The sequence below is a fragment of the Rhinoraja longicauda genome, chromosome 21 (assembly GCF_053455715.1).
Source record: "Rhinoraja longicauda isolate Sanriku21f chromosome 21, sRhiLon1.1, whole genome shotgun sequence".
NCBI lineage: Eukaryota > Metazoa > Chordata > Chondrichthyes > Rajiformes > Arhynchobatidae > Rhinoraja > Rhinoraja longicauda.
In genome coordinates, this window is record NC_135973.1 from 10371114 (window position 1) to 10439887 (window position 68774).

The 68774-nt window shown below is 44.9% G+C and overlaps 8 protein-coding genes and 1 pseudogene across 8 annotated transcripts; 4 read left to right on the forward strand and 5 right to left on the reverse strand.

The window, feature by feature from the left end:
- Positions 1-1189: 1189 nt before the first annotated feature.
- On the forward strand, positions 1190-2417 carry LOC144604233 (hemoglobin subunit alpha-like). Its single transcript, XM_078418451.1, has 3 exons — positions 1190-1342; positions 1605-1812; positions 2056-2417. The coding sequence occupies exons 1-3, from the start codon at positions 1248-1250 to the stop codon at positions 2179-2181; spliced, it is 429 nt and encodes a 142-aa protein (XP_078274577.1). The 5' UTR covers positions 1190-1247; the 3' UTR covers positions 2182-2417.
- A 7099-nt stretch (positions 2418-9516) lies between these two features.
- LOC144604235 (hemoglobin subunit beta-like) lies at positions 9517-10876 on the reverse strand. Its single transcript, XM_078418452.1, has 3 exons — positions 10719-10876; positions 10240-10447; positions 9517-9785 (listed from the first exon to the last, which is right to left on the reverse strand). The coding sequence occupies exons 1-3, from the start codon at positions 10808-10810 to the stop codon at positions 9657-9659; spliced, it is 429 nt and encodes a 142-aa protein (XP_078274578.1). The 5' UTR covers positions 10811-10876; the 3' UTR covers positions 9517-9656.
- An 8926-nt stretch (positions 10877-19802) lies between these two features.
- LOC144604236 (hemoglobin subunit alpha-like) lies at positions 19803-21034 on the forward strand. Its single transcript, XM_078418453.1, has 3 exons — positions 19803-19959; positions 20222-20429; positions 20673-21034. Exons 1-3 carry the CDS (start codon positions 19865-19867, stop codon positions 20796-20798), a joined length of 429 nt encoding a protein of 142 aa, XP_078274579.1. The 5' UTR covers positions 19803-19864; the 3' UTR covers positions 20799-21034.
- Positions 21035-30865: 9831 nt separating this feature from the next.
- On the reverse strand, positions 30866-31186 carry LOC144604177 (dispanin subfamily A member 2b pseudogene; annotated as a pseudogene).
- Positions 31187-35942: 4756 nt separating this feature from the next.
- LOC144604237 (hemoglobin subunit alpha-like) lies at positions 35943-37172 on the forward strand. The gene is made up of 3 exons (XM_078418454.1): positions 35943-36095; positions 36358-36565; positions 36809-37172. Exons 1-3 carry the CDS (start codon positions 36001-36003, stop codon positions 36932-36934), a joined length of 429 nt encoding a protein of 142 aa, XP_078274580.1. The 5' UTR covers positions 35943-36000; the 3' UTR covers positions 36935-37172.
- Positions 37173-44274: 7102 nt separating this feature from the next.
- Positions 44275-45632, reverse strand: LOC144603913 (hemoglobin subunit beta). Its single transcript, XM_078417723.1, has 3 exons — positions 45477-45632; positions 44998-45205; positions 44275-44543 (listed from the first exon to the last, which is right to left on the reverse strand). Exons 1-3 carry the CDS (start codon positions 45566-45568, stop codon positions 44415-44417), a joined length of 429 nt encoding a protein of 142 aa, XP_078273849.1. The 5' UTR covers positions 45569-45632; the 3' UTR covers positions 44275-44414.
- A 7179-nt stretch (positions 45633-52811) lies between these two features.
- On the reverse strand, positions 52812-54037 carry LOC144603914 (hemoglobin subunit alpha-like). Its single transcript, XM_078417724.1, has 3 exons — positions 53885-54037; positions 53415-53622; positions 52812-53171 (listed from the first exon to the last, which is right to left on the reverse strand). The coding sequence occupies exons 1-3, from the start codon at positions 53977-53979 to the stop codon at positions 53046-53048; spliced, it is 429 nt and encodes a 142-aa protein (XP_078273850.1). The 5' UTR covers positions 53980-54037; the 3' UTR covers positions 52812-53045.
- A 5005-nt stretch (positions 54038-59042) lies between these two features.
- LOC144604238 (hemoglobin subunit beta-like) lies at positions 59043-60394 on the forward strand. Its single transcript, XM_078418456.1, has 3 exons — positions 59043-59192; positions 59464-59671; positions 60126-60394. The coding sequence occupies exons 1-3, from the start codon at positions 59101-59103 to the stop codon at positions 60252-60254; spliced, it is 429 nt and encodes a 142-aa protein (XP_078274582.1). The 5' UTR covers positions 59043-59100; the 3' UTR covers positions 60255-60394.
- A 6392-nt stretch (positions 60395-66786) lies between these two features.
- Positions 66787-68014, reverse strand: LOC144604239 (hemoglobin subunit alpha-like). The gene is made up of 3 exons (XM_078418457.1): positions 67861-68014; positions 67391-67598; positions 66787-67147 (listed from the first exon to the last, which is right to left on the reverse strand). The coding sequence occupies exons 1-3, from the start codon at positions 67953-67955 to the stop codon at positions 67022-67024; spliced, it is 429 nt and encodes a 142-aa protein (XP_078274583.1). The 5' UTR covers positions 67956-68014; the 3' UTR covers positions 66787-67021.
- Positions 68015-68774: the final 760 nt, after the last annotated feature.

Here is a 68774-nt window from a genome sequence, read left to right on the forward strand (position 1 = left end):
TTTATCTACAGTAGGAGAATTCAATGTTCATACCTTTGGGTTCACACTCATACTCCCCCTCCTTTCATTCACAGGCAATATGGTAGAGATGAAAAACGAGGAAGGCCATACATCCTAATGGCATTATACTACAGGCACAGGCTCACCAATAACCAGTGGCAGAATGAGGAGCAGATATGTAGACTGGGCTGGTGGTGGAAGTGGAACTAATAGTGGCATTTAAGAGGCTCTCAAGAGGAATATGTGAGGAATAGACAATAGACTATTGGAACCTCCCTTCCATTGACTCCATTTATACCTCACGCTGGCTGGGCAAGGCCACCAACATTACCAAAGACCAGTCTCACCATGGTCACCTTCTCCCACCAGCCAAGAGGTATAGAAGCCTGAAAATGTACACTTCCAAATTCAGGGACAATCTCATCCCAGCTGTTATCAGGCAACTAAACAATCCTATCTTCAACAAGAGAGCGGTCCTGGCCTCCCAAGTACCTCAATGGAGACCTTTTATCGGACTTTTCTTGCACTAAATGTTTATCGTTTATTTGTGAATTCTGGGCGGCTTGATTGTATTCATGCATAGTCTTTTCTTTGACTGGATAGCACGCAAACAAGAGCTTTTCACTGTACCTCGGCAAGCGTGAAAATAATAAATGAAATAATATGAAACACAATACATTTAGGTATATTTACTGGAGATTTACATGACGCAAACTGTAAACCTTTGCCACAGTGTTTCAAATTGAAGGTAGACACAAAATGCTGGAGTAACTCAGCAGGTCAGGCAGCATCTCAGGAGAGAAGGAATGTGTAACGTTTCGGGTCAAGACACTTCTTCAGACACGACCCGAAATGTCACTCATTCCTCCTCTCCCGAGATGCTGCCTGACCCGCTGAGTTACTCCAGCATTTTGTGTCTACCTTCGATTTAAACCAGCATCTGCAGTTTTTTTTTCCACTTACTGTTTCAAATTGAAGTGTGTGGGGCGGAGGGGTTGTGCCTTGTGCAGTGGGATATCTTTGCTAACAGCTGTGAGTGAAGCAGGTGGTTGTCTCTCTCTCGGTGTCGCCCCTCATCACTACGTTTGAGCTCATCCAATAGACCGTGAGTGCGTCCCCACCACCAATGGGGAGGTGAGGGGAGGGGAGAGGCGGCTCGGCTCGGATGGCAATAAATACAGGGCGCGTCGAGCAGGAGCTATCTTGCAAGCACCGAGAGATCGGCAAGAGAGAAAAACTCAGCAACAATGGCCCTCTCAGACGCCGACAAACAAGAAATCCACCATGTGGCCGAACTCATAAAGGCACACGCTGAAGCTGTGGGTGCTGATGCCTTAGCCAGGTAATGTTCTTAAACGTTCAGAATATTGACTGTTCTTTCATCGATTATTTGTGATTGTCAACATTTTTCTTGCATTTCCCAAGAACAGCGATACAATTATTAATAAAGTGTGCAATAGCTCCACTCTCTGAATGGAGTTGCAGTTTTTCCAAACTAATGTAATTGCTAGTCTGGAAGTAATGGAGTGTAATCCGAGGAGAGATTTATTGTACCCTGCGTCTGCAAATTACTTCTCTGCCTTTCTTTCCCATGTTCCTTGAAGGCTGTTTGAGCTCCATCCTCAAACCAAGACATACTTCCCGAATTTCAGCGGCTACCATGCCACCGATGCCCCGGTCAAAGCTCATGGCGCCAAGGTAATAAATGCCGTGCTGAAGGCGGCTGAAAACCTGGACAACCTGCCCAAACACCTGGAGAAGCTGGCCACTAAACATGGTCGTGAACTGCTTGTGGATCCCCACAACTTTGAGGTAGGTAACCCTTTCATATCCTTACCATGTCACACACCGTGACGTTAGAGTCGGACAAACAGCAATGCATTTTCAAGTTCATTTATGTGCACTTTCCGCAGTCTGAACGTGTTTAGGCTGGGGATATTTTGGCCCGTGCATCGCACATAAAAGATCCTCAAAGTGCAAACATGCAAAAAAAAAAAAAAGATGCATTGAGAATATATTAGCACCACCTCACGATGTCCTGTTTTACTTTCACAGCTGTTTTCTGACATCATTGTGGTCACCCTGGCCACTCGTCTGCCCACGTTCAGCCCTGCAACTCACCGTGCCATCGACAAATTCCTTGAGGAACTTGTACACCAATTGAGCTCCAAGTACCGGTGAAGATGCAGTCAAACAACTATTGTGGATGTCAGCAAGATCATCATTCCAATCCACACCTGCCTATTTTCTCAAAATGACGACCAATAAAATCATTCTTCCTTTAAATGCAAATATTGCGTTTGCCTTTGCTCTCTCTCTCTCTCTCTCTCCTTTTGATCTTTTTCACAAGTTGTAATTCGTGAACTTTGGTGTAATTGGTAGAGCTGAGTGCTCAATAAACATTCGCTTCCATCATTGTTTTGGAGTTTGCTGCAGCTGATTTATTAAACGTGCGCAAATTTCGGAATACGAACCATGAAACGTGTCACGCGTGCCCGTGGCGAGATCACAGAGAATACCCTTAGGTTCCTCTCACCTATCCTGACTCGGCGGTAGAGTTGCCGCATTGCAGCAGTGGGGACCCGGGTTCGATCCTCACCACGGGCGCTGTCTATACGCAATTTTTACCTTCTCCCCATGACCTGCTTGGGTTTCATCCACAACCTTCGGTTTCCCCTCACACTCCACAGACGGACAGATTTGGAGGCTAATAGGCTTGGTAAAATTGTAAATTATCCCAAGTGTGTGTAGGATAGTGTTAGTGTGTGGGGATCGCTGGGCGGCACAGACTCGGTGGGCCGAAGAGCCTGCTTCTGTGTTCCCATGTACCTTTAAAGTAAACTCAATTAAATACCATGAGATAACTACAAACAAGAAGGGGAAATTCCTACATCAAAGCATTCTGCCATCATAAATGCCTGTTTACGTGGTGATCACCTTTCCCATTGTAAATGGGTCAAACACTGAAGCTTCCTAAACAATAGCATTTCTACATTGTGGCATCAAAATCCCTTCATGTGCCTTTTACACATAAGTTCATAAGTTATAGGAGCAGAATTAGGCCATTCGGCCCATCAGCTACTCCGCCATTCAATCATGGCTGATCTATCTTTCCCTCTCAACCCCATTCTCCTGTCTTCTCCCCATAACCTTTGACACCCGTACTGGTCAAGAATCTATCAATTTCCACTTTAAAAATACCCAATTATTTAGCCTCCACAGCCGTATGTGGCAATTAATTCCTCAGATTCACCACCCTCCGATTAAATAAATCCCTCCTTATCTTCTTTCTAATGGTACGTCCTTTTTTTCTGAGGCTGTGGCCTCTAGACCTAGACTCTCCCACTAGTGGAAACATCCTCTCCATGTCCACTCTGTCCAAGCCTTTCACTATTCCGTAAGTTTCAATGAGGTCCCCCCCTCGTCCTTCTAAACTCTGGCGAGCACAGGCCCAGAAACATCCAACGCTCATCTCAAATTTACCCGATCATCCCCGGGATCATTCTCATAAAGTACATCTGGATCCTCTCCAATGGCAGGGCATCCTTCACCAGATATGGGGCCCAAAACTGCTCACAATACCCCAAATGCAGTCTGACCAGTGCCTTATAAAGCCTCAGCATTATATCCCGGTTTTTGTGTATTCTAGTGCTTTCTAAATAAATGCTAACATTTTCCTTTCTTGCTACTGATTAAACAACAAAGAACCCTTTGGCAATCCTGCACCAAGTCCCTTTACACCACCAATTTCAAAATTCTCTACTCATTTAGAAAAGAGTCTATGCCTTTATTCCAACTACCAATGTGCATGACCGCACATTTTACTGCGCTGTATTCCATTTGCCACTTCTTTGTCCACTCTCCCAACTTGACCAAGTCCTTCTGCAGGGTCCCTGCTTCGTCTATACTACCTGCCCTTCCACCTATCTTTGTATCATCTGTAAACATTGCCACAAAGCCATTATTTCCATCATCCACATTATTGATGTACAACGTGAGGAGTAGCGGCTCCAGCACCGACCCCCTGCGGAACACTGATAGTCACTGGCAGCCAACCAGAAAAATCCCCCTTTATCCCATTCTTTGCCTTCTGATATTCAGCCAATCTTTCATCCATGCTAGTATCTCCCCTCTCATACCATGGGCTCTCATCTTGTTTAGCAGTCTCATGTGCAGCACCTTATCAAAGCCCTTCCAATAATCCAGGTAAACAATATCCACTGCCACTCCTTTATCTATGCTGCTATAGACTTGTCAGGCAAAATCTCCCTTTCACAAAACCATGCTGACTTTGGCCTATTTTAGTCATCCTTCGAAGTCCTCGGAAACCTCATCCTTATTCAGCAGAATATCAAGACTAACTACTTAAAGCAAGCTTTACAAATTAAATATGAGGAATTTGTTTTCCAAAAACAGTTATCAATGCAGCTTTAAATATACAGTCACTGAATTATAAAACACTAGACCAAGTGGACCCGTTGGGCCCAAACCTCTCCTGCATTGGTGCAGCACCCTCTCCCCCCCACCACCCCCCTCCCCTCCACCACCCCCCTCCCTCTCCCCTCTCCCCCCCCCCTCCCCCTACCTCCCCCCTCCCTCCCTAGGAAATAGATTTAAACTTTAAAATGTGAATAACTTAAAAAATATAACACCGATTCCAATGAAACTTCTTCCATTAGCACCAAAGGGACGACGGTGAGTAAGGTGGGCTTAAAACTGTCGCGCTATCCTGTACCGTTTTGGCTGTAGTTCAGGAACAAACAATCGAACAAACGAGAGTTTTAGTGTATAGATTCCAACTGGCAATTTGCCAGTAAAACGTGGTAAATTTGGAACACCATCATCGTTATTATTTCTCTCAAAATCTCTGGAAGTCCGTTGCAAGGTGTAAGGTATAACACACGAAAGAAAATATTTTCTGTAACATCAAGTTGTTCTGTTCTGTTAACAGAAAGAAACCTCAAAGCTTGGTAAGGAAATTCCACGGAAAATATTGCAGGAAATGCAGAACTTAATTAAGAATTAATTGGAGGTTCAGTATTCCCAATGGAATGAATAGATTCCTCTGTCCGTGATGATTTTGCGATATGGATTTGTGATGGATTCTGCCATTTGCCAATTCACATTAATGATTTGAACTTTGGAATCAATGGAGAGATTTCTGGAAAAAAAGGCATAAAGTGCTGGAGTAACTCAGCGGGTCAGGCAGCATCTCTGATGGACATGGATTAACTGACATTTCGGGCTGTGACCCTTCTTCGGTCATGAGGTCAGAAGTGATTTTTTTCATATCTGTTCCACATCATTGCCAATCCACCCAACTTTCCTACAACACCTTGTATCCTCATCAGAACCTCCATTCACAATTTGGTTCATTTCATCAGCCAGCCTGGATACGTCACGTTTGATCCTCACAGTAATATTATCAGTTCAGATTGTAACTGTTTGCAGTCCAGGCATTTAAGCCACTTAGAGCCATGGAGGCATAGAGTGATACAGTGTGGAAACAGGCCCTTCGGCCCAAGTTACCCACACTGGCCAATATGTGCCAGGTACAATAGTCCCACCTGCCACCATTTGGTCCATATCCCTCCAAACCTGTCCTCTCCATGTACCTTGTACCTCCATTAACCAATGCTTGTCTGTCCGAGATGGGTCTGTTTATTTTTGTGCTTTGTTTCCCAGCTGTTAATCAACACTAGTGACTAGTGGGGTGCCGCAAAGGCTCAGTGCTGGGACCCCAGTTATTTCCAATATATATTAACAATTTAGACGAGGTAATTAAAAGTAACTTTCAATTGTTATTTTTTATTTTATATTTTTATATAAATCTGTGTTTTTTATGTGATGAACTGTCCATGTCCTTACTGTTTTAAACTGCATTTTTAGAACACTTCCATTTCTCCAGAACAAGCTCTCTGACCCGCTGAGTTAATTCTGCTATTTGTATCTATCTTCGGTTTAAACCAGCATCTGCAATTCCTTCCAACACAATTGTAGGAAAGTAGCTGTTCAAAGGAAAGTAGCTGTTTCTATACCTGGTGGTGTGGGACTTCAGGTTTTTAATACCTCCTGCCTGATGGTGGCAGTGTGAAGGGAGCGTAGCCATAAAAGTGGGGATCCTTGAATTGGATTGAATTTCACTGTTCTTTCTAGCACAGTGCAATTGGGCATCAATTTGTCATATGTTCATACTTATTTCCAGGTCAATCATCAAATTGTGCTTTTGGTAGAGTCATAAAGTCATAGAGTCACACAGCGTGGAAACAGGGCCTTCGGCCCATCTTGCCCACATCTACACTAGTCCCACCTGCCCGCGTTTGGCCCATATCCCTCAAACATGTCCTATCCATGGATCAGTCTAAATGTTTCTTAAACAATGCAATAGAACCTGCCTCAACCACCTCCTCGGCAGCCCGTTCGGCAGCAGAAAAGGTTACCCGCCGTGTTCATATTAAATCTTTCCTCCCTCACTGTAAACCTATGTCCTCCTCTGGTTCTTGATCTACCTGATCTATTCCTCTCATGATTTTGTACACCTCTATAAGATCGCCCCTCATCCACCTGCTCACCAAGGAATAAAGTCCTATTCTGCTCGACCTATAACCCAGGCCCGGGTGCTGTCTGTGTGGAGTTTGCACATTCCTTCCATGACTGCGTGGATTTCTTCTGGGTGCTCTGGTTTCCTCATACATTTTTTTAGTTTAGTTTAGTTTAGTTTAAAGATGCAGTGTGGAAATAGGCCCTTCGGCCCACCGAGTTTACACAGACCAGCGATCCCAGCACATGAATACTATCCCACACACACTAGGGACAATTTTACAATTACACCAACGCAATTAACCTACAAACCTGAACATCTTTGGAGGAAACCAAAGATCTCAGAGAAAACCCACGCGGTCGCGGGGAGAACATACAAACTCCATACGGACTGCACCCGTAGTCAGGATTGAACCCGGATCTCTGGCGCTATAAGGCAACGACTCTTCCACTGCGCCACTGAATCCCAAAGATATTCAGGTTCGTAGGTTAATTGGCCTTGTAGGTTGCCCCTACTTTATAGGGAGTTGAAGAGAAAGTGGGCTAATGTGGAACTATAGTGCTGTAACAAAGAAGTGCAGATGCTGGTTTACCAAGGATAGACAAAATGCTGGAGCAACTCAACAGGTCAGCCAGCATCCCCGGAGAACATGGATAGGCGACTTTTTGGGTCTGAAGAAGGGTTCCAAACCGAAACGTCACCTTTCCATGTTCTCTAGGGATGCTGCCTGGCCCGTTGAATTGCTGCACCATTTTGTGTCTCTTTAAAACTTGAGTGAATGTATGGTTGTGTAGACTCAGTGGGCCGAAGAGCCTGTTTCCATGCTGTATTTTTCAGGCAATCAATCGAAAACCCTCTTTCAGAGTCACCGACATACATTGGTGATCCCAGGTGAAGAAGAAATTATATGGCCCTACAATCTGCTGCATTCAGATACTTCAATGCTTAAGAGCAGCGTCGATTCACGAGGTTAATTCCCGGAATGGCGGGACTGTCGTATGTTGAAAGACTGGAGCGGCTAGGCTTGTATACTCTGGAATTTAGAAGGATGAGAGGGGATCTTATTGAAACATATAAGATTATTAAGGGATTGGACACGCTAGAGGCAGGAAACATGTTCACGATTTTGGGGGAGTCCAGAACCAGGAGCCACAGTTTAAGAATAAGGGGTAGGCCATTTAGAACGGAGATGAGGAAAAACTTTTTCACTCAGAGAGTTGTGAAGCTGTGGAACTCTCTGCTTCAGAAGGCAGTGGAGGCCAATTCACTGGATGCATTCAAAAGAGAGTTAGTTAGTGCTCTTAATGATAGTGGAGTCAAGGGATATGGGGAGAAGGCAGGAACGGGGTACTAATTGTGCATGATCAGCCATGATCACGGTGAATGGCGGTGCTGGCTCGAAGGGCCAAATGGCCTACTCCTGCACCTATTGTCTATTGTTTATTGTCTATTAACTATGGCAAGGTATCTAAGAAAGAAGCACCAAAATGCAAAACCTCTCATTTATCCAAATTAAACTCCATCTGCCATTCCTTGGCCCATTGACCCAGCTGATCAAGATCCCATCGTAATGATAGATGACCATCTTCACTGTCCACTATATCCCGAATTTTGTTTTCATTCGTAAACTTAGTAACCATGCCCCTAATATTCACATCCAAATCATTCAGATAAATAAGAAACAACAGTGGACCTAGCATCGATCCCAGTGATACACCACTTTTGGAGCCCTGTAGAAAGAAAAATATCCCAATATCACCACCCTCAGCTTTCTACCTTCAAGCCAATGTTGTATGTATTGGCTGGCTGGCCTAGAGCGCATGTCATATAACCTTCCAGAGAGCCTACCAAGCTACCCTATGCTGCCTATCCTGAATCAGTCCTTGGATTTCCAGATGCATGTATAATCCCTTCCAGTAAGTTATCCACCACTGATATAAGGCTTCCCTTTCTTCAGTTCGCAGAAATTTCCTTGCAACCTTTTTAAAATGGGGCACAGCTACCACCCCCCTTCCTTTACTCCATCCGTGGTTAATGAAGATAAACGTGTTGCCACCAGTAGCTGGACAATTCCACAAGTTCATGAATGATGGGAGTAGAATCAGGCCATTCGGCCCATCAGGTCTACTTCGCCATTCAATCGTGGCTGATCTTGTTTTCCCTCCTAACCCCAGTCTTCTGCCTTCTCCCCATCACCCCTGACACCCGTGGTTCACAGTCTGTTCATAGTTGATGTCCCTGGATATGCTTGATCAGGTCCTGAGGGGTTGTCTACCTTAATGCATTTAAAGACCTCAATAGACTCTTTTGTAACGTGGCCTTTCTTCAATACGTCACTATTAACTTCCCCATTGTGTTCCCTTGCATCCACGAACTGTGAAACACATGAAGAATTGGCTACCGTTTTCCCCCAAAGTACAGCAGTGAATTTGTATTAACTCTATGTTGCCACATGAAAAGAGCTTCACACAGGCCTGAAGCAGTGAAAACCCTGTGTAAAATATGTTTCTTTTTATAAGATAGGACCAATGTCAACCTCATAGAAACATAGAAACAGAAAGATAAGTGCAGGAGTAGGCCATTCGGCCCTTCCAGCCAGCACCGCCATTCAATATGATCATGGCTGATCATCTAAAATCAGTACCCCCTTCCTGCTTTTTCCCCCATATCCCTTGATTCCTTTAGCCCAAAGAGCTAAATCTAACTCTCTCTTGAAAACATCCAGTGAATTGGCCTCCACTGCCTTCTGTGGCAGAGGATTCCACAGATTCACAACTCTCTGGGTGAATAAGATTTTTCCTCATTTCTGTCCCGAATACTCTACCCATTATTCTTAAACTGTGACCCCTGGTTCTGGACTCCCCCAACATCGGGAACATTTTTTTTCCTTCATCTAGCTGAGGTAATTGTGAGGGAAAGATCGTTTCTTTATTGAAGCAGAAAGACATTTCAGGAGAAATTAACAGACAAAGTGGAATATTGCACCACCTTTATTTTAGCATGATTTGAACCTGGTGTTACACGAGTTCATTTAGCACACAGAGTGTATTGAGGCAAGGATGCATGTTTTCATTGCACACGTTGAAGATGGTGGAGGATGCAGGTGGATGCAGATCTAATGGTATTGGCTGGAAAGACCTCCTGCGACGGCTAGGAAAAACTTATATGCAGCTTCGTGCAGCTCGGGTGTGAACCCTTCTTTGAGCAGAATGGCGAGTTCAACAAGGAAGGCTTGGCCCAGAAGCTGGAAATGAAAAGAGCAATAATTAGACAAGAAATGGAACAAAAATCAAACCCCAAATCCTCCAGTGATCTCACGGGTAATGGCACGGAATGAGGCCGTTCTGCACATTGGGTCCACGCCACCTCCCAGTGGTGCAAGCCCATTAGCCCTCTCCTTTTCCCTGTAATCCTATAACTTATTCTGCTCCCGTAGATGCCCAGCAAAGCCCCTTAGATTCTCTTTGCCAACCCATTGGGTAATGCACAGTAACTGATTAGCTTGTAGCCGCAGAAACCTGAAGGAAACTCTTGAAAGGCAGCAGCCAAGGTCAGGATTGAACCATCCTCACGGGAGCTGTGAAGCAGCCACACTAACTGCTGCCACACTGAGCCGCACAAACGACGCAGGACACATTGCCGCAACTGATGAGTGGTGAACAAGGATTAGTGAATCAACTTTCCACTCAAGTTCCTACCTTGAAGTTTTGAGTGTCTACTCCAATGAGTTGATGTTTCTCGCTGAGCTTCTTGTAGGCAGCGTCTATGTCATGCAGGTGCAAGACTGCCGTATCCAGAGCTCCTACAACTTTCTCTGCATGACCTTGGACACCACTGTCGCCGGCTTTGAAATGGCCATGGAAGCTTTTAAACAGCCTGGTCGTCCAGGGATAGACCGTGAACACCCTGGAGGGGAAAAGCAAAAGTCATCCAGGGTTTTGTGAAAGCTCGGAAACCATTTAACCCCCCCTGGCTCATCATTGAGTCAATTTGCATCATGATAACAACAGAGCATCCGTAGATCTGACTGGAACCTCAGTGCCCTGTTGAATACCTGCTCCCTCACCCTGTAGCAAGGTTTACAAATGCATTGAGAATGAAAGAACCTTCATTGCAACCAGACTTGAAGATATAATGCATGAACTAAACTTAAATCAAAAAGACATTTTCATCATACCTTTCCAGGGCATGGGCAGTTGTCACTTTCTTGTCCAATTTGCTCCAGATGTCGGTGATGTACGCGGCTTCTTTGTCTGTTATTTTCACCATTTTGGAGGTTGAGCTTTCACTGCCACTTCTTGCACAAGATAGCTGTGTCGGTCTGGAGTTCTGACTCCACTTTTATAGGTAGCAGCGGAGATCATCTCTGACCAAGACCCGACTGTCATAGGCTGAGTGCTTATGGGCTGGACCCAGGTTCCCCCAGTAAGCTTCACCCTTCTGTGTGCGAGCGTTAAGATAACCACCTGCTGTTTGTGCTTCACTTCTCCCCCCACCCCCCCCCCCCACCCCCCCACCCCCGCCCAACGCAAAGAAGCACAACCCAATTCTGCTGAATAATATCTCAACGCATCCACTTTCAAACTGTACAATCCTCTCTTGGTTCAACTCTTCCATTTGAACAAGATGTAACAAGTTCAACTCTTACATTTCCATTTTCCTCTTACACTTTTCCATTAAACAGAATAATTTTCAAAAGGCAGAAATATATACATTTCTGATGTTGAAACCAAACCCTCATCTAATATAATATATTTTGAATAATGTGCTTGTTTATGCCTCGTTTACTTTAGTATATTTATTGTTATCGTGTGTGCCGACATACATTGAAAAGCATTTGTTTGCGTGCTATCCAGTCAAAGAAAAGACTACACATGAATATAATCAAGGGGTTCACAATGCACCGAATCGAGGACCAGAGGACCTAGGTTTAAGGTGAGGGGAGAAAGATTTAATAGGAACCTGAGTGGTAACTTTTTTACACAAAGGGTGGTGGATGTGTGGAACGAGCTACCAGAGCAGGTAGTTGAGGCTGGGACTATTGGAAAGTTTAAGAAACATTTAGACAGTTACATGGATAGGACAGGTTTAGAGGGATTTGGGCCACACGCAGGCAGGTGGGACTAGTGTAGACGGGACATATTGGCCGGTATGGTCAAGTTGGACCGAAGGGCCTGTTTCCATGTTGTGAGACTCTATGACTCTACAAAGGATAAAGGGTGCAACATTTAGTGTAAGATGTAACATTGAATCTGATAAAGTACGATTGAAGACATGGGATTCTGCTTAGGGAATGTTTAGGACAAAAGAAAACAATATTTAGGACATTGATGGAAAGTTATTTTCAGTCAGTGTTCTGAAATACTGGGCTGCTTCAGTAATATGCCTGTCATGGTCCTTGCAGCCATTTTGACTGCTGATTCTGCAATTAACTTTCAAGTAGGAACATTTTGCCTGTCTACAGGGGGATCTATAATTTGGTAGCACACAAAGTGCTGGAGTAACTCAGCAGGTCAGGCAGCATCCCTGGAGAACATGGATAGATGACGTTTCGGATCAGGACCCTTCTTCAGTCCTTTGCAGTTTCCAGTTTCTACATTTTAGACTGTGCGGTTCCTTGCTTTTACTCGATAATTTGTTAGATGTGCCGAAAAGTAAACATCCATTCAGTGTGTCCATTCAATGGTAAACTAAGCCATGGGCATTCACAGTCCTATGGCAAGATGGATTTAACATTGTGCTTTGGAGAGAAATTTAGTTCATCTATAGACAAGAATGATAGACGAGGATTAGAAATTGTGACAGGGGAGCAGGCGGTTTTAGAAAAAGTTCTGAAAAAGTTGTCTCGACACGAAACGTCACCCATTCCTTCTCTCCAGAGATGCTGCCTGACCCACTGAGTTACTCCAGCATTGTGTGTCTACTGACGGTTTTAGATCTTGTTCTGAGTTCTGAGAAAGTGCTCATTAATAAACTGTGGGGAAATATCTCCCAGCAAAGAGTAGTTTTATCCTCAGGTCCATGCGTTGAAAAGCAAAAAATAAGTTTTGAGCTGATCGGCAATGATAGTTTGAGAAACTAGGGCAAAGGGCGTAGCAGTGGGAAGACATTCGCTGGATCCTAGAGGAAAAAAGTGCATGTTTTGCTACAAAGGCACAAATCCCTACACAAAATTGCCCTCCAACTCTGTATTATCGATGAAATTAAAGACAGTATTAAATCTAAGGCAAAGGCATCCAAAAAAAGCCTTGACAAGCAGTAAGCCCGAAGACTGGGAGTATCTTAAGATTCAGGGAATTGATACTTAATGGGAAAATGGAATATGAGGTGAAACTTGCAAAAATAGACTCTAAGACCATCCGTTGGCATGTAAAAAGGAAAAGGCCAATTCGGCCAAATGTATGTTTTCTTTTACAAACAGAGTGAAGAGAATAAAAAATGAGGAATATTTAAATAATTACATAATTACATAATTATATAATTGAATGGAAGAAGAAGTAAGCAAATACTTTATGTTCATGTTCCACCAGAGAAAAAAAATAGAGAACCACGAAATAGATAGCAAAAATGTAGTAGACACATTCTACTGGAAAGGTTAAAGACCTTAAAAACTGACAAATTCCAAGAATCCGGATGATTAACTTTTCAGAGGTTTCAAAGAGATCTAAGGAGACAGAGGATGTCATGGTTAATATTGATCAGAGACTAGGGTTTGTAGTATTGCTGGTTTACATCAAAGATAGAGACAAAATGCTGGAGTAACTCAGTGGGACAGGCAGCACCTCTGGAGAGAGGAATTGGTGACGTTTTGCATCAAGACTCTTCTTCAGAAGTCTGAAGAAGGGTCTTGACCCGAAAACATCACCCATTCCTTCTCTCCAGAGGTGCTCCCTGTCCTGCTGGGTTACTCCAGCATTTTGTCTCTATCTAGGTTTTGTGGTGTGTTGGTTTATCAACAGACTTTTGATAAGGTTACATGCAGGAGGAGGTGAACAAAAGGACACAAAGTGCTGGAGTAACTCTGCAGGTCAGGCAGCATCTCTGGAGAACATGGATAGGTGATGTTTCGGGTCGAGACCCTTCTTCAGACTCAAAATTGGAGCAAATGAAATTGGGGACAATAGGCTTGTTTAAACTGAGTATTAACAGAAACATAGAAAATAGGTGCAGGAGTAGGCCATTCGGCCCTTCGAACCAGCAACGCCATTCAATATGATCATGGCTGATCATCCAAAATCAGTACCTCGTTCCTGCTTTTTCCCCATATCCCTTGATTCCGTTAGCCCTAAGAGCTATATCTAACTCTCTCTTGAAAACATCCAGTGAATTGGCCTCCACCGCCTTCTGTGGCAGAGAATTCCACAGATTCACAACTCTGGGTGAATTTTTTTTTTCCTCATCTCAGACCTAAATAACCTACCCATTATTCTTAAATTGTGACCCCTGGTTCTGGACTCCCCCGACATGGGGAACATTTCTCTTGCATCTAGCCTGTCCAATCCCTTAAGAATGTTATATGTTTCTATAAGATCCCCTCTCATCCTTCTAAATTCCAGTGAATACAAGCCCAGTTGATCCATTCTTTCCTCATATGTCAGTCCCGCCATCTTGGGAATTAACTTGGTGAACCTATGTTGCACTCCCTCAATAGCAAGAATGTCCTTTCTCAAATTAGGAGACCAAAACTGCACACAATACTCCAGGTGTGATCTCACCAGGGCCCTGTACAACTGCAATAGGACCTCCTTGCTCCTAAACTCAAATCCTCTAATAATGTCGGCCAACATGCCATTAGCTTTCTTCACTGCCTGCTCTACCTGCATGCTTATTCTCAGTGACTGATGTACAAGGACACCCAGGTCTCATTGAAGAAAAGGGAGGGATGGGGGGGGGGGGGGTGGGGGTGGGGGGGGTGGGGGTGGGGGGGTCCTTAGGCAGATGGTTGGGCAAGGCCAGAGATGAAAAACAGGTTTGAGATAAAAGGATTGAAGAATAGTGAATTATGAAGCCAGAGGAAGGATATAGGTTTGAGTCAAGGTGGGGCACAGAAGAGAGAAGGGGAGGCAGGGGAAAGTAGAGGGGGGTCGGGATGGGGGAAAGAAGAGGAGGGGCATTTGTATTTATCTACAGTAGGAGAATTCAATGTTCATACCTTTGGGTTCACACTCATACTCCCCCTCCTTTCATTCACAGGCAATATGGTAGAGATGAAAAACGAGGAAGGCCATACATCCCAATGGCATTATACTACAGGCACAGGCTCACCAATAACCAGTGGCAGAATGAGGAGCAGATATGTAGACTGGGCTGGTGGTGGAAGTGGAACTAATAGTGGCATTTAAGAGGCTCTCAAGACGAATATGTGAGGAATAGACAATAGACTATTGGAACCTCCCTTCCATTGACTCCATTTATACCTCACGCTGGCTGGGCAAGGCCACCAACATTACCAAAGACCAGTCTCACCATGGTCACCTTCTCCCACCAGCCAAGAGGTATAGAAGCCTGAAAATGTACACTTCCAAATTCAGGGACAATCTCATCCCAGCTGTTATCAGGCAACTAAACAATCCTATCTTCAACAAGAGAGCGGTCCTGGCCTCCCAAGTACCTCATTGGAGACCTTTTATCGGACTTTTCTTGCACTAAATGTTTATCCTTTATTTGTGAATTCTGGGCGGCTTGATTGTATTCATGCATAGTCTTTTCTTTGACTGGATAGCACGCAAACAAGAGCTTTTCACTGTACCTCGGCACGCGTGAAAATAATAAATGAAATAATATGAAACACAATACATTTAGGTGTAGCGACCATAGAGAATGGTCCAGGTCGTCGAACCCTCGGATTGGCCAGCGAGGTCACGTGGGAACGCGACCATGGGGATTGGTCCAGGGAACGACATCGCTGATTGGCCAGCGATGTCATGTGCGCGTTTGGCGCCCGATTTAGCCAGTTCGGCGAAGTCTTCAAGGAAGACAGTAAGTTTGTATTGGTTGTCCTGTACCTTGTTGTTTAACTCTGTATTCGTGTATTGCGGCTGCAATAAACTTCGTCTACAACCAACAAGTTTCGGACTCGCCATATTGGTGACCCCGACGTGATCTGGACGATCACCGACTGAGCAGGAACCCGACGCCTCGTTGACGATGACCGAGCAGGGCACACCGGAGTCAAGCGCGGCAGGCGTTCATCTTCCGTTATTTTGGACGTACGCACCGCAAGCTTGGTTTATCCACGCCGAGGCTCAATTCCATATAAAGAAGGTGTCGGACGAATCCACGAAGTACTTCTACCTCGTCAGCGCTCTATCGCCGGACACAACCAAGCGCGTGATGCGGTTCATCGTAAATTCACCTGCGGAAGACAAGTACGAGGCCATGAAGAAGGTATTACTGCGAACCTTCGGGTTTAATAAGCATGGTGGTGCGGCAAAACTTCTGCACCTACCGGATCTTGGAGACCAACTGCCTTCCGTCCGCATGGCTGAAATGATGGTGCTAGCCGGTGAGCATACGGATTGCCCGATGTTTGAACAGGCATTCCGCGAGAAACTTCCCGAGGATGTCCGACTGCTGCTTACGGATTGTTCTTTTAAGGACCCCGAAGCATATGCAGCGAAAGCGGACGCGCTCATAGCGGCAAAAAACAAGGCAAGTAGTTCAATCAACAAAGTCTCGACATCGGTGACCACGCCACAGCGACGGCAAGATGGCGCCACGTCTCCCGCCAATTCTCCGAAAGCCCGCCAAAAAGATCCGCACAAGCGCGGCTGGTGCTATTATCACCTACGATGGGGTAACGAATCCCGCAACTGTCGTTTGCCTTGTACCTTCGCGGGAAATGCCTCGGCCGATCGTACATAGGGGCAGTTACGATTGGCCAGAACCGGCGCCTCTATGTCCATGATCGATTCACGGACACAGAATTTTTGGTAGACACGGGAGCCATCGTCAGCATAGTGCCGCCGACCGACCTCGAAACCAGATCGGGTAAGACAGGTCCCACCCTCATCGCGGTTAATGGCAGCCCAATTCGCACTTTCGGTACACGGAAGATGTCCCTTGTGTTAGGCCTCCGCACGTACGAATGGCCATTCATCATAGCCGACGTCAAACAAGCGATCCTGGGCGCAGATTTTCTCTGGGCTTTTTCACTGGTTCCTGATGTCCGCGGTAACGACCTCCGACCCTCTGCCGAAGAGGAGCACGTCGCTCCGGCAATCGCCTCCTCGCCCAGCCCTACTGTCCAGGCCGTCGTCGCGGCCCCCGACTCGTATGCTGCGATTCTGGCAGAGTTCCCAGAGCTGCTCGTCCAACGTTTTGACGCACCTTCGGCTAAGCACGGTGTAGTCCATCACATCCGCACCGAAGGCCCTCCCGTTTTCGCTCGGGCCAGGAGACTACCGCCAGACAAACTGGTGGTGGCAAGGGCGGAGTTCAGGAAGATGGAGGAAATGGGAATTGTCCGTCAGTCTGACAGCCCGTGGGCCTCGCCGTTACACATGGTCTCCAAGGCATCTGGGGGGTGGAGGCCATGTGGCGATTATTGGCGTCTCAATGCTGTCACCACGGCTGATCGCTACCCCATACCGCACCTACAGGACTTTTCATCTGGGCTGGAAGGAGCGGTGGTGTTTTCCAAAATCGATTTGGTGCGAGGATACCATCAGATTCCGGTGCGACCGGAGGACATACAAAAAACTGCAACTATTACTCCGTTCGGGTTGTTTGAATGGTTGCGTATGCCTTTCGGTTTAAAGAACGCGGCACAGGCTTTCCAGCGACTGATGGACCGCGTGGGCCGGGGTTTACCCTTTTTGTTTATTTATTTAGACGACACCCTGGTAGCCAGCCCCTCAGTGCAGGAACACCAGGCCCATTTGCGGACCGTGTTCCAGCGGCTCCAAGACCACGGGCTCATTATCCAACCCTCCAAATGTCAATTCGGCCTGCCTGCCCTCGATTTTCTAGGGCACAGAATTACTCCTGCCGGCGCCGCCCCTTTGCCCGAGAAGGTGGAGGCTATCCGGGCTTTTCCCAGGCCCACCACAGTAAAAGGGCTGCAGGAGTTCGTAGGCATGGTTAATTTCTACCATAGATTCGTTCCGGCAGCGGCGCGAGTCCTGCGCCCGCTTTTCCAATGCCTTGCAGGGAATCCGGTAGAGTTGTTGTGGTCCCCGACCGCAGAGTCGGCTTTTACGGCAGCTAAGGCAGCCTTGGCAGACGCCACCATGTTGGTCCATCCGAGCCCCTCCGCCCCCACGGCCCTGACGGTTGACGCCTCTGACGTGGCGGTGGGTGGGGTTCTGGAGCAGCAGGTCGGTGGCCGTTGGCAGCCTTTAGCGTTTTTCAGCCGGCAACTAAATTCGGCCGAGCTGAAATATAGCGCATTTGACCGAGAGCTTCCAGCTCTCTATTTAGCTGTCCGTCATTTCAGGTATTTCCTCGAGGGCCGCCCATTTGTGGCATTTACGGACCACAAGCCATTAACATTTGCTTTTTTGAAATTGTCTGACCCATGGTCGGCCCGCCAGCAGCGGCACCTGACGGCTATCTCCGAATTTACCACAGATGTCCGTCATATCGCGGGTAAGCTTAATGCCGTTGCTGACGCCCTGTCTAGACCTGCTTTTCCCCCTATTTCGGCGGTGGACTGCGAAGTGGATCCACAGGAGCTTGCGGAGGCACAGCTCCTAGCGGATACCGTTTCGGCTTACCAGTCCACCACTTCGGCTTACCAGTCCACCAGTGCAAGGCTTGAAGGTCCGGACTGGGTAGACCAACTCCCTTGGGTTCTTTTGGGCATCCGGACTGCTCCTAAGCCAGATCTCGGTGCGTCGTCCGCAGAGCTAGTATATGGCTCGACACTTCGAGTACCCGGAGATCTGTTTCCGGACCCTTCAGCCCTGCTCCCTACAGTCCCATCAGCATTAGCATCTCTCCGGGAACGGGTGGGCTCCCTGGCTCCAGTGCCGACTTCACGTCATGGATGTCCCATGGTACATGAACCGTCTTCCCTGAAGGACTGTGAGTTTGTTTTTCTGCGTAAAGATGCCCATCGCGCCCCGTTGCAGAGGGTCTATCAAGGGCTGTTCCGGGTTTTACGTAAGGGAACGGCTACTTTCACCTTAGACATGGGCGGCAAGAGTGAACTCGTCTCGGTGTCCCGGCTCAAACCTGCCCATTTGGACCCGGATCAACCAGTCCTGGTCGGTCAAACCCCTAGGAGAGGCCGACCTCCGTTAGTTCCGCCCAGTCCAGAAACCCCCGTTACGACAGTTCCTCCAGGACCCCCCGTTTCGGCAGTTCCTCCAGGACCCCCCGTGCCGGTAGTTCCTCCAGAACCTCTCGTTCCGGCTGTTCCACCAAGTCCGGAACCTCCGGCTCCTGTGGTTCAGGCTGTCCCTCTCCGTACTCGTTATGGTCGCGAAATCCGGCTCCCAGCTAGGTTCCGCACCTCGGGTTCTGGGGGGGTCATGTAGCGACCATAGAGAATGGTCCAGGTCGTCGAACCCTCGGATTGGCCAGCGAGGTCACGTGGGAACACGACCATGGGGATTGGTCCAGGGAACGACATCGCTGATTGGCCAGCGATGTCATGTGCGCGTTTGGCGCCCGATTTAGCCAGTTCGGCGAAGTCTTCAAGGAAGACAGTAAGTTTGTATTGGTTGTCCTGTACCTTGTTGTTTAACTCTGTATTCGTGTATTGCGGCTGCAATAAACTTCGTCTACAACCAACAAGTTTCGGACTCGCCATATAGGTATATTTACTGGAGATTTACATGACGCAAACTGTAAACCTTTGCTACAGTGTTTCAAATTGAAGGTAGACACAAAATGCTGGAGTAACTCAGCGGGTCAGGCAGCATCTCGGGAGAGAAGGAGTGGGTAATGTTTCGGGTCAAGACACTTCTTCAGACTCGACCCGAAATGTCACTCATTCCTCCTCTCCCGAGATGCTGCCTGACCCGCTGAGTTACTCCAGCATTTTGTGTCTACCTTCGATTTAAACCAGCATCTGCAATTTTTTTCCCCCTACTGTTTCAAATTGAAGTGTGTGGGGCGGAGGGGTTGTGCCTTGTGCAGTGGGATATCTTTGCTAACAGCTGTGAGTGAAGCAGGTGGTTGTCTCTCTCTCGGTGTCGCCCCTCATCACTACGTTTGAGCTCATCCAATAGACCGTGAGTGCGTCCCCACCACCAATGGGGAGGTGAGGGGAGGGGAGAGGCGGCTCGGCTCGGATGGCAATAAATACAGGGCGCGTCGAGCAGGAGCTATCTTGCAAGCACCGAGAGATCGGCAAGAGAGAAAAACTCAGCAACAATGGTCCTCTCAGACGCCAACAAACAAGAAATCCACCATGTGGCCGAACTCATTAAGGCACATGCTGAAGCTGTGGGTGCTGATGCCTTAGCCAGGTAATGTTCTTAAACGTTCAGAATATTGACTGTTCTTTCATCGATTAATTGTGATTGTCAACATTTTTCTTGCATTTCCCAAGAACAGCGATACAATTATTAATAAAGTGTGCAATAGCTCCACTCTCTGAATGGAGTTGCAGTTTTTCCAAACTAATGTAATTGCCGGTCTGGAAGTAATGGAGTGTAATCCGAGGAGAGATTTATTGTACCCTGTGTCTGCAAATTACTTCTCTGCCTTTCTTTCCCATGTTCCTTGAAGGCTGTTTGAGCTCCATCCTCAAACCAAGACATACTTCCCGAATTTCAGCGGCTACCATGCCACCGATGCCCCGGTCAAAGCTCTTGGCGCCAAGGTAATAAATGCCGTGCTGAAGGCGGCTGAAAACCTGGACAACCTGCCCAAACACCTGGAGAAGCTGGCCACTAAACATGGTCATGAACTGCTTGTGGATCCCCACAACTTTGACGTAGGTAACCCTTTCATATCCTCACCGTGTCCCACACCCTGACGTTAGAGTCGGACAAACAGCAATGCATTTTCAAGTTCATTTATGTGCACTTTCCGCAGTCTGAACGTGTTTAGGCTGGGCATATTTTGGCTCGTGCATCGCACATAAAAGATCCTCAAAGTGCAAGCGAGCAAAAAAAAAAAAAAGATGCGTTGAGAATATATTAGCACCACCTCACGATGTCCTGTTTTACTTTCACAGCTGTTTTCTCACATCATTGTGGTCACCCTGGCCACTCGTCTGCCCACGTTCAGCCCTGCAACTCACCATGCCATCGACAAATTCCTTGAGGAACTTGTACACCAATTGAGCTCCAAGTACCGGTGAAGATGCAGTCAAACAACTATTGTGGATGTCAGCAAGATCATCATTCCAATCCACACCTGCCTATTTTCTCAAAATGACGACCAATAAAATCATTCTTCCTTTAAATGCAAATATTGCGTTTGCCTTTGCTCTCTCTCTCTCTCTCTCTCCTTTTGATCTTTTTCACAAGTTGTAATTCGTGAACTTTGGTGTAATTGGTAGAGCTGAGTGCTCAATAAACATTCGCTTCCATCATTGTTTTGGAGTTTGCTGCAGCTGATTTATTAAACGTGCGCAAATTTCGGAATACGAACCATGAAACGTGTCACGCGTGCCCGTGGCGAGATCACAGAGAATACCCTTAGGTTCCTCTCACCTATCCTGACTCGGCGGTAGAGTTGCCGCATTGCAGCAGTGGGGACCCGGGTTCGATCCTCACCACGGGCGCTGTCTATACGCAATTTTTACCTTCTCCCCATGACCTGCTTGGGTTTCATCCACAACCTTCGGTTTCCCCTCACACTCCACAGACGGACAGATTTGGAGGCTAATAGGCTTGGTAAAATTGTAAATTATCCCAAGTGTGTGTAGGATAGTGTTAGTGTGTGGGGATCGCTGGGCGGCACAGACTCGGTGGGCCGAAGAGCCTGCTTCCGTGTTCCCATGTACCTTTAAAGTAAACTCAATTAAATACCATGAGATAACTACAAACAAGAAGGAGAAATTCCTACATCAAAGCATTCTGCCATCATAAATGCCTGTTTACGTGGTGATCACCTTTCCCATTGTAAATGGGTCAAACACTGAAGCTTCCTAAACAATAGCATTTCTACATTGTGGCATCAAAATCCCTTCATGTGCCTTTTACACATAAGTTCATAAGTTATAGGAGCAGAATTAGGCCATTCGGCCCATCAGCTACTCTGCCATTCAATCATGGCTGATCTATCTTTCCCTCTCAACCCCATTCTCCTGCCTTCTCCCCATAACCTTTGACACCCGTACTGATCAAGAATCTATCAATTTCCACTTTAAAAATACCCAATTATTTAGCCTCCACAGCCGTATGTGGCAATTAATTCCTCAGATTCACCACCCTCCGATTAAATAAATCCCTCCTTATCTTCTTTCTAATGGTACGTCCTTTTTTTCTGAGGCTGTGGCCTCTAGACCTAGACTCTCCCACTAGTGGAAACATCCTCTCCATGTCCACTCTGTCCAAGCCTTTCACTATTCCGTAAGTTTCAATGAGGTCCCCCCCTCGTCCTTCTAAACTCCGGCGAACACAGGCCCAGAAACATCCAACGCTCATCTCAAATTTACCCGATCATCCCCGGGATCATTCTCATAAAGTACATCTGGATCCTCTCCAATGGCAGGGCATCCTTCACCAGATATGGGGCCCAAAACTGCTCACAATACCCCAAATGCAGTCTGACCAGTGCCTTATAAAGCCTCAGCGTTACATCCCGGTTTTTGTGTATTCTAGTGCTTTCTAAATAAATGCTAACATTTTCCTTTCTTGCTACTGATTAAACAACAAAGAACCCTTTTGGCAATCCTGCACCAAGTCCCTTTACACCTCCAATTTCAAAATTCTCTCCCCATTTAGAAAAGAGTCTATGCCTTTATTCCAACTACCAATGTGCATGACCGCACATTTTACTGCGCTGTATTCCATTTGCCACTTCTTTGTCCACTCTCCTAACTTGACCAAGTCCTTCTGCAGGGTCCCTGCTTCGTCTATACTACCTGCCCTTCCACCTATCTTTGTATCATCTGTAAACATGGCCACAAAGCCATTATTTCCATCATCCACATTATTGATGTACAACGTGAGGAGTAGCGGCTCCAGCACCGACCCCCTGCGGAACACTGATAGTCACTGGCAGCCAACCAGAAAAATCCCCCTTTATCCCATTCTTTGCCTTCTGATATTCAGCCAATCTTTCATCCATGCTAGTATCTCCCCTCTCATACCATGGGCTCTCATCTTGTTTAGCAGTCTCATGTGCAGCACCTTATCAAAGCCCTTCCAATAATCCAGGTAAACAATATCCACTGCCACTCCTTTATCTATGCTGCTATAGACTTGTCAGGCAAAATCTCCCTTTCACAAAACCATGCTGACTTTGGCCTATTTTAGTCATCCTTCTAAGTCCTCGGAAACCTCATCCTTATTCAGCAGAATATCAAGACTAACTACTTAAAGCAAGCTTTACAAATTAAATATGAGGAATTTGTTTTCCAAAAACAGTTATCAATGCAGCTTTAAATATACAGTCACTGAATTATAAAACACTAGACCAAGTGGACCCGTTGGACCCAAACCTCTCCTGCATTGGTGCAGCACCCTCTCCCCCCCACCACCCCCCTCCCCTCCACCACCCCCTCCCTCTCCCCTCTCCCCCCCCCCTCTCCCCCTCCCTCCCCCCTCCCTCCCTAGGAAATAGATTTAAACTTTAAAATGTGAATAACTTAAAAAATATAACACCGATTCCAATGAAACTTCTTCCATTAGCACCAAAGGGACGACGGTGAGTAAGGTGGGCTTAAAACTGTCGCGCTATCCTGTACCGTTTTGGCTGTAGTTCAGGAACAAACAATCGAACAAACGAGAGTTTTAGTGTATAGATTCCAACTGGCAATTTGCCAGTAAAACATGGTAAATTTGGAACACCATCATCGTTATTATTTCTCTCAAAATCTCTGGAAGTCCGTTGCAAGGTGTAAGGTATAACACACGAAAGAAAATATTTTCTCTAACATCAAGTTGTTCTGTTCTGTTAACAGAAAGAAACCTCAAAGCTTGGTAAGGAAATTCCACGGAAAATATTGCAGGAAATGCAGAACTTAATTAAGAATTAATTGGAAGTTCAGTATTCCCAATGGAATGAATAGATTCCTCTGTCCGTGATGATTTTGCGATATGGATTTGTGATGGATTCTGCCATTTGCCAATTCACATTAATGATTTGAACTTTGGAATCAATGGAGAGATTTCTGGAAAAAAAGGCATAAAGTGCTGGAGTAACTCAGCGGGTCAGGCAGCATCTCTGATGGACATGGATTAACTGACATTTCGGGCTGTGACCCTTCTTCGGTCATGAGGTCAGAAGTGATTTTTTTCATATCTGTTCCACATCATTGCCAATCCACCCAACTTTCCTACAACACCTTGTATCCTCATCAGAACCTCCATTCACAATTTGGTTCATTTCATCAGCCAGCCTGGATACGTCACGTTTGATCCTCACAGTAATATTATCAGTTCAGATTGTAACTGTTTGCAGTCCAGGCATTTAAGCCACTTAGAGCCATGGAGGCATAGAGTGATACAGTGTGGAAACAGGCCCTTCGGCCCAACTTACCCACACTGGCCAATATGTGCCAGGTACAATAGTCCCACCTGCCACCATTTGGTCCATATCCCTCCAAACCTGTCCTCTCCATGTACCTTGTACCTCCATTAACCAATGCTTGTCTGTCCGAGATGGGTCTGTTTATTTTTGTGCTTTGTTTCCCAGCTGTTAATCAACACTAGTGACTAGTGGGGTGCCGCAAAGGCTCAGTGCTGGGACCCCAGTTATTTCCAATATATATTAACAATTTAGATGAGGGAATTAAAAGTAACTTTCAATTGTTATTTTTTATTTTATATTTTTATATAAATCTGTGTTTTTTATGTGATGAACTGTCCATGTCCTTACTGTTTTAAACTGCATTTTTAGAACACTTCCATTTCTCCAGAACATGCTGTCTGACCCGCTGAGTTAATTCTGCTATTTGTATCTATCTTCGGTTTAAACCAGCATCTGCAATTCCTTCCAACACAATTGTAGGAAAGTAGCTGTTCAAAGGAAAGTAGCTGTTTCTATACCTGGTGGTGTGGGACTTCAGGTTTTTAATACCTCCTGCCTGATGGTGGCAGTGTGAAGGGAGCATAGCCATAAAAGTGGGGATCCTTGAATTGGATTGAATTTCACTGTTCTTTCTAGCACAGTGCAATTGGGCATCAATTTGTCATATGTTCATACTTATTTCCAGGTCAATCATCAAATTGTGCTTTTGGTAGAGTCATAAAGTCATAGAGTCACACAGCGTGGAAACAGGGCCTTCGGCCCATCTTGCCCACATCTACACTAGTCCCACCTGCCCGCGTTTGGCCCATATCCCTCAAACATGTCCTATCCATGGATCAGTCTAAATGTTTCTTAAACAATGCAATAGAACCTGCCTCAACCACCTCCTCGGCAGCCCGTTCGGCAGCAGAAAAGGTTACCCGCAGTGTTCATATTAAATCTTTCCTCCCTCACTGTAAACCTATGTCCTCCTCTGGTTCTTGATCTACCTGATCTATTCCTCTCATGATTTTGTACACCTCTATAAGATCGCCCCTCATCCACCTGCTCACCAAGGAATAAAGTCCTAGCCTGCTCGACCTATAACCCAGGTCCGGGTGCTGTCTGTGTGGAGTTTGCACATTCCTTCCATGACTGCGTGGATTTCTTCTGGGTGCTCTGGTTTCCTCATACATTTTTTTAGTTTAGTTTAGTTTAGTTTAAAGATGCAGTGTGGAAATAGGCCCTTCGGCCCACCGAGTTTACACAGACCAGCGATCCCAGCACATGAATACTATCCCACACACACTAGGGACAATTTTACAATTACACCAACGCAATTAACCTACAAACCTGAACATCTTTGGAGGAAACCAAAGATCTCAGAGAAAACCCACGCGGTCGCGGGGAGAACATACAAACTCCATACGGACTGCACCCGTAGTCAGGATTGAACCCGGATCTCTGGCGCTATAAGGCAACGACTCTTCCACTGCGCCACTGAATCCCAAAGATATTCAGGTTCGTAGGTTAATTGGCCTTGTAGGTTGCCCCTACTTTATAGGGAGTTGAAGAGAAAGTGGGCTAATGTGGAACTATAGTGCTGTAACAAAGAAGTGCAGATGCTGGTTTACCAAGGATAGACAAAATGCTGGAGCAACTCAACAGGTCAGCCAGCATCCCCGGAGAACATGGATAGGCGACTTTTTGGGTCTGAAGAAGGGTTCCAAACCGAAACGTCACCTTTCCATGTTCTCTAGGGATGCTGCCTGGCCCGTTGAATTGCTGCACCATTTTGTGTCTCTTTAAAACTTGAGTGAATGGATGGTTGTGTAGACTCAGTGGGCCGAAGAGCCTGTTTCCATGCTGTATTTTTCAGGCAATCAATCGAAAACCCTCTTTCAGAGTCACCGACATACATTGGTGATCCCAGGTGAAGAAGAAATTATATAGACCTACAATCTGCTGCATTCAGATACTTCAATGCTTAAGAGCAGCGTCGATTCACGAGGTTAATTCCCGGAATGGCGGGACTGTCGTATGTTGAAAGACTGGAGCGGCTAGGCTTGTATACTCTGGAATTTAGAAGGATGAGAGGGGATCTTATTGAAACATATAAGATTATTAAGGGATTGGACACGCTAGAGGCAGGAAACATGTTCCCGATTTTGGGGGAGTCCAGAACCAGGGGCCACAGTATAAGAATAAGGGGTAGGCCATTTAGAACGGAGATGAGGAAAAACTTTTTCACTCAGAGAGTTGTGAAGCTGTGGAACTCTCTGCTTCAGAAGGCAGTGGAGGCCAATTCACTGGATGCATTCAAAAGAGAGTTAGTTAGTGCTCTTAATGATAGTGGAGTCAAGGGATATGGGGAGAAGGCAGGAACGGGGTACTAATTGTGCATGATCAGCCATGATCACGGTGAATGGCGGTGCTGGCTCGAAGGGCCAAATGGCCTACTCCTGCACCTATTGTCTATTGTCTATTGTCTATTAACTATGGCAAGGTATCTAAGAAAGAAGCACCAAAATGCAAAACCTCTCATTTATCCAAATTAAACTCCATCTGCCATTCCTTGGCCCATTGACCCAGCTGATCAAGATCCCATCGTAATGATAGATGACCATCTTCACTGTCCACTATATCCCGAATTTTGTTTTCATTCGTAAACTTAGTAACCATGCCCCTAATATTCACATCCAAATCATTCAGATAAATAAGAAACAACAGTGGACCTAGCATCGATCCCAGTGATACACCACTTTTGGAGCCCTGCAGAAAGAAAAATATCCCAATATCACCACCCTCAGCTTTCTACCTTCAAGCCAATGTTGTAGGTATTGGCTGGCTTGCCTAGAGCGCATGTCATATAACCTTCCAGAGAGCCTAGCAAGCTACCCTTTGCTGCCTATCCTGAATCAGTTCTTGGCTTTCCAGATGCATGTATAATCCCTTCCAGTAAGTTATCCGCCACTGATATAAGGCTTCCCTTTCTTCAGTTCACAGAAATGTCCTTGCAACCTTTTTAAAATGGGGCACAGCTACCACCATCTCCCGTTACTCCATCCGTGGCTATGGAAGATAAACGTGTTGCCACCAGTAGCTTGACAATTCCACATGTTCATGAATGATCAATTTGCATACAGGGCAAATAGATCTACAGAGGACGCCATCTCTCTGGCTCTTCACACTGTCCTGACTCACCTAGAGAGACAGGGCACGTACGTGAGGATGCTATTCATAGACTATAGCTCCGCCTTCAACACGGTCATCCCCACCAAGCTCATCACCAAACTCCACCAGCTAGGCCTTAGCTCGTCATTATGTGACTGGATCCTGGACTTCCTGCTGGAACGACCGCAGGCAGTGAGAATGGGCCCGCACCTGTCCTCCACTATCACCCTGAGTACCGGCACACCACAGGGCTGTGTTCTGAGCCCCATGCTCTACTCCCTCTTCACACACGACTGTGTTCCTGCATTCGACACCAACACCATTGTCAAGTTTGCAGATGACACAACGGTGATCGGGCTGATCACCAACGGGGATGAAACAAACTATAGAGCGGAGGTGCAGAACCTGGCGGACTGGTGCTCGGATAACAACCTGTCCCTAAATACCACCAAGACCAAGGAGCTGATCATCAACTTCCGTAGGTCACATAACGGGGAATATGCCCCGATCTCTATCAATGGGGTCAGTGTGGAGAGAGTGTCCAGCTTCAAGTTTCTGGGCACTCACATTTCGGAGGACCTAACATGGTCCAATAACACAGCTGCGCTGGTCAAGAAGGCACAACAAAGACTGTTCTACTTAAGAACACTGAAAAAGTCTGGTCTACCCCAACAGCTGCTGACGACCTTCTACCGCTGCACCATAGAGAGCATCCTAACGCATGGAATCCCTGTGTGGTACCTCAGCTGCACGGAGGCAGAAAGGAAAGCTCTACAGCGGGTAGTCCATAGAGCTCAGAGGGCCATCGGAACACAGCTACCAGACTTGGAGGGCATCTACAACACACGATGCCTCAGAAAAGCCACCAGCATCCACAAAGACTCTTCACACCCCTGCAACAGTCTGTTCGAACTCCTTCCATCGGGCAGACGATACAAGGCCTTCTACGCCCGCACCTCCAGACTCAGGAACAGCTTCATCCCCAGGGCCATAGCTGCTATGAACCGGTCCTGCTGAGCCGGATGGCCACAACGCATAGATCAACTTGCACTTTACCCTGTCCAAAACTGTTACAACTGTTCGTTTCGTTGGGTTGCTGCTGTCTAAATTACCTAAATTAGTGCATCGTATGGGAGGCGCATTCCCAATCTCGTTGTACCCCTGGGTACAATGACAATAAAGATATATTGTATTGTATTGTATTGAATTGTATGATGGGAGTAGAATCAGACCATTCGGCCCGTCAGGTCTACTTCGCCATTCAATCGTGGCTGATCTTGTTTTCCCTCCTAACCCCAGTCTTCTGCCTTCTCCCCATCACCTCTGACACCCGTGGTTCACAGTCTGTTCATAGTTGATGTCCCTGGATATGCTTGATCAGGTCCTGAGGGGTTGTCTACCTTAATGCATTTAAAGACCTCAATAGACTCTTTTGTAACGTGGTCTTTCTTCAATACGTCACTATTAACTTCCCCATTGTGTTCCCTTGCATCCACGAACTGTGAAACACATGAAGAATTGGCTACCGTTTTCCCCCAAAGTACAGCAGTGAATTTGTATTAACTCTATGTTGCCACATGAAAAGAGCTTCACACAGGCCTGAAGCAGTGAAAACCCTGTGTAAAATATGTCTCTTTTTTTAAGATAGGACCAATGTCAACCTCATAGAAACATAGAAACAGAAAGATAAGTGCAGGAGTAGGCCATTCGGCCCTTCCAGCCAGCACCGCCATTCGGCCCTTCCAGCCAGCACCGCCATTCAATATGATCATGGCTGATCATCTAAAATCGGTACCCCCTTCCTGCTTTTTCCCCCATATCCCTTGATTCCTTTAGCCCAAAGAGCTAAATCTAACTCTCTCTTGAAAACATCCAGTGAATTGGCCTCCACTGCCTTCTGTGGTAGAGGATTCCACAGATTCACAACTCTCTGGGTGAATAAGATTATTCCTCATTTCTGTCCCGAATACTCTACCCATTATTCTTAAACTGTGACCCCTGGTTCTGGACTCCCCCAACATCGGGAACATTTTTTTTCCTTCATCTAGCTGAGGCAATTGTGAGGGAAAGATTGTTTCTTTATTGAAGCAGAAAGACATTTCAGGAGAAATTAACAGACAAAGTGGAATATTGCACCACCTTTATTTTAGCATGATTTGAACCTGGTGTTACACGAGTTCATTTAGCACACAGAGTGTATTAAGGCAAGGATGCATGTTTTCATTGCACACGTTGAAGATGGTGGAGGATGCAGGTGGATGCAGATCTAATGGTATTGGCTGGAAAGACCTCCTGCGACGGCTAGGAAAAACTTATATGCAGCTTCGTGCAGCTCGGGTGTGAACCCTTCTTTGAACAGAATGGCGAGTTCAACAAGGAAGGCTTGGCCCAGAAGCTGGAAATGAAAAGAGCAATAATTAGACAAGTAATGGAACAAAAATCAAACCCCAAACCCTCCAGTGATCTCACGGGCAATGGCACGGAACGAGGCCGTTCGGCCCATTGGGTCCACGCCACCTCCCAGTGGTGCAAGCCCATTAGCCCTCTCCTTTTCCCTGTAATCCTATAACATATTCTGCTCCCGTAGATGCCCAGCAAAGCCCCTTAGATTCTCTTTGCCAACCCATTGGGTAATGCACAGTAACTGATTAGCTTGTAGCCGCAGAAACCTGAAGGAAACTCTTCAAAGGCAGCAGCCAAGGTCAGGATTGAACCACCCTCTCGGGAGCTGTGAAGCAGCCACACTAATCAGGGTTTTGTGAAAGCTCGGAAACCATTTAACCCCCCCTGGCTCATCATTGAGTCAATTTGCATCATGATAACAATGGAGCATCCGTAGAGCTGACTGGAACCTCAGTGCCCTGTTGAATACCTGCTCCCTCACCCTGTAGCAAGGTTTACAAATGCATTGAGAATGAAAGAACCTTCATTGCAACCAGACTTGAAGATATAATGCATGAACTAAACTTAAATCAAAAAGACATTTTCATCATACCTTTCCAGGGCATGGGCAGTTGTCACTTTCTTGTCCAATTTGCTCCAGATGTCGGTGATGTACACGGCTTCTTTGTCTGTTAATTTCACCATTTTTGAGTTTTTTGGGGGGTTTTTTTCTTTTTTCTTTTCTTCTTTTTTTCTTTTCTCTTGTGAGCTAATTTATTGAATGCTTTCTGAAAATCCATACAGAGCAAAATCAAAGCAGAAAACACAGGACATTCAGAAATCCTACAATAATTTTTGTGTCCATAAACATGCCATCAATGACTTTATTAATACTATTTAAGCCATATGTTAAGCCATATGGCTTTTGGAAAGTCCAGATACACCACATCCACTGGCTCTCCCTTATGCATTTTACTTGTTGAACAGAAATTTTATTGAACAGAAATAGATATTGTTGCAAGGTGATTAAATATATCAGGATTCCATAGAGATTACTGACAAAGAAAAAAATAAGCAATAGATGAGCAATGCATCAAGAAATTAAAGAGCTCCATCATAAGGCGACTCCTGCCTGGGGCACAACCCTGCTGCCATCATTCCTTCTCTTCCCCCTTTCAAAGCGTGGCACTATTATGTGCTTCTCATCACATGAAATTTTCCAGTGGCAGCCAACGCAATGAAGATTATGAAGACGAGAATGACCAGCACCGTGGCTGCAATGTTGAGTGACCGTGCTGTCGACCCATAATGAAGAGCCCCTTCTACATCACCCACCACTTTCCGATCTCGAGATTTCACCGAGAAGATCATGGCGGTGAGTCCAAGGCAACATATGTTCATGTAGAAGAGGTTGAAGACGGACCAGGGGAGGTGGTCGCGCACCGGCAGCGCGACGGACGCCGTCTGCACGGAGCGAGGGGTCATTGGCAGCTGGTCACTTCTGTACTCCATCGCGGACTGCGAGTTGAGCTTTCACTGCCACTTCTTGCACAAGATAGCTGTGTCGGTCTGGAGTTCTGACTCCACTTTTATAGGTAGCAGCGGAGATCATCTCTGACCAAGACCCGACTGTCATAGGCTGAGTGCTTATGGGCTGGACCCAGGTTCCACCAGTAAGCTTCACCCTTCTGTGTGCGAGCGTTAAGATAACCACCTGCTGTTTGTGCTTCACTTCTCCCCCCCCACCCCCACCTCCCCCCCACCCCCGCCCAACGCAAAGAAGCACAACCCAATTCTGCTGAATAATATCTCAACGCATCCACTATCAAACTGTACAATCCTCTCTTGGTTCAACTCTTCCATTTGAACAAGATGTAACAAGTTCAACTCTTACATTTCCATTTTCCTCTTACACTTTTCCATTAAACAGAATAATTTTCAAAAGGCAGAAATATATACATTTCTGATGTTGAAACCAAACCCTCATCTAATATAATATATTTTGAATAATGTGCTTGTTTATGCCTCGTTTACTTTGGTATATTTATTATTATCGTGTATGCCGACATACATTGAAAAGCATTTGTTTGCGTGCTATCCAGTCAAAGAAAAGACCACGCATGAATATAATCAAGGGGTTCACAATGCACCGAATCGAGGACCAGAGGACCTAGGTTTAAGGTGGGGGGAGAAAGATTTAATAGGAACCTGAGTGGTAACTTTTTTACACAAAGGGTGGTGGATGTGTGGAACGAGCTACCAGAGCAGGTAGTTGAGGCTGGGACTATTGGAAAGTTTAAGAAACATTTATACAGGTACATGGATAGGACAGGTTTAGAGGGATTTGGGCCACACGCAGGCAGATGGGACTAGTGTAGACGGGACATATTGGCCGGTATGGTCAAGTTGGACCAAAGGGCCTGTTTCCATGTTGTGAGACTCTATGACTCTACAAAGGATAAAGGGTGCAACATTTAGTGTAAGATGTAACAGTGAATCTGATAAAGTACGATTGAAGACATGGGATTCTGCTTAGGGAATGTTTAGGACAAAAGAAAACAACATTTAGGACATTGATGGAAGGTTATTTTCAGTCAGTGTTCTGAAATACTGGGCTGCTTCAGTAATATCCCTGTCATGGTCCTTGCAGCCATTTTGACTGCAGATTCTGCAATTATCTTTCAAGTAGGAACATTTTGCCTGTCTACAGGGGGATCTATAATTTGGTAGCACACAAAGTGCTGGAGTAACTCAGCAGGTCAGGCAGCATCCCTGGAGAACATGGATTGATGACGTTTCGGATCGGGACCCTTCTTCAGACCCTTGCAGTTTCCAGTTTCTACATTTTAGACTGTGCAGTTCCTTGTTTTTACTCGATAATTTGTTAGATGTGCCTAAAAGTAAACATCCATTCAGTGTGTCCATTCAATGGTAAACTAAGCCATGGGCATTCACAGTCCTATGGCAAGATGGATTTAACATTTTGCTTTGGAGAGAAATTTAGTTCATCTATAGACAAGAATGATAGACGAGGATTAGAAATTGTGACAGGGGAGCAGGCGGTTTTAGAAGAAGTTCTGAAGAAGTTGTCTCAACACGAAACGTCACCCATTCCTTCACTCCAGAGATGCTGCCTGACCCACTGAGTTACTCCTGCATTGTGTGTCTACAGACGGTTTTAGACCTAGTTCTGTGCTCTGAGAAAGTGCTAATTAATAAACTGTGGGGAAATATCTCCCAGCAAAGAGTGGTTTTAACCCCAGGTCCATGCGTTGAAAAGTGATACTAAAACCATCCTAAAATAAGTTTTGAGCTGATCGCCAATGATAGTTTGAGAAACTAGAGCAAAGGGCGTAGCAGTGGGAAGACATTCGCTGGATCCTAGAGGATAAAAGTGCATGTTTTGCTACAAAGGCACAAATCCCTACATAAAATTGCCTCCAACTCTGTATTATCGATGAAATTAAAGACAGTATTAAATCTAAGGCAAAGGCATCCAAAAAAAGCCTTGACAAGCAGTAAGCCCGAAGACTGGGAGTATCTTAAGATTCAGGGAATTGATACTTAATGGGAAAATGGAATATGAGGTGAAACTTGCAAAAATAGACTCTAAGACCATCCGTTGGCATGTAAAAAGGAAAAGGCCAATTCGGCCAAATGTATGTTTTCTTTTACAAACAGAGTGAAGAGAATAAAAAATGGGGAACATTTAAATAATTACATCATTACATAATTATATAATTGAATGGAAGAAGAAGTAAGCAAATACTTTATGTTCATGTTCCACCAGAGAAAAAAATAGAGAACCACGAAACCACATGAGTAAATAGATAGCAAAAATGTAGTAGAGACATACTACTGGAAAGGTTAAAGACCCTAAAAATGGACAAATTCCAAGAATCCGGATGATTAACCTTTCTGAGGTTTCAAAGAGAGATCTAAGGAGACAGAGGATGTCATGGTTAATATTGATCAGAGACTAGGGTTTGTAGTATTGCTGGTTTACATCAAAGATAGAGACAAAATGCTGGAGTAACTCAGTGGGACAGGCAGTATCTCTGGAGAGAGGAATTGGTGACGTTTTGCATCAAGACTCTTCTTCAGAAGTCTGAAGAAGGGTCTTGACCCGAAAACATCACCCATTCCTTCTCTCCAGAGGTGCTCCCTGTCCTGCTGGGTTACTCCAGCATTTTGTCTCTATCTAGGTTTTGTGGTGTGTTGGTTTATCAACAGACTTTTGATAAGGTTACATGCAGGAGGAGGTGAACAAAAGGACACAAAGTGCTGGAGTAACTCTGCAGGTCAGGCAGCATCTCTGGAGAACATGGATAGGTGATGTTTCGGGTCGAGACCCTTCTTCAGACTCAAAATTGGAGCAAATGAAATTGGGGACAATAGGCTTGTTTAAACTGAGTATTAACAGAAACATAGAAAATAGGTGCAGGAGTAGGCCATTCGGCCCTTCGAACCAGCAACGCCATTCAATATGATCATGGCTGATCATCCAAAATCAGTACCTCGTTCCTGCTTTTTCCCCATATCCCTTGATTCCGTTAGCCCTAAGAGCTATATCTAACTCTCTCTTGAAAACATCCAGTGAATTGGCCTCCACCGCCTCAATAGCAAGAATGTCCTTTCTCAAATTAGGAGACCAAAACTGCACACAATACTCCAGGTGTGATCTCACCAGGGCCCTGTACAACTGCAGTAGGACCTCCTTGCTCCTAAACTCAAATCCTCTAATAATGTCGGCCAACATGCCATTAGCTTTCTTCACTGCCTGCTCTACCTGCATGCTTATTCTCAGTGACTGATGTACAAGGACACCCAGGTCTCATTGAAGAAAAGGGAGGGATGGGGGGGGGGGGGGGGGGGGGGGGGTGGGGGGGTCCTTAGGCAGATGGTTGGGCAAGGCCAGAGATGAAAAACAGGTTTGAGATAAAAGGATAGAAGAATAGCGAATTATGAAGCCAGAGGAAGGATATAGGTTTGAGTCAAGGTGGGGCACAGAAGAGAGAAGGGGAGGCAGGGGAAAGTAGAGGGGGGTCGGGATGGGGGAAAGAAGAGGAGGGGCATTTGTATTTATCTACAGTAGGAGAATTCAATGTTCATACCTTTGGGTTCACACTCATACTCCCCCTCCTTTCATTCACAGGCAATATGGTAGAGATGAAAAACGAGGAAGGCCATACATCCTAATGGCATTATACTACAGGCACAGGCTCACCAATAACCAGTGGCAGAATGAGGAGCAGATATGTAGACTGGGCTGGTGGTGGAAGTGGAACTAATAGTGGCATTTAAGAGGCTCTCAAGAGGAATATGTGAGGAATAGACAATAGACTATTGGAACCTCCCTTCTATTGACTCCATTTATACCTCACGCTGGCTGGGCAAGGCCACCAACTTCATCAAAGACCAGTCTCACCATGGTCACCTTCTCCCACCAGCCAAGAGGTATAGAAGCCTGAAAATGTACACTTCCAGATTCAGGGACAATCTCATCCTCACTGTTATCAGGCAACTAAACAATCCTATCTTCAACAAGAGAGCGGTCCTGACCTCCCAAGTACCTCATTGGAGACCTTTTATCGGACTTTTCTTGCACTAAATGTTTATCGTTTATTTGTGAATTCTGGGCGGCTTGATTGTATTCATGCATAGTCTTTTCTTTGACTGGATAGCACGCAAACAAGAGCTTTTCACTGTACCTCGGCACGCGTGAAAATAATAAATGAAATCAAATGAAACAGTACATTTAGGTATATTTACTGGAGATTTACATGACGCAAACTGTAAACCTTTGCCACAGTGTTTCAAATTGAAGGTAGACACAAAATGCTGGAGTAACTCAGCGGGTCAGGCAGCATCTCGGGAGAGAAGGAATGTGTAACGTTTCGGGTCAAGACACTTCTTCAGACTCGACCCGAAATGTCACTCATTCCTCCTCTCCCGAGATGCTGCCTGACCCGCTGAGTTACTCCAGCATTTTGTGTCTACCTTCGATTTAAACCAGCATCTGCAGTTTTTTTTTCCACTTACTGTTTCAAATTGAAGTGTGTGGGGCGGAGGGGTTGTGCCTTGTGCAGTGGGATATCTTTGCTAACAGCTGTGAGTGAAGCAGGTGGTTGTCTCTCTCTCGGTGTCGCCCCTCATCACTACGTTTGAGCTCATCCAATAGACCGTGAGTGCGTCCCCACCACCAATGGGGAGGTGAGGGGAGGGGAGAGGCGGCTCGGCTCGGATGGCAATAAATACAGGGCGCGTCGAGCAGGAGCTATCTTGCAAGCACCGAGAGATCGGCAAGAGAGAAAAACTCAGCAACAATGGCCCTCTCAGACGCCGACAAACAAGAAATCCACCATGTGGCCGAACTCATAAAGGCACACGCTGAAGCTGTGGGTGCTGATGCCTTAGCCAGGTAATGTTCTTAAACGTTCAGAATATTGACTGTTCTTTCATCGATTATTTGTGATTGTCAACATTTTTCTTGCATTTCCCAAGAACAGCGATACAATTATTAATAAAGTGTGCAATAGCTCCACTCTCTGAATGGAGTTGCAGTTTTTCCAAACTAATGTAATTGCTAGTCTGGAAGTAATGGAGTGTAATCCGAGGAGAGATTTATTGTACCCTGCGTCTGCAAATTACTTCTCTGCCTTTCTTTCCCATGTTCCTTGAAGGCTGTTTGAGCTCCATCCTCAAACCAAGACATACTTCCCGAATTTCAGCGGCTACCATGCCACCGATGCCCCGGTCAAAGCTCATGGCGCCAAGGTAATAAATGCCGTGCTGAAGGCGGCTGAAAACCTGGACAACCTGCCCAAACACCTGGAGAAGCTGGCCACTAAACATGGTCATGAACTGCTTGTGGATCCCCACAACTTTGAGGTAGGTAATCCTTTCATATCCTCACCGTGTCACACACCCTGACTTTAGAGTCGGACAAACAACAATGCATGTTCAAGTTCATTTACGTGCACTTTCCGCAGTCTGAACGTGTTTAGGCTGGGGATATTTTGGCCCGTGCATCGCACATAAAAGATCCTCAAAGTGCAAGCGAGCAAAAAAAAAAAAAAGATGCGTTGAGAATATATTAGCACCACCTCACGATGCCCTGTTTTACTTTCACAGCTGTTTTCTGACATCATTGTGGTCACCCTGGCCACTCGTCTGCCCACGTTCAGCGCTGCAACTCACCGTGCCATCGACAAATTCCTTGAGGAACTTGTACACCAATTGAGCTCCAAGTACCGGTGAAGATGCAGTCAAACAACTATTGTGGAAGACAGCAAGATCATCATTCCAATCCACACCTGCCTATTTTCTCAAAATGACGACCAATAAAATCATTCTTCCTTTAAATGCAAATATTGCGTTTGCCTTTGCTCTCTCTCTCTCTCTCTCTCTCCTTTTGATCTTTTTCACAAGTTGTAATTCGTGAACTTTGGTGTAATTGGTAGAGCTGAGTGCTCAATAAACATTCACTTCCATCATTGTTTTGGAGTTTGCTGCAGCTGATTTATTAAACGTGCGCAAATTTCGGAATACGAACCATGAAACGTGTCACGCGTGCCCGTGGCGAGATCACAGAGAATACCCTTACGATCCTCTCACCTATCCTGACTCGGCGGTAGAGTTGCCGCATTGCAGCAATGGGGACCCGGGTTCGATCCTCACCACGGGCGCTGTCTGTACGCAATTTTTACCTTCTCCCCATGACCTGCTTGGGTTTCATCCATGACCTTCGGTTTCCCCTCACACTCCAAAGACGGACAGATTTGGTGGCTAATAGGCTTGGTAAAATTGTAAATTATCCCAAGTGTGTGTAGGATAGTGTTAGTGTGTGGGGATCGCTGGGCGGCACAGACTCGGTGGGCCGAAGAGCCTGCTTCTGTGTTCCCATGTACCTTTAAAGTAAACTCAATTAAATACCATGAGATAACTACAAACAAGAAGGAGAAATTCCTACATCAAAGCATTCTGCCATCATAAATGCCTGTTTACGTGGTGATCACCTTTCCCATTGTAAATGGGTCAAACACTGAAGCTTCCTAAACAATAGCATTTCTACATTGTGGCATCAAAATCCCTTCATGTGCCTTTTACACATAAGTTCATAAGTTATAGGAGCAGAATTAGGCCATTCGGCCCATCAGCTACTCCGCCATTCAATCATGGCTGATCTATCTTTCCCTCTCAACCCCATTCTCCAGCCTTCTCCCCATAACCTTTGACACCCGTATTGATCAAGAATCTAGCAATTTCCACTTTAAAAATACCCAATTATTTAGCCTCCACAGCCATATGTGGCAATGAATTCCTCAGATTCACCACCCTCCGATTAAATAAATACCTCCTTATCTTCTTTCTAATGGTACGTCCTTTTTTTCTGAGGCTGTGGCCTCTAGACCTAGACTGTCCAACTAGTGGAAACATCCTCTCCATGTCCACTCTGTCCAAGCCTTTCACTATTCCGTACGTTTCAATGAGGTCCCCTCCTCGTCCTTCTAAACTCCGGCGAGCACAGGCCCAGAAACATCCAACGCTCATCGCAAATTTACCCGATCATCCGCGGGATCATTTTCATAAAGTATCTCTGCATCCTCTCCAATGGCAGAGCATCCTTCATCAGATATGGGGCCCAAAACTGCTCACAATACCCCAAATGCAGTCTGACCAGTGCCTTATAAAGCCTCAGCATTACATCCCGGTTTTTGTGTATTCTAGTGCTTTCTAAATAAATGCTAACATTTTCCTTTCTTGCTACTGATTAAACAACAAAGAACCCTTTTGGCAATCCTGCACCAAGTCCCTTTACACCTCCAATTTCAAAATTCTCTCCCCATTTAGAAAAGAGTCTATGCCTTTATTCCAACTACCAATGTGCATGACCGCACATTTTACTGCGCTGTATTCCATTTGCCACTTCTTTGTCCACTCTCCTAACTTGACCAAGTCCTTCTGCAGGGTCCCTGCTTCGTCTATACTACCTGCCCTTCCACCTATCTTTGTATCATCTGTAAACATGGCCACAAAGCCATTATTTCCATCATCCACATTATTGATGTACAACGTGAGGAGTAGCGGCTCCAGCACCGACCCCCTGCGGAACACTGATAGTCACTGGCAGCCAACCAGAAAAATCCCCCTTTATCCCATTCTTTGCCTTCTGATATTCAGCCAATCTTTCATCCATGCTAGTATCTCCCCTCTCATACCATGGGCTCTCATCTTGTTTAGCAGTCTCATGTGCAGCACCTTATCAAAGCCCTTCCAATAATCCAGGTAAACAATATCCACTGCCACTCCTTTATCTATGCTGCTATAGACTTGTCAGGCAAAATCTCCCTTTCACAAAACCATGCTGACTTTGGCCTATTTTAGTCATCCTTCTAAGTCCTCGGAAACCTCATCCTTATTCAGCAGAATATCAAGACTAACTACTTAAAGCAAGCTTTACAAATTAAATATGAGGAATTTGTTTTCCAAAAACAGTTATCAATGCAGCTTTAAATATACAGTCACTGAATTATAAAACACTAGACCAAGTGGACCCGTTGGGCCCAAACCTCTCCTGCATTGGTACAGCACCCTCTCCCCCCCACCACCCCCCTCCCCTCCACCACCCCCTCCCTCTCCCCTCTCCCCCCCCCCCTCTCCTCCTACCTCCCCCCTCCCTCCCTAGGAAATAGATTTAAACTTTAAAATGTGAATAACTTAAAAAATATAACACCGATTCCAATGAAACTTCTTCCATTAGCACCAAAGGGACGACGGTGAGTAAGGTGGGCTTAAAACTGTCGCGCTATCCTGTACCGTTTTGGCTGTAGTTCAGGAACAAACAATCGAACAAACGAGAGTTTTAGTGTATAGATTCCAACTGGCAATTTGCCAGTAAAACATGGTAAATTTGGAACACCATCATCGTTATTATTTCTCTCAAAATCTCTGGAAGTCCGTTGCAAGGTGTAAGGTATAACACACGAAAGAAAATATTTTCTGTAACATCAAGTTGTTCTGTTCTGTTAACAGAAAGAAACCTCAAAGCTTGGTAAGGAAATTCCACGGAAAATATTGCAGGAAATGCAGAACTTAATTAAGAATTAATTGGAGGTTCAGTATTACCAATGGAATGAATAGATTCCTCTGTCCGTGATGATTTTGCGATATGGATTTGTGATGGATTCTGCCATTTGCCAATTCACATTAATGATTTGAACTTTGGAATCAATGGAGAGATTTCTGGAAAAAAAGGCATAAAGTGCTGGAGTAACTCAGCGGGTCAGGCAGCATCTCTGATGGACATGGATTAACTGACATTTCGGGCTGTGACCCTTCTTCGGTCATGAGGTCAGAAGTGATTTTTTTCATATCTGTTCCACATCATTGCCAATCCACCCAACTTTCCTACAACACCTTGTATCCTCATCAGAACCTCCATTCACAATTTGGTTCATTTCATCAGCCAGCCTGGATACGTCACGTTTGATCCTCACAGTAATATTATCAGTTCAGATTGTAACTGTTTGCAGTCCAGGCATTTAAGCCACTTAGAGCCATGGAGGCATAGAGTGATACAGTGTGGAAACAGGCCCTTCGGCCCAAGTTACCCACACTGGCCAATATGTGCCAGGTACAATAGTCCCACCTGCCACCATTTGGTCCATATCCCTCCAAACCTGTCCTCTCCATGTACCTTGTACCTCCATTAACCAATGCTTGTCTGTCCGAGATGGGTCTGTTTATTTTTGTGCTTTGTTTCCCAGCTGTTAATCAACACTAGTGACTAGTGGGGTGCCGCAAAGGCTCAGTGCTGGGACCCCAGTTATTTCCAATATATATTAACAATTTAGACGAGGGAATTAAAAGTAACTTTCAATTGTTATTTTTTATTTTATATTTTTATATAAATCTGTGTTTTTTATGTGATGAACTGTCCATGTCCTTACTGTTTTAAACTGCATTTTTAGAACACTTCCATTTCTCCAGAACATGCTGTCTGACCCGCTGAGTTAATTCTGCTATTTGTATCTATCTTCGGTTTAAACCAGCATCTGCAATTCCTTCCTACACAATTGTAGGAAAGTAGCTGTTCAAAGGAAAGTAGCTGTTTCTATACCTGGTGGTGTGGGACTTCAGGTTTTTAATACCTCCTGCCTGATGGTGGCAGTGTGAAGGCAGCATAGCCATAAAAGTGGGGATCCTTGAATTGGATTGTATTTCACTGTTCTTTCTAGCACAGTGCAATTGGGCATCAATTTGTCATATGTTCATACTTATTTCCAGGTCAATCATCAAATTGTGCTTTTGGTAGAGTCATAAAGTCATAGAGTCACACAGCGTGGAAACAGGGCCTTCGGCCCATCTTGCCCACATCTACACTAGTCCCACCTGCCCGCGTTTGGCCCATATCCCTCAAACATGTCCTATCCATGGATCTGTCTAAATGTTTCTTAAACAATGCAATAGAACCTGCCTCAACCACCTCCTCGGCAGCCCGTTCGGCAGCAGAAAAGGTTACCCGCAGTGTTCATATTAAATCTTTCCTCCCTCACTGTAAACCTATGTCCTCCTCTGGTTCTTGATCTACCTGATCTATTCCTCTCATGATTTTGTACACCTCTATAAGATCGCCCCTCATCCACCTGCTCACCAAGGAATAAAGTCCTAGCCTGCTCGACCTATAACCCAGGTCCGGGTGCTGTCTGTGTGGAGTTTGCACATTCCTTCCATGACTGCGTGGATTTCTTCTGGGTGCTCTGGTTTCCTCATACATTTTTTTAGTTTAGTTTAGTTTAGTTTAAAGATGCAGTGTGGAAATAGGCCCTTCGGCCCACCGAGTTTACACAGACCAGCGATCCCAGCACATGAATACTATCCCACACACACTAGGGACAATTTTACAATTACACCAACGCAATTAACCTACAAACCTGAACATCTTTGGAGGAAACCAAAGATCTCAGAGAAAACCCACGCGGTCGCGGGGAGAACATACAAACTCCATACGGACTGCACCCGTAGTCAGGATCGAACCCGGATCTCTGGCGCTATAAGGCAACGACTCTTCCACTGCGCCACTGAATCCCAAAGATATTCAGGTTCGTAGGTTAATTGGCCTTGTAGGTTGCCCCTACTTTATAGGGAGTTGAAGAGAAAGTGGGCTAATGTGGAACTAAAGTGCTGTAACAAAGAAGTGCAGATGCTGGTTTACCAAGGATAGACAAAATGCTGGAGCAACTCAACAGGTCAGCCAGCATCCCCGGAGAACATGGATAGGCGACTTTTTGGGTCTGAAGAAGGGTTCCAACCCGAAACGTCACCTTTCCATGTTCTCTAGGGATGCTGCCTGGCCCGTTGAATTGCTGCACCATTTTGTGTCTCTTTAAAACTTGAGTGAACGGATGGTTGCGTAGACTCAGTGGGCCGAAGAGCCTGTTTCCATGCTGTATTTTTCAGGCAATCAATCGAAAACCCTCTTTCCGAGTCACCGACATACATTGGTGATCCCAGGTGAAGAAGAAATTATATGGCCCTACAATCTGCTGCATTCAGATACTTCAATGCTTAAGAGCAGCGTCGATTCACGAGGTTAATTCCCGGAATGGCGGGACTGTCGTATGTTGAAAGACTGGAGCGGCTAGGCTTGTATACTCTGGAATTTAGAAGGATGAGAGGGGATCTTATTGAAACATATAAGATTATTAAGGGATTGGACACGCTAGAGGCAGGAAACATGTTCACGATTTTGGGGGAGTCCAGAACCAGGAGCCACAGTTTAAGAATAAGGGGTAGGCCATTTAGAACGGAGATGAGGAAAAACTTTTTCACTCAGAGAGTTGTGAAGCTGTGGAACTCTCTGCTTCAGAAGGCAGTGGAGGCCAATTCACTGGATGCATTCAAAAGAGAGTTAGTTAGTGCTCTTAATGATAGTGGAGTCAAGGGATATGGGGAGAAGGCAGGAACGGGGTACTAATTGTGCATGATCAGCCATGATCACGGTGAATGGCGGTGCTGGCTCGAAGGGCCAAATGGCCTACTCCTGCACCTATTGTCTATTGTCTATTGTCTATTAACTATGGCAAGGTATCTAAGAAAGAAGCACCAAAATGCAAAACCTCTCATTTATCCAAATTAAACTCCATCTGCCATTCCTTGGCCCATTGACCCAGCTGATCAAGATCCCATCGTAATGATAGATGACCATCTTCACCGTCCACTATATCCCGAATTTTGTTTTCATTCGTAAACTTAGTAACCATGCCCCTAATATTCACATCCAAATCATTCAGATAAATAAGAAACAACAGTGGACCTAGCATCGATCCCAGTGATACACCACTTTTGGAGCCCTGCAGAAAGAAAAATATCCCAATATCACCACCCTCAGCTTTCTACCTTCAAGCCAATGTTGTAGGTATTGGCTGGCTGGCCTAGAGCGCATGTCATATAACCTTCCAGAGAGCCTACCAAGCTACCCTATGCTGCCTATCCTGAATCAGTCCTTGGCTTTCCAGATGCATGTATAATCCCTTCCAGTAAGTTATCCACCACTGATATAAGGCTTCCCTTTCTTCAGTTCGCAGAAATTTCCTTGCAACCTTTTTAAAATGGGGCACAGCTACCACCCCCCTTCCTTTACTCCATCCGTGGCTATGGAAGATAAACGTGTTGCCACTAGTAGCTGGACAATTCCACAAGTTCATGAATGATGGGAGTAGAATCAGGCCATTCGGCCCATCAGGTCTACTTCGCCATTCAATCGTGGCTGATCTTGTTTTCCCTCCTAACCCCAGTCTTCTGCCTTCTCCCCATCACCTCTGACACCCGTGGTTCACAGTCTGTTCATAGTTGATGTCCCTGGATATGCTTGATCAGGTCCTGAGGGGTTGTCTACCTTAATGCATTTAAAGAACTCAATAGACTCTTTTGTAACGTGGCCTTTCTTCAATACGTCACTATTAACTTCCCCATTGTGTTCCCTTGCATCCACGAACTGTGAAACACATGAAGAATTGGCTACCGTTTTCCCCCAAAGTACAGCAGTGAATTTGTATTAACTCTATGTTGCCACATGAAAAGAGCTTCACAAAGGCCTGAAGCAGTGAAAACCCTGTGTAAAATATGTCTCTTTTTTTAAGATAGGACCAATGTCAACCTCATAGAAACATAGAAACAGAAAGATAAGTGCAGGAGTAGGCCATTCGGCCCTTCCAGCCAGCACCGCCATTCAATATGATCATGGCTGATCATCTAAAATCAGTACCCCCTTCCTGCTTTTTCCCCCATATCCCTTGATTCCTTTAGCCCAAAGAGCTAAATCTAACTCTCTCTTGAAAACATCCAGTGAATTGGCCTCCACTGCCTTCTGTGGTAGAGGATTCCACAGATTCACAACTCTCTGGGTGAATAAGATTATTCCTCATTTCTGTCCCGAATACTCTACCCATTATTCTTAAACTGTGACCCCTGGTTCTGGACTCCCCCAACATCGGGAACATTTTTTTTCCTTCATCTAGCTGAGGCAATTGTGAGGGAAAGATTGTTTCTTTATTGAAGCAGAAAGACATTTCAGGAGAAATTAACAGACAAAGTGGAATATTGCACCACCTTTATTTTAGCATGATTTGAACCTGGTGTTACACGAGTTCATTTAGCACACAGAGTGTATTAAGGCAAGGATGCATGTTTTCATTGCACACGTTGAAGATGGTGGAGGATGCAGGTGGAAGCAGATCTAATGGTATTGGCTGGAAAGACCTCCTGCGACGGCTAGGAAAAACTTATATGCAGCTTCGTGCAGCTCGGGTGTGAACCCTTCTTTGAACAGAATGGCGAGTTCAACAAGGAAGGCTTGGCCCAGAAGCTGGGAATGAAAAGAGCAATAATTAGACAAGAAATGGAACAAAAATCAAACCCCAAACCCTCCAGTGATCTCACGGGCAATGGCACGGAACGAGGCCGTTCGGCCCATTGGGTCCACGCCACCTCCCAGTGGTGCAAGCCCATTAGCCCTCTCCTTTTCCCTGTAATCCTATAACTTATTCTGCTCCCGTAGATGCCCAGCAAAGCCCCTTAGATTCTCTTTGCCAACCCATTGGGTAATGCACAGTAACTGATTAGCTTGTAGCCGCAGAAACCTGAAGGAAACTCTTGAAAGGCAGCAGCCAAGGTCAGGATTGAACCACCCTCTCGGGAGCTGTGAAGCAGCCACACTAACTGCTTCCACACTGAGCCGCACAAACGACGCAGGACGCATTGCCGCAACTGATGAGTGGTGAACAAGGTTTAGTGAATCAACTTTCCACTCAAGTTCCTACCTTGAAGTTTTGAGTGTCTACTCCAATGAGTTGATGTTTCTCGCTGAGCTTCTTGTAGGCAGCGTCTATGTCATGCAGGTGCAAGACTGCCGTATCCAGAGCTCCTACAACTTTCTCTGCATGACCTTGGACACCACTGTCGCCGGCTTTGAAATGGCCATGGAAGCTTTTAAACAGCCTGGTCGTCCAGGGATAGACCGTGAACACCCTGGAGGGGAAAAGCAAAAGTCATCCAGGGTTTTGTGAAAGCTCGGAAACCATTTAACCCCCCCTGGCTCATCATTGAGTCAATTTGCATCATGATAACAACGGAGCATCCATAGATCTGACTGGAACCTCAGTGCCCTGTTGAATACCTGCTCCCTCACCCTGTAGCAAGGTTTACAAATGCATTGAGAATGAAAGAACCTTCATTGCAACCAGACTTGAAGATATAATGCATGAACTAAACTTAAATCAAAAAGACATTTTCATCATACCTTTCCAGGGCATGGGCAGTTGTCACTTTCTTGTCCAATTTGCTCCAGATCTCGGTGATGTACGCGGCTTCTTTGTCTGTTATTTTCACCATTTTGGAGGTTGAGCTTTCACTGCCACTTCTTGCACAAGATAGCTGTGTCGGTCTGGAGTTCTGACTCCACTTTTATAGGTAGCAGCGGAGGTCATCTCTGACCAAGACCCGACTGTCATAGGCTGAGTGCTTATGGGCTGGACCCAGGTTCCCCCAGTAAGCTTCACCCTTCTGTGTGCGAGCGTTAAGATAAACACCTGCTGTTTGTGCTTCACTTCTCCCCACCCACCCCCCCCCCACCCCGCCCAACGCAAAGAAGCACAACCCAATTCTGCTGAATAATATCTCAACGCATCCACTATCAAACTGTACAATCCTCTCTTGGTACAACTCTTCCATTTGAACAAGATGTAACAAGTTCAACTCTTACATTTCCATTTTCCTCTTGCACTTTTCCATGAAACAGAATAATTTTCAAAAGGCCGAAATATATATATTTCTGATGTTGAAACCAAACCCTCATCTAATATAATATATTTTGAATAATGTGCTTGTTTATGCCTCGTTTACTTTGGTATATTTATTGTTATCGTGTGTGCCGACATACATTGAAAAGCATTTGTTTGCGTGCTATCCAGTCAAAGAAAAGACTACACATGAATATAATCAAGGGGTTCACAATGCACTGAATCGAGGACCAGAGGACACAGGTTTAAGGTGAGGGGAGAAAGATTTAATAGGAACCTGAGTGGTAATTTTGTTACACAAAGGGTGGTGGATGTGTGGAATGAACTACCAGAGCAGGTAGTTGAGGCTGGGACTATTGGAAAATTTAAGAAACATTTAGACATGTACATGGATAGGACAGGTTTAGAGGGATTTGGGCCACACGCAGGCAGGTGGGACTAGTGTAGACGGGACATATTGGCCGGTATGGTCAAGTTGGACCAAAGGGCCTGTTTACATGTTGTGAGACTCTATGACTCTACAAAGGATAAAGGGTGCAACATTTAGTGTAAGATGTAACAATGAATCTGATAAAGTACGATTGAAGACATAGGATTGTGCTTAGGGAATGTTTAGGACAAAGGAAAACAACATTTAGAACATTGATGGAAGGTTATTTTCAGTCCGTGTTCTGAAATACTGGGCTGCTTCAGTAATATGCCTGTCATGGTCCTTGCAGTCATTTTGACTGCTGATTGTGCAATTAACTGTCAAGTAGGAACATTTTGCCTGTCTACAGGGGGATCTATAATTTGGTAGCACACAATGTGCTGGAGTAACTCAGCAGATCAGGCAGCATCCCTGGAGAACATGGATAGATAACGTCTCGGATCGCGACCTTTCTTCAGACCCTTGCAGTTTCCAGTTTCTACATTTTAGACGTTGCATTTCTTTGTTTTTACTCGATAATTTGTTAGATGTACCTAAAAGTAAACATCCGTTCAGTGTGTCCATTCAATGGTAAACTAAGCCATGGGCATTCACAGTCCTATGGCAAGATGGATTTAACATTGTGCTTTGGAGAGAAATTTAGTTCATCTATAGACAAGAATGATAGACGAGGATTAGAAATTGTGACAGGGGAGCAGGCGGTTTTAGAAAAAGTTCTGAAGAAGTTGTCTCGACACGAAACGTCACCCATTCCTTCTCTCCAGAGATGCTGCCTGACCCACTGAGTTACTCCAGCATTGTGTGTCTACTGACGGTTTTAGATCTTGTTCTGAGCTCTGAGAAAGTGCTAATTAATAAACTGTGGGGAAATATCTCCCAGCAAAGAGTAGTTTTAACCCCAGGTCCATGCATTGAAAAGTGATACTAAAACCATCCTAAAAGCAAAAAAGAAGTTTTGAGCTGATCGGCAATGATAGTTTGAGAAACTAGAGCAAAGGGCGTAGCAGTGGGAAGACATTCGCTGGATCCTAGAGGAAAAAAGTGCATGTTTTGCTACAAAGGCACAAATCCCTACACAAAATTGCCCTCCAACTCTGTATTATTGATGAAATTAAAGACAGTATTAAATCTAAGGCAAAGGCATCCAAATGTATGTTTTCTTTTACAAACAGAGTGAAGAGAATAAAAAATGAGGAATATTTAAATAATTACATAATTACATAATTATATAATTGAATGGAAGAAGAAGTAAGCAAATACTTTATGTTCATGTTCCACCAGAGAAAAAAAATAGAGAACCACGAAATAGATAGCAAAAATGTAGTAGACACATTCTACTGGAAAGGTTAAAGACCCTAAAAACGGACAAATTCCAAAAATCCGGATGATTAACCTTTCAGAGGTTTCAAAGAGAGATCTAAGGAGACAGAGGATGTCATGGTTAATATTGATCAGAGACTAGGGTTTGTAGTATTGCTGGTTGACATCAAAGATAGAGACAAAATGCTGGAGTAACTCAGTGGGACAGGCAGTATCTCTGGAGAAAGGAATTGGTGACGTTTTGCGTCAAGACTCTTCTTCAGAAGTCTGAAGAAGGGTCTTGATCCGAAAACATCACCCATTCCTTCTCTCCAGAGGTGCTCCCTGTCCTGCTGGGTTACTCCAGCATTTTGTCTCTATCTAGGTTTTGTGGTGTATTGGTTTATCAACAGGCTTTTGATAAGGTTACATGCAGGAGGAGGTGAACAAAAGGACACAAAGTGCTGGAGTAACTCTGCAGGTCAGGCAGCATCTCTGGAGAACATGGATAGGTGATGTTTCGGGTCAAGACCCTTCTTCAGACTCAAAATTGGAGCAAATGAAATTGGGGACAATAGGCTTGTTTAAACTGAGTATTAACAGAAACATAGAAAATAGGTGCAGGAGTAGGCCATTCGGCCCTTAGAACCAGCACCGCCATTCAATATGATCATGGCTGATCATCCAAAATCAGTACCTCGTTCCTGCTTTTTCCCCATATCCCTTGATTCCGTTAGCCCTAAGAGCTATATCTAACTCTCTCTTGAAAACATCCAGTGAATTGGCCTCCACTGCCTTCTGTGGCAGAGAATTCCACAGATTCACAACTCTGGGTGAAATTTTTTTTTCCTCATCTCAGACCTAAATAACCTATCCATTATTCTTAAATTGTGACCCCTGGTTCTGGACTCCCCCGATATGGGGAACATTTCTCTTGCATCTAGCCTGTCCAATCCCTTAAGAATGTTATATGTTACTATAAGATCCCCTCTCATCCTTCTAAATCCCAGTGAATACAAGCCCAGTTGATCCATTCTTTCCTCATATGTCAGTCCCGCCATCTTGGGAATTAACTTGGTGAACCTATGTTGCACTCCCTCAATAGCAAGAATGTCCTTTCTCAAATTAGGAGACCAAAACTGCACACAATACTCCAGGTGTGATCTCACCAGGGCCCTGTACAACTGCAGTAGGACCTCCTTGTTCCTAAACTCAAATCCTCTCGCAATGTCGGCAACATGCCATTAGCTTTCTTCACTGCCTGCTCTACCTGCATGCTTATTCTCAGTGACTGATGTACAAGGACACCCAGGTCTCGTTGAATCTCCCCTTTTCCTAATCTGACACCATTCAGATAATAATCTGCCTTCCTGTTCTTGCCACCAAAGTGGATAACTTCACATTTATCCACCTTATACTGCATCTGCCATCCATCTGCCCAATCACCCAACCTATCGAAATAAAACCCTGCTAGCCTCAGAGCATCCTCATCGCAGCTCACACTGCCACCCAGCTTTGTGTCATCTGCAAACGTGGAGATGTTATAATAATAACAATAATAACTTTATTTGTATTGCACTTTTCATACAATTGAATGCAGCCCAAAGTGCTTTTCACAAAAACCCAGGTCTAAACAAAAATACAGTTTAAAACAGTAAGGACATGGAAAGTTCATCACATAAAAAACACAGATTAATATAAAAATATTTTTAAAAAAATAACAATTGAAAGTTACTTTTAATTCCCTCGTCTAAATTGTTAATATATATTGGAAATAACTGGGGTCCCAGCACTGAGCCTTGCGGCACCCCACTAGTCACTAGTGTTGATTAACAGCTGGGAAACAAAGCACAAAAATAAACAGACCCATCTCGGACAGACAAGCATTGGTTAATGGAGGTACAAGGTACATGGAGAGGACAGGTTTGGAGGGATATGGACCAAATGGTGGCAGGTGGGACTATTGTACCTGGCACATATTGGCCAGTGTGGGTAAGTTGGGCCGAAGGGCCTGTTTCCACACTGTATCACTCTATGCCTCCATGGCTCTAAGTGGCTTAAATGCCTGGACTGCAAACAGTTACAATCTGAACTGATAATATTGCTGTGAAGATCAAACGTGACATATCCAGGCTGGCTGATGAAATGAACCTAATTGTGAATGGAGGTTCTGATGAGGATACAAGGTGTTGTAGAAAAGTTGGGTGGATTGGCAATGATGTGGGACAGATATGAAAAAAATCATTTCTGATCTCATGACCGAAGAAGGGTCACAGCCCGAAATGTCAGTTAATCCATGTCCATCAGAGATGCTGCCTGACCCGCTGAGTTACTCCAGCACTTTATGCCTTTTTTTCCAGAAATCTCTCCATTGATTCCAAAGTTCAAATCATTAATGTGAATTGGCAAATGGCAGAATCCATCACAAATCCATATTACAAAATCATCACGGACAGAGGAATCTATTCATTCCATTGGGAATACTGAACCTCCAATTAATTCTTAATTAAGTTCTGCATTTCCTGCAATATTTTCCGTGGAATTTCCTTACCAAGCTTTGAGGTTTCTTTCTGTTAACAGAACAGAACAACTTGACGTTACAGAAAATATTTTCTTTCGTGTGTTATACCTTACACCTTGCAACGGACTTCCAGAGATTTTGAGAGAAATAATAACGATGATGGTGTTCCAAATTTACCATGTTTTACTGGCAAATTGCCAGTTGGAATCTATACACTAAAACTCTCGTTTGTTCGATTGTTTGTTCCTGAACTACAGCCAAAACGGTACAGGATAGCGCGACAGTTTTAAGCCCACCTTACTCACCGTCGTCCCTTTGGTGCTAATGGAAGAAGTTTCATTGGAATCGGTGTTATATTTTTAAAGTTATTCACATTTTAAAGTTTAAATCTGTTTCCTAGGGAGGGAGGGGGAGGTAGGGGGGAGAGGGGGGGGGAGAGAGGGGAGAGGGAGGGGGGTGGTGGAGGGAAGGGGGGTGGTGGGGGGGAGAGGGTGCTGCACCAATGCAGGAGAGGTTTGGGCCCAACGGGTCCACTTGGTCTAGTGTTTTATAATTCAGTGACTGTATATTCAAAGCTGCATTGATAACTCTGTTTTTGGAAAACAAATTCCTAATATTTAATGTGTAAAGCTTGCTTTAAGTAGTTAGTCTTGATATTCTGCCGAATAAGGATGAGGTTTCTGAGGACTTAGAAGGATGATTAAAATAGGCCAAAGTCAGCATGGTTTTGTGAAAGGGAGATTTTGCCTGACAAGTCTATAGCAGCATAGATAAAGGAGTGGCAGTGGATATTGTTTACCTGGATTATTGGAAGGGCTTTGATAAGGTGCTGCACATGAGACTGCTAAACAAGATGAGAGCCCGTGGTATGAGAGGGAAGGTACTAGCATGGATGAAAGATTGGCTGAATGTCAGAAGGCAAAGAGTGGGATAAAGAGGGATTTTTCTGGTTGGCTGCCAGTGACTATCAGCGTTCCGCAGGGGGTCGGTGCTGGAGCCGCTACTCCTCACGTTGTACATCAATAATTTGGGTGATGGAAATAATGGCTTCGTGGCCATGTTTACAGATGATAAAAAGATAGGTGGAAGGGCAGGTAGTATAGACGAAGCAGGGACCCTGCAGAAGGATTTGGTCAAGTTGGGAGAGTGGACAAAGAAGTGGCAAATGGAATACAGCGCAGCAAAATGTGCGGTCATGCACATTGGTAGTAGGAATAAAGGCATAGACTCTTTTCTAAATGGGGAGAGAATTTTGAAATTGGAGGTGTAAAGGGACTTGGTGCAGGATTGCCAAAAGGGTTCTTTGTTGTTTAATCAGTAGCAAGAAAAGAAAATGTTAACATTTATTTAGAAAGGACTAGAATACACAAAAACCGGGATGTAATGCTGAGGCTTTATAAGGCACTGGTCAGACTGCATTTGTGGTATTGTGAGCAGTTTTGGGCCCCATATCTGATGAAGGATGCCCTGCCATTGGAGAGAATCCAGAGGTACTTTATGAGAATTATCCCAGGGACGATCGGGTAAATTTGCGATGAGCGTTGGATGTTTCTGGGCCTGTGCTCGCCGGAGTTTAGAAGGACGAGGGGGGGACCTCATTGAAACATACGGAATAGTGAAAGGCTTGGACAGAGTGGACATGGAGAGGATGTTTCCACTAGTTGGACAGTCTAGGTCTAGAGGCCACAGCCTCAGAAAAAAAGGACGTACCATTAGAAAGAAGATAAGGAGGTATTTATTTAATTTGAGGGTGGTGAATCTGAGGAATTCATTGCAACATACGGCTGTGGAGGCTAAATAATTGGGTATTTTTAAAGTGGAAGTTGATAGATTCTTGATCAGTACGGGTGTCAAAGGTTATGGGGAGAAGACAGAAGAATGGGGTTGAGAGGGAAAGATAGATCAGCCATGATTGAATAGCAGAGTAGCTGATGGGCCGAATGGCCTAATTCTGCTCCTATAACTTATGAACTTATGTGTAAAAGGCACATGAAGGGATTTTGATGCCACAATGTAGAAATGCTATTGTTTAGGAAGCTTCAGTGTTTGACCCATTTACAATGGGAAAGGTGATCACCACGTAAACAGGCATTTATGATGGCAGAATGCTTTGATGTAGGAATTTCTCCTTCTTGTTTGTAGTTATCTCATGGTATTTAATTGAGTTTACTTTAAAGGTACATGGGAACACAGAAGCAGGCTCTTCGGCCCACCGAGTCTGTGCCGCCCAGCGATCCCCACACACTAACACTATCCTACACACACTTGGGATAATTTACAATTTTACCAAGCCTATTAGTCTCCAAATCTGTCCGTCTTTGGAGTGTGAGGGGAAACCGAAGGTTGTGGATGAAACCCAAGCAGGTCATGGGGAGAAGGTAAAAATTGCGTGCAGACAGCGGCCGTGGTGAGGATCGAACCCGGGTCCCCACTGCTGCAATGCGGCAACTCTACCGCCGAGTCAGGATAGGTGAGAGGAACCTAAGGGTATTCTCTGTGATCTCGCCACGGGCACGCGTGACACGTTTCATGGTTCGTATTCCGAAATTTGCGCACGTTTAATAAATCAGCTGCAGCAAACTCCAAAACAATGATGGAAGTGAATGTTTATTGAGCACTCAGCTCTACCAATTACACCAAAGTTCACGAATTACAACTTGTGAAAAAGATCAAAGGGAGAGAGAGAGAGAGAGCAAAGGCAAACGCAATATTTGCATTTAAAGGAAGAATATTTTATTGGTCGTCATTTTGAGAAAATAGGCAGGTGTGGATTGGAATGATGATCTTGCTGACTTCCACAATTGTTGTTTGACTGCATCTTCACCGGTACTTGGAGCTCAATTGGTGTACAAGTTCCTCAAGGAATTTGTCGATGGCACGGTGAGTTGCAGGGCTGAACGTGGGCAGACGAGTGGCCAGGGTGACCACAATGATGTCAGAAAACAGCTGTGAAAGTAAAACAGGACATCGTGAGGTGGTGCTAATATATTCTCAACGCATCTTTTTTTTTTTTTTGCTCGCTTGCACTTTGAGGATCTTTTATGTGCGATGCACGGGCCAAAATATCCCCAGCCTAAACACGTTCAGACTGCGGAAAGTGCACATAAATGAACTTGAAAATGCATTGCTGTTTGTCCGACTCTAACGTCAGGGTGTGTGACACGGTAAGGATATGAAAGGGTTACCTACCTCAAAGTTGTGGGGATCCACAAGCAGTTCATGACCATGTTTAGTGGCCAGCTTCTCCAGGAGTTTGGGCAGGTTGTCCAGGTTTTCAGCCGCCTTCAGCACGGCATTTATTACCTTGGCGCCATGAGCTTTGACCGGGGCATCGGTGGCATGGTAGCCGCTGAAATTCGGGAAGTATGTCTTGGTTTGAGGATGGAGCTCAAACAGCCTTCAAGGAACATGGGAAAGAAAGGCAGAGAAGTAATTTGCAGACGCAGGGAACAATAAATCTCTCCTCGGATTACACTCCATTACTTCCAGACTAGCAATTACATTAGTTTGGAAAAACTGCAACTCCATTCAGAGAGTGGAGCTATTGCACACTTTATTAATAATTGTATCGCTGTTCTTGGGAAATGCAAGAAAAATGTTGACAATCACAAATAATCGATGAAAGAACAGTCAATATCCTGAACGTTTAAGAACATTACCTGGCTAAGGCATCAGCACCCACAGCTTCAGCGTGTGCCTTTACGAGGTCGGCCACATGGTGGATTTCTTGTTTGTCGGCGTCTGAGAGGGCCATTGTTGCTGAGTTTTTCTCTCTTGCCGATCTCTCGGTGCTTGCAAGATAGCTCCTGCTCGACGCGCCCTGTATTTATTGCCATCCGAGCCGAGCCGCCTCTCCCCTCCCCTCACCTCCCCATTGGTGGTGGGGACGCACTCACGGTCTATTGGATGAGCTCAAACGTAGTGATGAGGGGCGACACCGAGAGAGAGACAACCACCTGCTTCACTCACAGCTGTTAGCAAAGATATCCCACTGCACAAGGCACAACCCCTCCGCCCCACACACTTCAATTTGAAACAGTAAGTGGAAAAAAAAACTGCAGATGCTGGTTTAAATCGAAGGTAGACACAAAATGCTGGAGTAACTCAGCGGGTCAGGCAGCATCTCGGGAGAGGAGGAATGGGTGACATTTCGGGTCGAGTCTGAAGAAGTGTCTTGACCCGAAACGTTACACATTCCCTCTCTCCCGAGATGCTGCCTGACCCGCTGAGTTACTCCAGCATTTTGTGTCTACCTTCAATTTGAAACACTGTGGCAAAGGTTTACAGTTTGCGTCATGTAAATCTCCAGTAAATATACCTAAATGTACTGTTTCATTTGATTTCATTTATTATTTTCACGCGTGCCGAGGTACAGTGAAAAGCTCTTGTTTGCGTGCTATCCAGTCAAAGAAAAGACTATGCATGAATACAATCAAGCCGCCCAGAATTCACAAATAAACGATAAACATTTAGTGCAAGAAAAGTCCGATAAAAGGTCTCCAATGAGGTACTTGGGAGGTCAGGACCGCTCTCTTGTTGAAGATAGGATTGTTTAGTTGCCTGATAACAGCTGGGATGAGATTGTCCCTGAATCTGGAAGTGTACATTTTCAGGCTTCTATACCTCTTGGCTGGTGGGAGAAGGTGACCATGGTGAGACTGGTCTTTGGTAATGTTGGTGGCCTTGCCCAGCCAGCGTGAGGTATAAATGGAGTCAATAGAAGGGAGGTTCCAATAGTCTATTGTCTATTCCTCACATATTCCTCTTAAGAGCCTCTTAAATGCCACTATTAGTTCCATTTCCACCACCAGCCCAGTCTACATATCTGCTCCTCATTCTGCCACTGGTTATTGGTGAGCCTGTGCCTGTAGTATAATGCCATTAGGATGTATGGCCTTCCTCGTTTTTCATCTCTACCATATTGCCTGTGAATGAAAGGAGGGGGAGTATGAGTGTGAACCCAAAGGTATGAACATTGAATTCTCCTACTGTAGATAAATACAAATGCCCCTCCTCTTCTTTCCCCCATCCCGACCCCCCTCTACTTTCCCCTGCCTCCCCTTCTCTCTTCTGTGCCCACCTTGACTCAAACCTATATCCTTCCTCTGGCTTCATAATTCGCTATTCTTCAATCCTTTTATCTCAAACCTGCTTTTTCATCTCTGGCCTTGCCCAACCATCTGCCTAAGGACCCCCCCCCCCACCCCCCCCCCCCCCCCCCCCCCCCCCATCCCTCCCTTTTCTTCAATGAGACCTGGGTGTCCTTGTACATCGGTCACTGAGAATAAGCATGCAGGTAGAGCAGGCAGTGAAGAAAGCTAATGGCATGTTGGCCGACATTATGAGAGGATTTGAGTTTAGGAGCAAGGAGGTCCTACTGCAGTTGTACAGGGCCTTGGTGAGATCACACCTGGAGTATTGTGTGCAGTTTTGGTCTCCTAATTTGAGAAAGGACATTCTTGCTATTGAGGGAGTGCAACATAGGTTCACCAAGTTAATTCCCAAGATGGCGGGACTGACATATGAGGAAAGAATGGATCAACTGGGCTTGTATTCAATGGAATTTAGAAGGATGAGAGGGGATCTTATAGAAACATATAACATTCTTAAGGGATTGGACAGGCTAGATGCAAGAGAAATGTTCCCCATGTCGGGGGAGTCCAGAACCAGGGGTCACAATTTAAGAATAATGGGTAGGTCATTTAGGTCTGAGATGAGGAAAAAAAAATTCACCCAGAGTTGTGAATCTGTGGAATTCTCTGCCACAGAAGGCGGTGGAGGCCAATTCACTGGATGTTTTCAAAAGAGAGTTAGATTTAGCTCTTCAGGCTAACGGAATCAAAGGATATGGGTAAAAAGCAGGAACGAGGTACTGATTTTGGATGATCAGCCATGATCATATTGAATGGCGGTGCTGATTCGAAGGGCCGAATGGCCTACTCCTGCACCTATTTTCTATGTTTCTGTTAATACTCAGTTTTAACAAGCCTATTGTCCCAAATTCCATTTGCTCCAATTTTGAGTCTGAAGAAGGGTCTCGACCCGAAACATCACCTATCCATGTTCTCCAGAGATGCTGCCTGACCTGCAGAGTTACTCCAGCACTTTGTGTCCTTTTGTTCACCTCCTCCTGCATGTAACCTTATCAAAAGTCTGTTGATAAACCAACACACCACAAAACCTAGATAGAGACAAAATGCTGGAGTAACCCAGCAGGACAGGGAGCACCTCTGGAGAGAAGGAATGGGTGATGTTTTCGGGTCAAGACCCTTCTTCAGACTTCTGAAGAAGAGTCTTGACGCAAAACACCACCAATTCCTCTCTCCAGAGATACTGCCTGTCCCACTGAGTTACTCCAGCATTTTGTCTCTATCTTTGATGTAAACCAGCAATACTACAAACCCTAGTCTCTGATCAATATTAACCATGACATCCTCTGTCTCCTTAGATCTTCCTTTGAAACCTCAGAAAGGTTAATCTTCCGGATTCTTGGAATTTGTCCGTTTTTAGGGTCTTTAACCTTTCCAGTAGTATGTCTCTACTACATTTTTGCTATCTATTTACTCATGTGGTTTCGTGGTTCTCTATATTTTTTCTCTGGTGGAACATGAACATAAAGTATTTGCTTACTTCTTCTTCCATTCAATTATATAATTATGTAATGATGTAATTATTTAAATATTCCTCACTTTTTATTCTCTTCACTCTGTTTGTAAAAGAAAACATACATTTGGCCGAATTGGTCTTTTCCTTTTTACATGCCAACGGATGGTCTTAGAGTCTATTTTTGCAAGTTTCACCTCATATTCCATTTCCCCATTCAGTATCAATTCCCTGAATCTTAAGATACTCCCAGTCTTCGGGCTTACTGCTTGTCAAGGCTTTTTTTGGATGCCTTTGCCTTAGATTTAATTCTGTCTTTAATTTCATCGATAATACAGAGTTGGAGGGCAATTTTGTGTAGGGATTTGTGCCTTTGTAGCAAAACATGCAATTTTTTCCTCTAGGATCCAGCGAATGTCTTCCCACTGCTACGCCCTTTGCTCTAGTTTCTCAAACTATCATTGCCGATCAGCTCAAAATTTCTTTTTGCTTTTTGGATGGGTTTTAGTATCACTTTTCAACGCATGGACCTGAGGTTAAAACTACTCTTTGCTGGGAGATATTTCCCCACAGTTTATTAATTAGCACTTTCTCAGAGCACAGAACTAGGTCTAAAACCATCTGTAAACACACAATGCTGGAGTAACTCAGTGGGTCAGGCAGCATCTCTGGAGAGAAGGAATGGGTGACGTTTCGGGTCGAGACCCTTCTTCAGAACTTCTTCTAAAACCGCCTGCTCCCCTGTCACAATTTCTAATCCTCGTCTATCGTTCTTTTCTATATATTAACGAAATTTCTCTCCAAAGCACAATGTTAAATCCATCTTGCCATAGGACTGTGAATGCCCATGGCTTAGTTTACCATTGAATGGACACACTGAACGGATGTTTACTTTTAGGCACATCTAACAAATTATCGAGTATAAACAAGGAACTGCAAAGTCTAAAATGTAGTAACTGGAAACTGCAAGGGTCAGAAGAAAGGTCGCGATCCGAAACGTCATCTATCCATGTTCTCCAGGGATGCTGCCTGATCTGCTGAGTTACTCCAGCACTTTGTGTGCTACCAAATTATAGATCCCCCTGTAGACAGGCAAAATGTTCCTATTTGAAAGTTAATTGCACAATCGGCAGTCAAAATGACTGCAAGGACCATGACAGGCATATTACTGAAGCAGCCCAGTATTTCAGAACACTGACTGAAAATAACCTTCCATCAATGTTCTAAATGTTGTTTTCCTTTGTCCTAAACATTCCCTAAGCACAATCCTAAGCTTTAATCGTACTTTATCAGATTTACTGTTACATCTTACTCTAAATGTTGCACCCTTTATCCTTTGTAGAGTCATAGAGTCTCACAACATGGAAACAGGCCCGTAGGTCCAACTTGACCATACCGGCCAATATGTCCCATCTACACTAGTTCCACCTGCCTGCGTGTGGCCCAAATCCCTCTAAACCTGTCCTATCCATGTACATGTCTAAATGTTTCTTAAATTTTCCAATAGTCCCAGCCTCAACTACCTGCTCTGGTAGTTCAATCCACACATCCACCACCCTTTGTGTAACAAAGTTACCACTCAGGTTCCTATTAAATCTTTCTCCCCTCACCTTAAACCTATGTCCTCTGGTCCTCGATTCAGTGCATTGTGAACCCCTTGATTATATTCATGTGTAGTCTTTTCTTTGACTGGATAGCACGCAAACAAATGCTTTTCAATGTATGTCGGCACACACGATAACAATAAATATACCAAAGTAAACGAGGCATAAACAAGCACATTATTCAAAATATATTATATTAGATGAGGGTTTGGTTTCAACATCAGAAATATATATATTTCGGCCTTTTGAAAATTATTCTGTTTCATGGAAAAGTGCAAGAGGAAAATGGAAATGTAAGAGTTGAACTTGTTACATCTTGTTCAAATGGAAGAGTTGTACCAAGAGAGGATTATACAGTTTGATAGTGGATGCGTTGAGATATTATTCAGCAGAATTGGGTTGTGCTTCTTTGCGTTGGGCGGGATGGGGGGGGGGGTGGGGGGGGGGGGAGAAGTGAAGCACAAACAGCAGGTGGTTATCTTAACGCTCGCACACAGAAGGGTGAAGCTTACTGGGGGAACCTGGGTCCAGCCCATAAGCACTCAGCCTATGACAGTCGGGTCATGGTCAGAGATGATCTCCGCTGCTACCTATAAAAGTGGAGTCAGAACTCAAGACCGACACAGCTATCTTGTGCAAGAAGTGGCAGTGAAAGCTCAACCTCCAAAATGGTGAAATTAACAGACAAAGAAGCCGCGTACATCACCGACATCTGGAGCAAATTGGACAAGAAAGTGACAACTGCCCATGCCCTGGAAAGGTATGATGAAAATGTCTTTTTGATTTAAGTTTAGTTCATGCATTATATCTTCAAGTCTGGTTGCAATGAAGGTTCTTTCATTCTCAATGCATTTGTAAACCTTGCTACAGGGTGAGGGAGCAGGTATTCAACAGGGCACTGAGGTTCCAGTCAGATCTACGGATGCTCCATTGTTATCATGATGCAAATTGACTCAATGATGAGCCAGGGGGGGTTAAATGGTTTCCAAGCTTTCACAAAACCCTGGATGACCTTTGCTTTTCCCCTCCAGGGTGTTCACGGTCTATCCCTGGACGACCAGGCTGTTTAAAAGCTTCCATGGCCATTTCAAAGCCGGCGACAGTGGTGTCCAAGGTCATGCAGAGAAAGTTGTAGGAGCTCTGGATACGGCAGTCTTGCACCTGCATGACATAGACGCTGCCTACAAGAAGCTCAGCGAGAAACATCAACTCATTGGAGTAGACACTCAAAACTTCAAGGTAGGAACTTGAGTGGAAAGTTGATTCACTAATCCTTGTTCACCACTCATCAGTTGCGGCAATGTGTCCTGCGTCGTTTGTGCGGCTCAGTGTGGAAGCAATTAGTGTGGCTGCTTCACAGCTCCCGAGAGGGTGGTTCAATCCTGACCTTGGCTGCTGCCTTTCAAGAGTTTCCTTCAGGTTTCTGCGGCTACAAGCTAATCAGTTACTGTGCATTACCCAATGGGTTGGCAAAGAGAATCTAAGGGGCTTTGCTGGGCATCTACGGGAGCAGAATAAGTTATAGGATTACAGGGAAAAGGAGAGGGCTAATGGGCTTGCACCACTGGGAGGTGGCGTGGACCCAATGGGCAGAACGGCCTCGTTCCGTGCCATTGCCCGTGAGATCACTGGAGGGTTTGGGGTTTGATTTTTGTTCCATTTCTTGTCTAATTATTGCTCTTTTCTTTCCCAGCTTCTGGGCCAAGCCTTCCTTGTTGAACTCGCCATTCTGTTCAAAGAAGGGTTCACACCCGAGCTGCACGAAGCTGCATATAAGTTTTTCCTAGCCGTCGCAGGAGGTCTTTCCAGCCAATACCATTAGATCTGCATCCACCTGCATCCTCCACCATCTTCAACGTGTGCAATGAAAACATGCTTCCTTGTCTCAATACACTCTGTGTGCTAAATGAACTCGTGTAACACCTGGTTCAAATCATGCTAAAATAAAGGTGGTGCAATATTCCACTTTGTCTGTTAATTTCTCCTGAAATGTCTTTCTGCCTCAATAAAGAAACAATCTTTCCCTCACAATTGCCTCAGCTAGATGAAGGGAAAAAAATGTTCCCGATGTTGGGGAGTCCAGAACCAGGGGTCACAGTTTAAGAATAATGGGTGGAGTATTCGGGACAGAAATGAGGAGAAATCTTATTCACCCAGAGAGTTGTGAATCTGTGGAATCCTCTGCCACAGAAGGCAGTGGAGGCCAATTTACAAGAGAGAGTTAGATTTAGCTCTTTGGGCTAAAGGAATCAAGGGATATGGGGGAAAAAGCAGGAAGTGGGTACAGATTTTAGATGATCAGCCATGATCATATTGAATGGCGGTGCTGGCTGGAAGGGCCGAATGGCCTACTCCTGCACTTATCTTTCTGTTTCTATGTTTCTATGAGGTTGACATTGGTCCTATCTGAAAAAAAGAGACATATTTTACACAGGGTTTTCACTGCTTCAAGCCTGTGTGAAGCTCTTTTCATGTGGCAACATAGAGTTAATACAAATTCACTGCTGTACTTTGGGGGAAAACGGTAGCCAATTCTTCATGTGTTTCACAGTTCGTGGATGCAAGGGAACACAATGGGGAAGTTAATAGTGACGTATTGAAGAAAGGCCACGTTACAAAAGAGTCTATTGAGGTGTTTAAATGCATTAAGGTAGACAACCCCTCAGCACCTGATCAAGCATATCCAGGGACATCAACTATGAACAGACTGTGAACCAAGGGTGTCAGAGGTGATGGGGAGAAGGCAGAAGACTGGGGTTAGGAGGGAAAACAAGATCAGCCACGATTGAATGGCGAAGTAGACCTGATGGGCCGAATGGCCTGATTCTACTCCCATCATTCATGAACTTGTGGAATTGTCCAGCTACTGGTGGCAACACGTTTATCTTCCATAGCCACGGATGGAGTAGCGGGAGATGGTGGTAGCTGTGCCCCATTTAAAAAAGGTTGCAAGGAAATTTCTGTGAACTGAAGAAAGGGAAGCCTTATATCAGTGGTGGATAACTTACTGGAAGGGATTATACATGCATCTGAAAAGCCAAGGACTGATTCAGGATAGGCAGCATAGGGTAGCTTGGTAGGCTCTCTGGAAGGTTATATGACATGCGCTCTAGGCCAGCCAGCCAATACCTACAACATTGGCTTGAAGGTAGAAAGCTGAGGGTGGTGATATTGGGATATTTTTCATTCTGCAGGGCTCCAAAAATGGTGTATCACTGGGATCGATGCTAGGTCCACTGTTGTTTCTTATTTATCTGAATTATTTGGATGTGAATATTAGGGGCATGGTTACTAAGTTTACGAATGAAAACAAAATTCAGGATATAGTGGACAGTGAAGATGGTCATCTATCATTACGATGGGATCTTGATCAGCTGGGTCAATGGGCCAAGGAATGGCAGATGGAGTTTAATTTGGATAAATGAGAGGTTTTGCATTTTGGTGCATCTTTCTTAGATACCTTGCCATAGTTAATAGACAATAGACAATAGACAATAGGTGCAGGAGTAGGCCATTTGGCCCTTCGAGCCAGCACTGCCATTCACCGTGATCATGGCTGATCATGCACAATCAGTACCCCGTTCCTGCCTTCTCCCCATATCCCTTGACTCCACTATCATTAAGAGCTCTAACTAACTCTCTTTTGAATGCATCCAGTGAATTGGCCTCCACTGCCTTCTGAAGCAGAGAGTTCCACAGCTTCACAACTCTCTGAGTGAAAAAGTTTTTCCACAACTGCATTCTAAATGGCCTACCCCTTATTCTTAAACTGTGGCCCCTGGTTCTGGTCTCCCCCAAAATCGGGAACATGTTTCCTGCCTCTAGCGTGTCCAATCCTTTATTAATCTTATATGTTTCATTAAGATCCCCTCTCATCCTTCTAAATTCCAGAGTATACAAGCACAGTCGCTCCAGTCTTTCAACTTACGACAGTCCCGCCATTCCGGGAATTAACCTCGTGAATCTACGCTGCACTTAAGCATTGAAGTATCTGAATGCAGCAGATTGTAGGGTCATATAATTTCTTCTACACCTGGGATCACCAATGTATGTCGGTCACTCTGAAAGAGGGTTTTCGATTGATTGCCTGAAAAATACAGCATGGAAACAGGCTCTTCGGCCAACTGAGTCTACGCAACCATCCATTCACTCAAGTTTTAAAGAGACACAAAATGGTGCAGCAATTCAACGGGCCAGGCAGCATCCCTAGAGAACATGGAAAGGTGACGTTTCAGGTTGGAACCCTTCTTCAGACCCAAAACGTCGCCTATCCATGTTCTCCGGGGATGCTGGCTGACCTGTTGAGTTGCTCCAGCATTTTGTCTATCCTTGGTAAACCAGCATCTGCACTTCTTTGTTACAGCACTTTAGTTCCACATTAGCCCACTTTCTCTTCAACTCCCTATAAAGTAGGGGCAACCAACAAGGCCAATTAACCTACGAACCTGAATATCTTTGGGATTCAGTGGCGCAGTGGAAGAGTCGTTGCCTTATAGCGCCAGAGATCCGGGTTCGATCCTGACTACTTTATGACTCTACCAAAAGCACAATTTGATGATTGACCTGGAAATAAGTATGAACATATGACAAATTGATGCCCAATTGCACTGTGCTAAAAAGAACAGTGAAATTCAATCCAATTCAAGGATCCCCACTTTTATGGCTACGCTCCCTTCACACTGCCACCATCAGGCAGGAGGTATTAAAAACCTGAAGTCCCACACCACCAGGTATAGAAACAGCTACTTTCCTTTGAACAGCTACTTTCCTACAATTGTGTAGGAAGGAATTGCAGATGCTGGTTTAAACCGAAGATAGATACAAATAGCAGAATTAACTCAACGGGTCAGACAGCATGTTCTGGAGAAATGGAAGTGTTCTAAAAATGCAGTTTAAAACAGTAAGGACATGGACAGTTCATCACATAAAAAACACAGATTTATATAAAAATATAAAATAAAAAATAACAATTGAAAGTTACTTTTAATTCCCTCGTCTAAATTGTTAATATATATTGGAAATAACTGGGGTCCCAGCACTGAGCCTTGCGGCACCCCACTAGTCACTAGTGTTGATTAACAGCTGGGAAACAAAGCACAAAAATAAACAGACCCATCTCGGACAGACAAGCATTGGTTAATGGAGGTACAAGGTACATGGAGAGGACAGGTTTGGAGGGATATGGACCAAATGGTGGCAGGTGGGACTATTGTACCTGGCACATATTGGCCAGTGTGGGTAACTTGGGCCGAAGGGCCTGTTTCCACACTGTATCACTCTATGCCTCCATGGCTCTAAGTGGCTTAAATGCCTGGACTGCAAACAGTTACAATCTGAACTGATAATATTACTGTGAGGATCAAACGTGACGTATCCAGGCTGGCTGATGAAATGAACCAAATTGTGAATGGAGGTTCTGATGAGGATACAAGGTGTTGTAGGAAAGTTGGGTGGATTGGCAATGATGTGGAACAGATATGAAAAAAATCACTTCTGACCTCATGACCGAAGAAGGGTCACAGCCCGAAATGTCAGTTAATCCATGTCCATCAGAGATGCTGCCTGACCCGCTGAGTTACTCCAGCACTTTATGCCTTTTTTTCCAGAAATCTCTCCATTGATTCCAAAGTTCAAATCATTAATGTGAATTGGCAAATGGCAGAATCCATCACAAATCCATATCGCAAAATCATCACGGACAGAGGAATCTATTCATTCCATTGGGAATACTGAACTTCCAATTAATTCTTAATTAAGTTCTGCATTTCCTGCAATATTTTCCGTGGAATTTCCTTACCAAGCTTTGAGGTTTCTTTCTGTTAACAGAACAGAACAACTTGATGTTACAGAAAATATTTTCTTTCGTGTGTTATACCTTACACCTTGCAACGGACTTCCAGAGATTTTGAGAGAAATAATAACGATGATGGTGTTCCAAATTTACCATGTTTTACTGGCAAATTGCCAGTTGGAATCTATACACTAAAACTCTCGTTTGTTCGATTGTTTGTTCCTGAACTACAGCCAAAACGGTACAGGATAGCGCAACAGTTTTAAGCCCACCTTACTCACCGTCGTCCCTTTGGTGCTAATGGAAGAAGTTTCATTGGAATCGGTGTTATATTTTTTAAGTTATTAACATTTTAAAGTTTAAATCTATTTCCTAGGGAGGGAGGGGGGAGGTAGGGGGAGAGGGGGGGGGGGGGAGAGGGGAGAGGGAGGGGGGTGGTGGAGGGGAGGGGGGGTGGTGGGGGGAGAGGGTGCTGCACCAATGCAGGAGAGGTTTGGGCCCAACGGGTCCACTTGGTCTAGTGTTTTATAATTCAGTGACTGTATATTTAAAGCTGCATTGATAACTGTTTTTTGGAAAACAAATTCCTCATATTTAATTTGTAAAGCTTGCTTTAAGTAGTTAGTCTTGATATTCTGCTGAATAAGGATGAGGTTTCCGAGGACTTAGAAGGATGACTAAAATAGGCCAAAGTCAGCATGGTTTTGTGAAAGGGAGATTTTGCCTGACAAGTCTATAGCAGCATAGATAAAGGAGTGGCAGTGGATATTGTTTACCTGGATTATTGGAAGGGCTTTGATAAGGTGCTGCACATGAGACTGCTAAACAAGATGAGAGCCCATGGTATGAGAGGGGAGATACTAGCATGGATGAAAGATTGGCTGAATATCAGAAGGCAAAGAATGGGATAAAGGGGGATTTTTCTGGTTGGCTGCCAGTGACTATCAGTGTTCCGCAGGGGGTCGGTGCTGGAGCCGCTACTCCTCACGTTGTACATCAATAATGTGGATGATGGAAATAATGGCTTTGTGGCAATGTTTACAGATGATACAAAGATAGGTGGAAGGGTAGGTAGTATAGACGAAGCAGGGACCCTGCAGAAGGACTTGGTCAAGTTGGGAGAGTGGACAAAGAAGTGGCAAATGGAATACAGCGCAGTAAAATGTGCGGTCATGCACATTGGTAGTTGGAATAAAGGCATAGACTCTTTTCTAAATGGGGAGAGAATTTTGAAATTGGAGGTGTAAAGGGACTTGGTGCAGGATTGCCAAAAGGGTTCTTTGTTGTTTAATCAGTAGCAAGAAAGGAAAATGTTAGCATTTATTTAGAAAGCACTAGAATACACAAAAACCGGGATGTAATGCTGAGGCTTTATAAGGCACTGGTCAGACTGCATTTGGGGTATTGTGAGCAGTTTTGGGCCCCATATCTGGTGAAGGATGCCCTGCCATTGGAGAGGATCCAGATGTACTTTATGAGAATGATCCCGGGGATGATCGGGTAAATTTGAGATGAGCGTTGGATGTTTCTGGGCCTGTGCTCGCCGGAGTTTAGAAGGACGAGGGGGGGACCTCATTGAAACTTACGGAATAGTGAAAGGCTTGGACAGAGTGGACATGGAGAGGATGTTTCCACTAGTGGGAGAGTGTAGGTCTAGAGGCCACAGCCTCAGAAAAAAAGGACGTACCATTAGAAAGAAGATAAGGAGGGATTTATTTAATCGGAGGGTGGTGAATCTGAGGAATTAATTGCCACATACGGCTGTGGAGGCTAAATAATTGGGTATTTTTAAAGTGGAAATTGATAGATTCTTGATCAGTACGGGTGTCAAAGGTTATGGGGAGAAGACAGGAGAATGGGGTTGAGAGGGAAAGATAGATCAGCCATGATTGAATGGCGGAGTAGCTGATGGGCCGAATGGCCTAATTCTGCTCCTATAACTTATGAACTTATGTGTAAAAGGCACATGAAGGGATTTTGATGCCACAATGTAGAAATGCTATTGTTTAGGAAGCTTCAGTGTTTGACCCATTTACAATGGGAAAGGTGATCACCACGTAAACAGGCATTTATGATGGCAGAACGCTTTGATGTAGGAATTTCTCCTTCTTGTTTGTAGTTATCTCATGGTATTTAATTGAGTTTACTTTAAAGGTACATGGGAACACAGAAGCAGGCTCTTCGGCCCACCGAGTCTGTGCCGCCCAGCGATCCCCACACACTAACACTATCCTACACACACTTGGGATAATTTACAATTTTACCAAGCCTATTAGCCTCCAAATCTGTCCGTCTTTGGAGTGTGAGGGGAAACCGAAGGTTGTGGATGAAACCCAAGCAGGTCATGGGGAGAAGGTAAAAATTGCGTATAGACAGCGCCCGTGGTGAGGATCGAACCCGGGTCCCCACTGCTGCAATGCGGCAACTCTACCGCCGAGTCAGGATAGGTGAGAGGAACCTAAGGGTATTCTCTGTGATCTCGCCACGGGCACGCGTGACACGTTTCATGGTTCGTATTCCGAAATTTGCGCACGTTTAATAAATCAGCTGCAGCAAACTCCAAAACAATGATGGAAGCGAATGTTTATTGAGCACTCAGCTCTACCAATTACACCAAAGTTCACGAATTACAACTTGTGAAAAAGATCAAAAGGAGAGAGAGAGAGAGAGCAAAGGCAAACGCAATATTTGCATTTAAAGGAAGAATGATTTTATTGGTCGTCATTTTGAGAAAATAGGCAGGTGTGGATTGGAATGATGATCTTGCTGACATCCACAATAGTTGTTTGACTGCATCTTCACCGGTACTTGGAGCTCAATTGGTGTACAAGTTCCTCAAGGAATTTGTCGATGGCACGGTGAGTTGCAGGGCTGAACGTGGGCAGACGAGTGGCCAGGGTGACCACAATGATGTCAGAAAACAGCTGTGAAAGTAAAACAGGACATCGTGAGGTGGTGCTAATATATTCTCAACGCATCTTTTTTTTTTTTTTGCTCGCTTGCACTTTGAGGATCTTTTATGTGCGATGCACGGGCCAAAATATCCCCAGCCTAAACACGTTCAGACTGCGGAAAGTGCACATAAATGAACTTGAAAATGCATTGCTGTTTGTCCGACTCTAACGTCAGGGTGTGTGACACGGTAAGGATATGAAAGGGTTACCTACCTCAAAGTTGTGGGGATCCACAAGCAGTTCATGACCATGTTTAGTGGCCAGCTTCTCCAGGAGTTTGGGCAGGTTGTCCAGGTTTTCAGCCGCCTTCAGCACGGCATTTATTACCTTGGCGCCATGAGCTTTGACCGGGGCATCGGTGGCATGGTAGCCGCTGAAATTCGGGAAGTATGTCTTGGTTTGAGGATGGAGCTCAAACAGCCTTCAAGGAACATGGGAAAGAAAGGCAGAGAAGTAATTTGCAGACGCAGGGAACAATAAATCTCTCCTCGGATTACACTCCATTACTTCCAGACTAGCAATTACATTAGTTTGGAAAAACTGCAACTCCATTCAGAGAGTGGAGCTATTGCACACTTTATTACTAATTGTATCGCTGTTCTTGGGAAATGCAAGAAAAATGTTGACAATCACAAATAATCGATGAAAGAACAGTCAATATCCTGAACGTTTAAGAACATTACCTGGCTAAGGCATCAGCACCCACAGCTTCAGCGTGTGCCTTTACGAGGTCGGCCACATGGTGGATTTCTTGTTTGTCGGCGTCTGAGAGGACCATTGTTGCTGAGTTTTTCTCTCTTGCCGATCTCTCGGTGCTTGCAAGATAGCTCCTGCTCGACGCGCCCTGTATTTATTGCCATCCGAGCCGAGCCGCCTCTCCCCTCCCCTCACCTCCCCATTGGTGGTGGGGACGCACTCACGGTCTATTGGATGAGCTCAAACGTAGTGATGAGGGGCGACACCGAGAGAGAGACAACCACCTGCTTCACTCACAGCTGTTAGCAAAGATATCCCGCTGCACAAGGCACAACCCCTCCGCCCCACACACTTCAATTTGAAACAGTAAGTGGAAAAAAAAACTGCAGATGCTGGTTTAAATCGAAGGTAGACACAAAATGCTGGAGTAACTCAGCGGGTCAGGCAGCATCTCGGGAGAGGAGGAATGGGTGACATTTCGGGTCGAGTCTGAAGAAGTGTCTTGACCCGAAACATTACACATTCCCTCTCTCCCGAGATGCTGCCTGACCCGCTGAGTTACTCCAGCATTTTGTGTCTACCTTCAATTTGAAACACTGTGGCAAATGTTTACAGTTTGCGTCATGTAAATCTCCAGTAAATATACCTAAATGTACTGTGTTTCATTTTATTTCATTTATTATTTTCACGCGTGCCGAGGTACAGTGAAAAGCTCTTGTTTGCGTGCTATCCAGTCAAAGAAAAGACTATGCATGAATACAATCAAGCCGCCCAGAATTCACAGATAAATGATAAACATTTAGTGCAAGAAAAGTCCGATAAAAGGTCTCCAATGAGGTACTTGGGAGGCCAGGACCGCTCTCTTGTTGAAGATAGGATTCTTTAGCTGCCTGATAACAGC

Excerpts from the sequence above, each read along its gene's own strand:
- LOC144604233 (XM_078418451.1), top strand. The coding sequence starts at position 1,248 with ATGGCCCTCTCAGACGCCGACAAACAAGAAATCCACCATGTGGCCGAA. Across the intron at positions 1,343-1,604 it reads GGTGCTGATGCCTTAGCCAG|GCTGTTTGAGCTCCATCCTC; the intron begins GTAATGTTCTTA and ends TGTTCCTTGAAG. Across the intron at positions 1,813-2,055 it reads TGGATCCCCACAACTTTGAG|CTGTTTTCTGACATCATTGT; the intron begins GTAGGTAACCCT and ends TTACTTTCACAG.
- LOC144604235 (XM_078418452.1), bottom strand. The coding sequence starts at position 10,810 with ATGGTGAAAATAACAGACAAAGAAGCCGCGTACATCACCGACATCTGG. Across the intron at positions 10,448-10,718 it reads ACTGCCCATGCCCTGGAAAG|GGTGTTCACGGTCTATCCCT; the intron begins GTATGATGAAAA and ends TTTCCCCTCCAG. Across the intron at positions 9,786-10,239 it reads TAGACACTCAAAACTTCAAG|CTTCTGGGCCAAGCCTTCCT; the intron begins GTAGGAACTTGA and ends TTTCATTTCCAG.
- LOC144604236 (XM_078418453.1), top strand. The coding sequence starts at position 19,865 with ATGGTCCTCTCAGACGCCAACAAACAAGAAATCCACCATGTGGCCGAA. Across the intron at positions 19,960-20,221 it reads GGTGCTGATGCCTTAGCCAG|GCTGTTTGAGCTCCATCCTC; the intron begins GTAATGTTCTTA and ends TGTTCCTTGAAG. Across the intron at positions 20,430-20,672 it reads TGGATCCCCACAACTTTGAC|CTGTTTTCTCACATCATTGT; the intron begins GTAGGTAACCCT and ends TTACTTTCACAG.
- LOC144604237 (XM_078418454.1), top strand. The coding sequence starts at position 36,001 with ATGGCCCTCTCAGACGCCGACAAACAAGAAATCCACCATGTGGCCGAA. Across the intron at positions 36,096-36,357 it reads GGTGCTGATGCCTTAGCCAG|GCTGTTTGAGCTCCATCCTC; the intron begins GTAATGTTCTTA and ends TGTTCCTTGAAG. Across the intron at positions 36,566-36,808 it reads TGGATCCCCACAACTTTGAG|CTGTTTTCTGACATCATTGT; the intron begins GTAGGTAATCCT and ends TTACTTTCACAG.
- LOC144603913 (XM_078417723.1), bottom strand. The coding sequence starts at position 45,568 with ATGGTGAAAATAACAGACAAAGAAGCCGCGTACATCACCGAGATCTGG. Across the intron at positions 45,206-45,476 it reads ACTGCCCATGCCCTGGAAAG|GGTGTTCACGGTCTATCCCT; the intron begins GTATGATGAAAA and ends TTTCCCCTCCAG. Across the intron at positions 44,544-44,997 it reads TAGACACTCAAAACTTCAAG|CTTCTGGGCCAAGCCTTCCT; the intron begins GTAGGAACTTGA and ends TTTCATTCCCAG.
- LOC144603914 (XM_078417724.1), bottom strand. The coding sequence starts at position 53,979 with ATGGCCCTCTCAGACGCCGACAAACAAGAAATCCACCATGTGGCCGAC. Across the intron at positions 53,623-53,884 it reads GGTGCTGATGCCTTAGCCAG|GCTGTTTGAGCTCCATCCTC; the intron begins GTAATGTTCTTA and ends TGTTCCTTGAAG. Across the intron at positions 53,172-53,414 it reads TGGATCCCCACAACTTTGAG|CTGTTTTCTGACATCATTGT; the intron begins GTAGGTAACCCT and ends TTACTTTCACAG.
- LOC144604238 (XM_078418456.1), top strand. The coding sequence starts at position 59,101 with ATGGTGAAATTAACAGACAAAGAAGCCGCGTACATCACCGACATCTGG. Across the intron at positions 59,193-59,463 it reads ACTGCCCATGCCCTGGAAAG|GGTGTTCACGGTCTATCCCT; the intron begins GTATGATGAAAA and ends TTTCCCCTCCAG. Across the intron at positions 59,672-60,125 it reads TAGACACTCAAAACTTCAAG|CTTCTGGGCCAAGCCTTCCT; the intron begins GTAGGAACTTGA and ends TTTCTTTCCCAG.
- LOC144604239 (XM_078418457.1), bottom strand. The coding sequence starts at position 67,955 with ATGGTCCTCTCAGACGCCGACAAACAAGAAATCCACCATGTGGCCGAC. Across the intron at positions 67,599-67,860 it reads GGTGCTGATGCCTTAGCCAG|GCTGTTTGAGCTCCATCCTC; the intron begins GTAATGTTCTTA and ends TGTTCCTTGAAG. Across the intron at positions 67,148-67,390 it reads TGGATCCCCACAACTTTGAG|CTGTTTTCTGACATCATTGT; the intron begins GTAGGTAACCCT and ends TTACTTTCACAG.